This window comes from Pinus tabuliformis, chromosome 8 (assembly GCF_031772625.1).
Source record: "Pinus tabuliformis cultivar Carrire ecotype Pingquan chromosome 8, CPIR1, whole genome shotgun sequence".
Taxonomy (NCBI): Eukaryota; Viridiplantae; Streptophyta; class Pinopsida; order Pinales; family Pinaceae; genus Pinus; species Pinus tabuliformis.
The window spans coordinates 1568854075-1568926163 of NC_142294.1; the positions used below are offsets into that span (position 1 = coordinate 1568854075).

The following is a 72089-nucleotide window of genomic DNA, read 5'->3' on the forward strand; positions in this document are numbered from 1 at the left end:
ATCTAAGCCTTCTTCAAAATAGTCTTAGTAGAAGCTTGGCTGACCAAAAGTATATAAAGAGTTATGAGGGACTATTTATAGCACAAGGTGGGGTGACCCTTGACATTCCCCTTTGTGACTGTTCAACTACCCTCATGACTCTTCACCTACTCTATGACTGTTACATCCAACTGTTGACACTTGACTTACACTTGAGATGACTCAACATTACAATGCACATGTACTCATGTGAGACAACATGGCTTGAGCAAGCCTTGCAAGACATCACTGACACTCGATCCGTTGTGGTGAGACCAACTCTTTGACATGCTTGTGATGGTGAAGCTGTTGAGCTGATGCTAAGCTTGGTCGTTCGTGATGGTGTGCATGCACCTCATGGTGACATCTTGCTGAAGCGAACTCTCGCTTTTGTTGCAACGGGTGCATTGGTTCGGCCCCTTTGTCCAACTCGTCTGTTAACATGCGCATGGTCTTCTTGGGTGCGGCTGAACCAACAACACACTGATGCGTAGTGTCTGTGCTGATCTCCAAGTGTGTGTTGGTGGTCAATCTCATCAACTTGTCGAACTACTTGTTCGGCTCCAGTTGGACTTGCTTCTTGTCTTCACCTTGGTGAGTGTGTGGAATGGGTTGGATTGCATGCATGTGCACAATGACATGCATGTTGTTGAATCCCTTGCATGTGATCAACCACATTGCTCACCATGTCTACTCCGTGTTAGCTGCTGGGATGGATTTTTAACTTGTCGGGTGCAATTTCATCCATGAGCGCATGTTGGGCCCAGTGTTGTTCCTGATCCTGCTGCAACTCATTCGTCTGTTTGCGTAGCTTCATATTCTTCCTAAGTTGCTGCTTCAGCACATGCAACTCCTTCTTTGTTACATATTTTGCCTTCGCGCGATCTTCATGTCGCGTCGTCACTCTATAGTCGGAGTCTCCAAAGTTGCTTTCATCATCAATGGACCTGCTTGAGCTTGCAACCTTGTTCCACCATCGTGTTGTCAAAAACCCTCCTCTTGCATTCATTGCATTTGGTATGTTGTTTTCAACTGCTGTTCATGATGTTGCTAGGTGTGATGTTGCCACTTGATGTCTTTGTGGGTAGGCAAGCTCATAGACACTTGATCGACTGCATCCCCAATCGTGCTTTGAACGGTGTTCTCATCTCTGCTCACCTGGAAACCATTGTACCTGTACTGCTGAGAGGCAGATGAACACCTGCGATACCTGAAGACATGGCAACACTCATAGCAACACAATCTGTCAGTCGAAAACCAAAATGAACATGAGAACTGACTTGCAACATACATGGGTGAATGATCATGAAGGTTGCGCAATTTCGGCTGGGAGGTTGGGAGACCGACTGCCAAGTCTGCTAAAGGCACAGTCTGGGCTGCTGGGAGACTAGCTGACTACTGGAACTGCGTAATGCACAGTCTAGTTTGGCTGTCGATTGCTCGCCTAGGGACAGATCTGCAGAATTTATTGGGCCAAGCAGCCACTGTCCTCCAGAAATGCGCAAAACAGTCCTGGAGGCTAGTGTTGGGCACAAATGCGTAAATCCAGAGAGGAAGGTGAGCCTTCCTTTCCCATATTGCGCAATGCAGCCTTGGTGAAGGCAGAGCCCGAGCCAAGGTTGGCCTAACTCGCCGACAGGGGACTAAAAGCAAGTCAGTGAATGCATGGTGACACTAAGTGATAGCAAAAGTGATTGACAGTGCATGCAAAACATGAATGAAATATTCAACAAACAGATCAACATGCATGTGGGTGAGGCAGTTCGTCGGTTGGGCAAATGTCCATGCAAAACAGTTTCATGCATGCGACAGTAGTGAGATAGCAACGAAAACTGAAACAGAGCTAGGAAAAGCTAGTATATATGTAAACGACAACAAATGTTCAAAGAAATCAAGCAAACAATACTCCTACAAGCGAAAACACAAAAAGTGACAGAAATGCAGCACAAGGCATGGGAAGCGGGCTTACCCCAAAACAACTGAGTTAAATGTGCCGACTGCTCCTAGATGTGATGTGGGATGTTAGAGCTGCAAGGTTGATGTGAGGAATGAGCTCTGCAGCGTCTGGTTGATGATTTTTGATAACATCGAGGTTGTGATGCGCATGCCACGAATCTAGGGGAAGCAACACTTGGTGGGAAGTTTCAGAATTGCTCCTTGCATGTAACCTCCAACTGTTAAACATAGATTCCTAAAACAAGGGATGCCTTTGCATGCTACCTTGGGAGAAGCAACCCATGCATGCAAGTCTGTTTTGCTCAGTCCCAGAGGGGATTGATCAACTCAGCAGCAGATGCAAGAGACTGCTCGATTGTTGAAAAAAATATGCATTTATCGCCGAGAGCTGGGCTGGCTGCCCAGGAGATTTGTGCAATTTCCGGGCAGAGCAGCTAACTACTACACAGATTTGCACAAATCCTAGGTTGAACAACCTATTGCTGGGAAAATTTGCGCAAATACTGCTGGGAGGGTTGGCTGGCAGGATTGCGCAATCCTGGAGCCAAGCAGGCTGTCAAAGAGGATTGCGCAATTCCTAGGGGGAAGGCTGGTTGCCCTCCAAAAATGTGTAATTTTCAAGGGGAAGCTGCTCAGCCTGCAGCTGGACCAAGTTCAGGTGAGCAGCCTGTGAGGGGGATGGATCAACTGTGATCGACAAGCTGCCTTTGTGCGAGGAAAACACTTGAAGCTTAAGTACTTGATGAAGCAAGACAAAGTGTTGTGTAAGGTTGGTAGGGAGGCTCCAAAACAGGGTAAGGAAAATTTTTGGAGGGTGGTTGTAGCCGCTACAACAGGTACTAGAGTCATATGCTTCAAATATCTATAAATCATCCACAAAAATCATCCCTATGCCTCCAGCGTCCTAAACTATTATTTTCATTATTTGATTCGATGTAGCTATGGCATTTGCAATACAGAGTACAACCTTTCCTTTCTCTTTGCTCATGTATAAGGATTCTAGAAGACAATTGTTGTAGAATACCTTCCTTATAATTTCCCCTCATGAAAAACTTGATTATAAAATTTCCTACATTGTATGGTTTAATGTCCCTAAGACAAGTTTGTGTTGGAAAACCAATGTAATTTACCTTGCTACTAGGTCATTGGACTTGTCAAGAATGCTTCCTGCGTACACAAGCGGGCGCACGACCGATTGGTTGAGATTCGAAAAGGTAATGCCTTTACCCTAAATGCACAATACAAATATTTTCAGCAAGATTCCTAAAGTAATAGGTTTAGAAATCATGAAAAATGTTAAATAATTTATGCATTTTATAAAATGTTTGTTATAAAACCTATCTACATCTATCTGATTTCCAAAATTGTTGCCCCAATTCAAGAAATTGACACAAAACTGCATTTTATTGCAGGTTTAGTTGACTTTTTTATTAAATAGTCTTTAATACCATTAACAACAAGCATAAAATTCTCATTGTTATCTCTGCAAAAACAGGGCATGCTCTTGAATATTGGTCGAATCTATTAGCAAACTATTGAACAAATGAAAGTACTCATTGTTGTGTAAAATGAAGAAACATAATACTTTTGGGTTTTTTCTCCCATGTTCTCACCTCAATAATCTTATTGTTGCCTAACACAATGTTTGACGGGAATTCCTAGTCGATTGAGGTCACTCCAACCGTAAAAATCCATGGTGTAGTATTTACATCTGTTTGAGAATAAGGCCCATCATTTCCTGCAAAGGATACAACCATATTTCCTTTTTGAGTAGCATGAAGTTCTACAATGGAAATTGGATCGTTCACAAAATTGGTCGAGAGTGTACTAAATTAGTTTGGGTTACTGTAAAAATCGACAAACAATTCGTTGTGCATCATAAAATTCGTGTGCATAGTGTTGGAGCCACTCTTCTAGAAATGATGTGACTGGAAACAATAGGTGTATCCACTTGAAACAACAAGTGCATCCACTGGAAACAACAGGTGCATCGAAGGTTTAGTGACCATGAAGAGGAATTAAGAAACCCTACCATTCTAGAAATCTTGCGACTGGGAAACACAGGTGTATGGGTAGTTCAAACTTGAGGTGCGACAAATCAAGAAATATGTCATGGAACTTTGGCGTAAATATGGTGTGCGTAATTCGGCATAAAAATATTTGGTGCACAACTGTTAAGCATAGAGTAGGAGGGTGAACACAAATACCTATGCACAATGTCAGCTGGAGAGAAGAAGGATAGGCAAAAATGGAAGGTGCCTTGATTCAAAAGAAAGGCCTATCGACCTAATTAACATTGCATTTGGATTAATAATGACATATGTTGAGCTCATTTAATACTTAAAAAAAATGTGCTTTGGATGTGAAGGAGCTAAAAAGATTTCATCATCCTTGCTTCAAGTCAATTTGTCATAACGTTTAAGTTAATTAACATACACCTCAAAGTCGACATCATAAGGACAACTACTCACTTTATTTTTAATTCGTGAAGACAACCACCCACTCAATTTTCAATTCAGCATTCAAACATGTATTAATTATATGAATTTTGGTATGGAGTAAGTACCATGCATATATTTCATATCTAGTTTTTTTTATGATAATTTATTCAATAATTGTACCTTGCTATAAGGGAATGTTTACCTAGCTATGATAGGATTAATGTACTTTTGGCTCGTAAATCAATATAATAAAGTAAAAATTTGTTCAATTTGATAACCAATTATATTGAAGATAATAAATTTAAATATTGTAAAAAAATATAAAATTTCAATGTGCAAAGTTACATAATGGAGACTTTGCAATTTTTTTTGTCAATCCCAAACTAATATGGGTTTGACAAAAAGACATGGATAACAATAAGAGCAAATGGAGATATACTCAAATACCTTGTCTTAATGGAAAAACTTATACTACTTTTACTTTCGTGCTTAAATGCTAGTTTGGTCTCTTTCTTCTTTGACATTTTAGGATAAATGGATTAGGTTAATTTTGACCATATCAATATGTTTTCTATTGAATGTCAATGGCTTCCCACAAAATTACTTGTTTTTTTCTTCACGTTACTTGAATTTCTCCTAAAAAAAGGATAGTCTAAAATTATAGTCTATAAACCATATTGTGATAGTAAGGTTTGGTTAGGGTATAAAAGGTATAAACTTCAATGTAAGTTACATATGGAAACGAGAAAATTCTCATATTGGTTATGATGCATTGAGATGTGGACTTGACATATATAATCATTTTAGTTGCAATGTAGATAATTTGATGGAGATTTAAATTAGGAACTAGTGCAAGAGTTGTCTAGTTGAGTTACAGAGAGAGGTAGCGGAAATTGTGGCATACTCTTGCTAAAGACATAAGAGCCACCACCCAAGCTATCATTATCACAAACATAAATTAGGGGCTTGTGTTGAACAAGCATGAAACACCAAAACCCATTGTTTCACTTCTCTTAGGCTATGGCTAATGCCACAATTTAGATTAAATGTTATAAAAAAATGTTAAAAAGTTGGAATTCAAAGAGAATTAGTGAAAGTGAAAGGGATTTTCCCATCAAACTAGAAAAAATTCAACCTCTTATGAAACCCAAGAGTGAGTAGCACAATGCCCATTTCATTGAAAGGCTACACAATACAAACTTCAATCAAAATATTTTTTCTTGCTTCTAACAATAATATCATCATTGTTCCTTAATATGTCATACTTGCATATAGCAAAACCCTTACTAGCCCTAAACCCATTTTCAAATTTGAATTGAATCAAAACCGATCTTAAACTCCTTATTTTTCCTATCCATATTTTCCCACTCCATAACGAGTTTAGTTTAGCACGATGATACCTTAACTTATTGACATAATCAATTCTTGAAAGCAAATCTTTATATTCACTACTCTTTTATTTTTCTCACTATTTACTATGATGATACTCACATTTGTCTTATTGTATTCTTCATCAAACCAAGCTTGCTTTTTTTTTTTTTTTCCAAATCCCTCTTTACTATGAAACTTATAAATATCTTCTTTACATGCATTTGTTTGGGAATGTGTTTTTTTTCTTCCAACAAAGTAACTACCTCCTTCCCTTGGATATTGGATATGAATAATACCAAAAAGAAGGCTTTCTATATGTACTTGAATCATTTGAAAAAGTATTTATGGACCTTATTTAATGGATTCTCTCTATTAATTATCAAGAACCAGTCAACACACTTCTTATTTTCAAAAAATGCATCATCTTAATTCTTTTAGGTGTTGTCATTCCTTTGCTTCGGGTATGTTATTATACTTGTCGGTCGCTCAGGATATAACGTATTAAATTTTTCATTGATTTGCTATTAGTTTTTCTTTGACTAAATTTTTTTAAAATATATCCAAAGTTTAACATTATGAAATTAAATTTGTTATTTTTAAATAAAATTTATTTCTATTTATCTTAAATATGATTGGTTGAAATGTCTCCTCTTTTATTGTGTAATGATGACAATAACTGACTTTTGTGTACTCTATTATTAAGTACTATGTACAATAAATATAAATAATTTTAAAAATAACATTATATATATATATGAAGAATGGTTATGGGATTTCATTAACTGATTGGCTAAAAGCCACACATTCGGTTACAAAAGGAGGAGCAGATTTCAACATGCCTTTCCAACAAGAGGAAAATAGCGCCTACTCTTATCAGATTCCTCTTTTTACAATTGTTAAAGTGCACTTCTACTGCTAATTTTCCGAGCTGAAAGATACAAACGAACTGGTGCAGAAGAATGCAATAAAACATGACTCTTTAAGGGATTGGTTCCCAAAGAATTTCCTTATCTTTGAGAATAGTACTGGCATCTAAGTGGACTGCCTTGTTTGCCTCAATGTCTGCTGCTTTATTATTTGTTCTCAAAACATGAAAGTAATTCAGATTTAGGGACTTTGTCATGCTTTTGATCCTTGTAATTAACCTTGCTAGTTGCAGATCCGCTGGATTGGAATTGGTCGCCACTGCTTTTATGATAACCTGGGAGTCTCCAAAGACATTTGCCTCCTCAATTCCCAGCTCTTTGAGGTGTTTGATACCTTGGAAGAGGGCCAACGCCTCAGCTTGTATGCTTGAGGAATGGCCTAATCCCCAAGCAAAACTGTGCGAAGAAGTGTCGTCTGGATTAATGATGTGCCCTCCAGCTCCAGCCTTTCCTGGATTCCCTTTTGCTGCCCCATCAAAGAAGAGAGAGGGAAGTGGTTGATTGGACAACCAGGACTGAAAGTCTTCTTCGTTTTTCCTAATTTGCCATTCTTTGAGGGTTGGAGGAGAACTTCTCGATTTTTGAAATTTGAAATTGAGGATAGATCCCAAGTCTCTGTCCTGCTGACTTAGATTTGAATCATCTCCTTTCTCTTCCAGCCACTCGACTAGCTGGCTTTTCACTGAGTTGGCAACTATTTTGTAGTCCTGTTCCTTTCCAACCAAACTTGCCAACTGATGAATTTAGGCAGTGCACTCCACATTGTCCTGATTGTTTTATTTTTTGGAAGTGTTCCTGGATATCTGGCCATCCAACCCGCGAACAGATCCGAAACTGAGGTAGGGAAGATGAACTTATATTTCCAAGAAACAAGAAGCTCCTGCCATATAGAGGTTGCGAACTTGCACTCGATCATGAGGTGGAAGGCAGATTCTGAGTTTTCTTTGCAAAGCATGCATCTAGAAGGCCCATAGATGCCCCTTTTCTGAAGCTTGTCATCAGTGAGAATTTTTTGATGGCAGAGAAGCCAACAGAAGTGGTCTACTTTAGGAATTGAAGGGAATTTCCATATGCCTACCCAGGGGGCAGGATTGGGAGGCACGTGGGGTCGTTCAAGACATTTAGTGTATCCCTGAGAAACCATGTAGCCTGCCCGATTTTTGCCCCAACCTCTCACGTCCTGCCTGCGCGCATGTATAGGAGCCAGCCCGTGCAAGTATTTGCTGAGCGTTGCCATCTCTGACTGCAAGGTGGGAGGAACAGGGAGCTGTTTCCAACCCGCCCAAGCATCATCCTTCCAAATCGAGAGGTCCCACAAGGTGTTGATGTTTGCTTCAGACATCCAACGCTTTAGCTCAGTAATGTCTCTCGATTCTGCCAGCGGAGGTCGATCCAGGATTCTGTCATTCCACAGCTGAATTCGTTTACCATTTCCTGGAATCCAGTAAGAGTAATTTCTTATCAGCGAGCCAATTCTGTTGATGAACATGCTGAAAGGAGTTCTGAGTTGATTTTTGGGTTGATCCAGGCATCTGAGTCTCGTTCCTCTGAAGTATTTCCTCCACAATGCTACCTGTACCCAACCTGGATTAGGAGCAATGATTTTCCAAATCAATTTGGCTCCCATGGCTAGATTTTGAGCTCTGAGATCTTTGAAGTTCAATCCTCCCTCAAAAATTGGTTTGGTGACTATTTCCCAATTGATTAGGGAAATTCTCTTATCGTTTTGTTTGCCTCCTTTCCAAAAGAACTACCTGATTAATTCCTCAATTCTTTTGATGATTCCCACAGGTGCCGGGAGGACAAAGAATTTGAATATCGGAAGACTGCTGAGAACTGCATTAATGAGCACTGATTTGCTGGCAATGTTGAGCCAAGAGGATCCCCAGGCTTGCATTTTTGCTTTGAATTTGTCTAGCTGAGGGGACCAGTCTTTTCTCAAGGCCCTCTTGTGGAAGATTGGCAGACCAAGATATTTAAATGAGGACCAAGTAATGGAGGCTGCAAATCCGAGGCATCTGGCTATGGAGTTTGTAGTTGAAGCAGGAATATTCCAACAGTATATATGGCATTTGCCCTTGTTTAATACGCTTCCTGAGACCTTACAGTAGTCGTCTAGAACTTCTTTGAATTTAATAGCTGAATGCGGAGAAGCAGCCCCCAACAGTAATGTATCATCAGCAAAGAGGGCATGGTTGATGCATTTTACCCCTCTTGCAATGCACAGGCCAACAATGTCTTGATCTTGCTGCTTTTTATCTAGATAAAAGCTGAGGACAGAAGCCTGGAGGATGAATAGGAGGGGTGAAAGGGGACACCCCTGCCTCAGCCCTCTAGAGGCTTTGAAGAAATCAATGGCCCTACCATTCACCAAGGGGGCAATCCAAGGCTCCGAAATGCATGCTCTGATCCACTTTATGAAGTTTTGCCCGAACCCCAATTTATGCAACACATCAAACAAAAACCTATGTCTAACACGATCAAAGGCATTTGCTAGATCTAATTTAATAACCATACCTTTTTCCTTTCGGTGTAGGCTGGAATGGATCGCCTCTTGAACCAACACGAAATTGTCCACCAGCTGCCTGCCTTGAATGAATCCACCTTGATTATCCAGAATGATTTTGGGGAGAATTCTTTTCAACCTGTTAGCTATCACTTTGTACCCAATATTGCATAAGAAAATTGGGCGAAATATGCTGAAATAATTTGCTCCTTTCTCCTTGGGAATGGAAAGGATGAATTTGTGCAGCCTCCAATCTTCTGACAGTCCTGGGATTTCTGGATCATTTTGAGGAACTCCTTCTCAACTATCTGCCAACAGGTTTGTAGAAATCTAGGTGTGAAACCATCCGGTCCCGGAGCTTTGTCGGGATCCATTGCGAAAAGGGCCTCCTTGACTTCCTTTTGCGTGATTTTGCTTTCAAGAGCCTGGTTCATCTTGGAGGTGATGAGGCTAGGGACAACGTCCAACAGGCTGTCGTTTTTCTCAGCTCCTATGTCTTCCCTGTACAACTTCTCAAAATGTTCTGAAGCTGCCTTTTTTATGCTTGCAAAGTCCTTCAGAACACAATTTTCTTCTTTTATTTCGATGATGGAATTACGTCCTTTCCTAGCTTGAGCTTGTTTATGAAAGAAAGAGGAGTTTCTGTCGCCATATTTGAGCCAAAGACTTCTGGACTTGAGCCTCCAATATTCCTCTTCTGCCAGGCAGGCCTTATGGAAACTTTGCTGGAGCTTGGCCTCCTTTTCCAACTCTTCTTTAGTGATTTCAGCCGTTTCAAGATGGAGATGCTGGCTTTCTAGACCGATTTGAATTTTTTTCCTTTCCGTTGTGCAGGGTCTTAGCCCAATTTTTTAGCATGACTTTAACTCTTCTGAGTTTTTCCTCCCAAACAAAGAAGGCAGATCCCTTGACTGGGTCTTTCCAGCAGTCACTGACCTTATCCATGAAGTTTGTCTCTTTGATCCAGAGAGAGCTGAATCTGAATGGAATAGGCCCCAGATCCTTGGGAGTCAGTAGTTCCAGGCTAATAGGCTTGTGATCTGATATGCTGCTGTGAAGAATGCGCGATCTAGCTTCTAGTCCAAGAAGCAGGAAGGAGCTTTGCACCAAAAATCTGTCAAGTCTTGCCGCTATGTGACCCGGGCCAACTCTCTTGTTTGACCACGTGTACTTGCCAATAGTCGGCTTAATGTCTATCAGATCCCAATCTTGCATGAGATCTTCCACTGATTCTCTTGCCGGATCCCTGACAATACTGCCTCCTCTTTTTTCTGACGAGAGGAGGGTGAGGTTGAGGTCTCCGGCTATGATTATGTTCTCCAGATTTTCTAGATCTGCCAAGTTTTTGATGGAGTCCCAACATAATTTTTTCTCACCTGCATTGTTAGGAGCATATACATTGACCAGACAAATAATTTCCTTAGATTCTAAGTGCTGCAATTTTAACAAAATCCAATGAGTGTTCAGGGACTCAGAGATTAAAGAGAACTTATTTGGATTCCAGAGCGACCCAAGTCCTCCCGATGCTCCACGGGCAGAGATTGCTTGCGCTCCGTCTTTCTTCCAAAATTTTCTGCTTGCTTGGAGGAAGGCTGAATCCTCCAATTTAGTCTCCTGGATGAGAAGAATGTCCGGGGCTTCTAGTCTTATTAAACTATTCATTGCTTCTTCCTTGGCTTTGGAGCCCATTCCCCTACAATTCCAGGAGACTATCTTCATCATTTACTTTTGCTGTGATGAGCTCCTTTGGAGCTCTAGGTTTGGATCCTCTTCATCTTCGGGGTTTTTGCTAGGAGTTTCTCTAGCGTTGGCTGGCTGCCCTGAAGCTTGTCTTTGTATGTTTCTTGGTCTCTTTTTTCCTTTGTTGACATTCACCCTCTTGTAGATCTTCTAGGGGTAGACTGTGATTCACCTATTTCCCCTTCTTCCTCTGATTCCTCGGACTCTTGGGTTTCCTCTTCTTCTTCTGACATCTTCCCTTTGGATCTCACTGGTACGCTTTTAGATTTAGATGGAGAGATCTCCTTCAGAATTTCTGTCTCCTGCGTATTCATAATTTCAGATCCAAGGATCTCAAATTTGTTCCCTTGGCTTTCCATGGGTGGTTTCTGAGCAGGTCTCGCTTGGGGGGCTCTAGCATTAGCATTTGCATTCTTCCTGAGTGAAGTTTTGGGTCTTTTTGCCTGATTCCATCCTTCTTCCTTCCCTTTTTCTTCTACCCCTTTGGACGGGCAGTCTCTGGCGAAGTGTCCGTAGACGTGACACTTCCGGCATTTGAACGACAGCTGTTCATAGTCCAATTTCTGAACATGCGTCCAAGGACCTACCATTATTTTGATGGCTTCTGGTAGTCCGACCTCCAGATCTACCTCCACACAAATTCTGGCGCAGTCGTACTGATCTTTGTTGTTGGCCTTGTCTATGAATTTCCCAAGAGTATTTCCTATATGTTTCAAAGAGTCCCAATTCCAACAGTGAACAGGGAGATTGGGGAGCCTTACCCACACTAGGACCGCTGAAGGCACATCCACCGTCGGATCGAAGTCTGGCGTCCATTTATTTAAATACAACCCTTGAGGGCCCATGAAGTAGGGGTCATTCCTGAAAATGAGATCCTTGTCCTCTTTTTCAGAAAATTCAAATAAGAAGTATCCTCTTCCGAGGAAGTAAGAGGTTACCTTGTTCTTTATCAACGGAGCCCAGTTCCTAGTGACCCAGTTCTCTGTTGATTTCGGGGAAGGCTAGAGACCTGTAAACTGACTGACCAAAGCACGATCCATTAGAGATAATGCTACCTGAATCAGACCTTCAGGAGGAAGGGCGATCTCGAGGATATCTTCTAGCTTTTTCACAAACTTGGCAGCTTCCACAAATTTCTTCTTGGGCAGAGAGGCTAGCAAGGATCTGAAGGCATCAGTGGCAGAAGGCGGAGGAGGGGAGGAAGACCCCGGGGGGGAGTTGGCTCCTCCATGGAGGGCTAGCAGATCAAACCCTGATCGACTGTAGCTAGGAGTGAAGCCCTCGGCGGACCCGCTTGCAGGGATCGGTATTCGCAGAGAGCGGGTGTGCGCGCAGTTTTCAAATCCCGCGGAATGCGGATCTCGTAGGTTGTGACATTATATATTATTACTATGTACCATAAACACAAATAGTTTGCAATTAAATGCAAAAATTCCATTTTCTCATTGGTGTAAAGTATTGAATAAACAATTTTTATGGGTTTTATTTTTTAATTTACAAAAAAATAATTTAAAAAATATAAATTTGTACAACTCTCATTATATCAATCTATACTTTAATGACATGACATGTGTATTATAATATGAGCATTATATAAAAAAATTGTCATAATTCAATATTAAATAAATAATTATTAAGTTGTTATCATTCTCTTCACTGTCAATTATATATATATAACCTTTATCTACCCAAAAAAGTGTTTAATTATATTAAAAAATTAATAAAAAAAAGTGTTAAACAAATATTCATCTAATTCATTTTGCAATTTTATTATTGTTTGGAGTACATAATGTATCATGACATTAAAATATTTTATTAATTATCACTTTACAAACACATCAATGGGTGTTTATTAATTATTACCCTACAAACACATCAATGGATGCTTTGCTCAAATGGTAGGGATGATGGTTTGCCATCCCATCCACCAGGTCAAATCCTCAAAGAAAAAAAGAAATAAATTATTTTAACGTCCACAAGGCTAAAAATAATCTATGTGACAGATTGCTTTAATTATCACTTTACAAACACATCAATGGGTGTTTATTAATTATTACTCTACAAACACATTAACGGATGCTTTGCTCAAATGGTAGGGATGATGGTTTGCCATCCCATCCACCAGGTCAAATCCTCAAAGAAAAAAAGAAATAAATTATTTTAACGTCCACAAGGCTAAAAATAATCTATGTGACATATTGCTAAATTATTTTAAAGTCCACAAGGCTAAAAATAATCCATGTGACAGATTACTTTTTCATAACATTGATGTATTCAACCCTCACAAACCCTTAGCTAAATAGATTATCAAAAAAATAGCCTATCATAACTATAACACTTGCCATTCCTTTGCTTTGGATATATTATTAATTATTATTCTGCAAAACACAATAAATGCTTACTCAAATAATAAGTGCTTAATTCAAATAGTAAAAATGACAGTTTGCCATCCCATAGATGCTTAACTCAAGTAATAAGTTGCCATCCCATAGATGCTTAACTCAAGTAATAAGTGCTTTGAATGCTTAATTCAAATAGTAAAGATGACGGTTTGCCATCCCATCTACCCAGGTTCAAATCCGCCGAAGACATGGCCTGGCCTGACTCGAGTATCCTAACCTGAACTATAATTCAATAGTCAATGCATCCACCGATCTACTTAACCATACGTTACCTGGTTTCGGCGGGGTAATTTAATGCGTCCACCGAATGGATGCAGCGATGTTTAAATGGCCTATGAAAATGGCGGGCTTATCTTCATTTTGGTTGGTCTTGTCTTCCCGCTAGAGGGGGTACAGTTCTTCTCCTGCCTTGCCTATCCATTATAATTTATTTAGGTACTGGACAGGTTTTCTTAGCTCTGTATTTTTTATTTTTCTGTTCCATCATTGAATTTGCATTTTTGACAGGATTGGAATTTGGGAGTGCTGTTATAAACTTCAGGAAAAAGGAAAAATCGGGTTCAATTTCTAACTCTTCGGCCAATTTGGTGGTCTCGTGCCTTCAACAGCAGCCTCAACTCAAGGTCGAAGCAAAAAGAATAAGTGGAGGAGACATGGGTATTTGGGGAGTCACTGTTGAATCTTAACAAGACTGGGAATGCCAGGAAAAAGGAAAATCAGCTTCAGTTTCTGGCTCTTTGGCTGATTTGGTGCTCTCTCCCTACTTTCAAAGCCAGCCCCAACTTAGCCACGTCTCCGAAGTAATTATCAAGTCACAAATGAGCAATGAAAGGAAAAGGTTGCCCAAGGGCAAAGCCAACGTCAAAACCAGGCCCATAGTTACGGCCGACGGAAAGTTGGTTTCTCCTTATTTTCAAAAAGAGAACCGAGGCGAGGGCGACAGCTCTGAGATAATTATCAAGTCAGAAATGAGCAATAACAGGAAAAGGCTGCCCAAGGCCAAAGCTAACGGCAAAACCAGGCTGATAGTTACGGCTGACGGAAAGTTGGTTTCTCCTTATTTTCTAAAAGACAACCGAGGCGAGGGCCAGGGCCAGGGCGATGGCTCTGAAATGATTATCAAGTCACAAATGAGCAATAAAAGGAAAACACTGCCCAAGGGCAGTGCCAACGTCAAAACCAGGCCCATAGTTACGGCTGACGGAAAGTCGGTTTCTCCTTATTTTCAAAAAGACAACCGAAGCGAGGGCGAGGGCGAGGGCGAAGGTCTTATGGGTATAATGGTCTGCAACAAAAAGTTGAAGGCAAAGGCGCAGGCCCCGAACAATAAGAGGTTGGTTTCTTCTTACTTCCCCCATGGAGAAAATGATACTGTAGTGGTAGGCAAGTCTGAAACGAAGGTTTACCGTCCTTTCCAAGGCGAAGGTGACGGCTGTATGGGTATAATGGTCTGCAACAATAAGGTGGAGACGAAGGCGAAAGCTCAGACCCCAAACAATGAGATGTTGGTTTCCCCTTACTTTCCCCATGAAGAAAATGACACTGTAATGGCAAGCAAGTCTGAAACAAAGGCTTCCCGTCACTTCCAAGGCGAGGACGACGGCGAGGGTGACGGTCGTATGGGTATAAATGTAATGGTCTGCAACAATAAGGTGGAGACGAAGGCGAAGAACAATAAGAAGTTGGTTTCCCCTTACCCCCCCCATGGAGATAATGACAATGTAGGGTCAAGGAAGCCTAAAACAAAGGCTTCCCGTCACTTCCAAGCACAGCAGGACCAGAGTCCCTTGCCTTTGAAGAAAAAAAAGAGAGATGATGCCTCGATGAAAAAGAAGAGGTTGGTTTCTCCCTATTTTCCGCATGGAATCGATGACATCGTAGTGGTAAGCAAACCCACTCTCAAGAAGAAGAAAGAGAAAAATGATGCTTACCTGAGAAAGTCACCAGATAATGCCTGGATTCCGCCTAAATCTGTTCATGGCCTCCTCCAAGAGGAATACTATGAAGATCCTTGGAAGGTTTTGGTCATATGCATCCTTCTCAATAAAACTACAGGAACCCAGGTACACACACATTGCCTTGCTTTCTTCACTTCTTTCTATTAAACACAGTTAATTGTAGAGTAGCCCATTGGTCAGGGCAGCCCACAGTATAATGGTCAATAGCAGGTTATCGAATGCCATAAAATCGTTAATTTAAAGCCACTCTAACGACGTTTTGAGATACCGTCATCCGGCAACTTGCGACTGAATGGAGGATTTACTGCCCAGAACTCGGAGACTAAAGTGGAAATCAATTCTGAAAGCCCTTCAATTTTGACTTTAGGTTTTTAAAGGTTTTTTTTGTTTTGTTTTTGTTTTTATCTTATTGAAGCTGCTATCTATGAACAATTACTTTTTCTGAAAAGTTCAGTTGGGGTTTATAAAACTAATTAGGAGAACCAATCTAAAAAGAATTAACATTATGCGTTTTTAATGGACCACCTATTAGCAGGAGGATGTATTATGTAAGATGTCAGGTTGTCTGAACTTCAAATTGCAACCAGGAAATATGATTTGGTTGACCATAGTATCATACAAGAGTAAATACAAATGATGGCCCATATGAGGAACCTTGGATGATCTGTCACAAGGGCTATGTGAGGGCTATATGAGAAGGCATGCAATCACCTTGGCCGATAGCTTTTAACTGTTGTTCAAACGCAAGTCCAACATAGTAGGTGGCTAGAGCCATTTATAACCTAATGTAGGCTTATATTTAACAAAGTGCTTTGTGTAGTTTGAAGCCCCCACCTTTCATCAATTGTGTGAGGGAGCAACAAACAATTTAAAAGCATGGTGATTAGGAACTAGACTTTGCATTTTCTCAAAAATAAGTTTTTGAAATTTCAAGTGTCAAAGTATACTTTAGCTGGGCTGAAGGGATCTATTTTCTAGACTACATGAAGAGATTATCTTGAACAGTTCCAATGCTTTTGTCAAGAAAATGTAGAGGGCTTACTTGGAAAGAAGGAAAGTGGAGACAACCAAATGGATGATTTTAAAATTAGAGGCCACTTTTAAAATGCTTTTGGTGCCCCATCTTTCTATATCCCCTTACAAGCAAAAGATCTGTCTGTCTTGATGAGGCTTTTGGTGATTATCAAGGTTTGTAAGTTAAAGCCACACCACCATCTTTTCTTGCATGGAGCACTTACACAATACCATGGTGTAACATGGATTTCTAGGCTTTGTTGCATTTTATTAATCAATAATGCATTTGATGCACAAAGCAAAACCTTGTTTATTGGCATTGTCAATACCTAACCCTCAATCTTTTGGAGCAAAATGCATGGCATGATGGGAGCCTTTATTGCCTTATTAGTTTGTGGGTCCTAGCATAGGTAGTGGTAGGATTGTCTTAATAAGAAGATAAATAGGCATGACTTGTTGTGTTTAATAGAATGAAATTGAAAGGAGGGGGTTGATTACCCACTAGTCATTTCTTGCTCAATTTTGGCCCACCTTGATGATTTTTCTTTTATATTCATTTTGGTGGAGCAAAGGGATCTAACATCTTTGAATTATCCCCATATCTTCTATTTTTACCATCTCTAGTTGTTTAGTGTAGTGGAATATATCATTTGGTGTCCTTGGTCTTTTTGAAGAAGCATCACACTTTCTTGCATGCATATTACCACATGCAAATGCAACAAAAGTGGAGGCAACCTAACTTATTTGTTTACATTTTGAGGCAACCTAACTTATTTGTTTACATTTTGAGGCAACCTAACTTATCTGTTTACATTATTATCAGGCCAACATCTTTAGGGACCAACGGTTGCATGCTTAGCTCTAGTTGGGGTTACTTGTGTGAGGATTTTGGTGTGTAAGTGGATATTATGGGCTAAGAGGTAGCTAGAGGCTACACCAACATTGAAGCCTTTCTTACAAGTTGTAACCACAATGCAACCGTCTTGGCTATTTTTAAGAGCTTGTGGGGCTTGATTTTTTTGAGGGGCTTGAGGAATGCAATTAGTGGATCCTTGAAGTAGGTCTTATGACCTTGACAATGAAAGCAAGTACTTGTAAGATCGAGATATTGCACAAGTTGGTAGACATCTTTATCCTCAACTTGTATATTGGTGAATTTATTCAAATTGTTAGAGACTCGAGAGATTGAATTGAATGCAAATATATTTATTGGATTGAGGTTGGAAGGTTTTTTGGAGCTCATGCTAGACAAGCTTACCAATGGGTTAAACAAGCCTTTTTAAGAAATCGTTGATAATGATTTGTAAGCCTTGATATACCAAATGAGGTTGTGAAGCAAAGCTAAAGTCTATGTTGAGTAAATTTCAATCTAATGAGAAAAGAAAATTAGGGTATTTGCAAGGCCAAGACATTTACCATAAGATGACCATGTAGCTTGAGGGGCCCCTAAATGTTAACATAAAAATGTGTTAGTCATATTTTATCTATTTTTATTATGTTCGTCATAAGGTTCCCATGGCTCGTGGACACTAGTTCAAATTATACTTTTAAATGTGATTCTTTTAACAAAATAACCAACATGTGAATGTTGGCTACAATCAATAGTTGTATCCTTATACTCATTGGAAATTTCATGAGAGGATGAGAGATATGAACATAACAATTACGTTGTGACAAACTTTTGGACTTTCTTATGCTCCATTTTTCTTTAATGTCACTATAGAATGGCCAACACATGAGGAGTGTGCTATTTTAAGGGCTCCCCTTGTTTTTAGCTAAGGCCAAAATGGGAGGACACATGCAAATGTAGACAAAGGAACCTCAAGATTGAAAACATGTGAGAATAAAGATTGGTTGTGTTGTCGCTCAAATTTTACACAAAATTGTGAAAACGCTCAGGATAGGGGTTGTCACTTTGATCCTTGCCCTTTCTGTTTAAGCTGTCTCCTAACTGTAGGCTATCGGGGGTAGTTCCTATGAATGAGATGATGAATGGATTGGCCAAAATGGGAGTACACATGCAAATGTAGACAAAGGAACCTCAGGATTGAAAACATGTGAGAGTAAAGATTGGTTGTGTTGTTGCTCAAATTTTACATAAAATTGTGACAACGCTCAGGATAGGGGTTGTCACTTTGATCCTTGCCCTTTCTATTTAAGTTGTCTCCTAACTGTAAGCTATCGGGGGTAGTTCCTATGAATGAGATGATGAATGGTTTGTTGGGAACCAACAAGCTAAGGAGACACAACTGAATGGCATAGCAACTTGGTTGAGATTTAAATGGCAAGTATGATATGATTGTTAAGCATAATTTGATTAGATTCCTTGAGACTATAAGTCAGAGACCAATGCCTTAAGGATTAATTACTTGCACAATATGATTTAGATTCCAAGGTACCAGATGAACAATTGCTGCAATATGCAAATTCTATCCTAAATGAAATGCAAGACCTAAGTCTATGTGAGATGCAAGCTCTTGGTAGATTTTAATTATATGCCTAATCTAAATGTATCCTTTCCCTCAATTCTTTTGAAGCTAATCTCGAACGCAAGTTGCAGAGAGAAGTCCAAAGGAAAGAGGCTAAGGCCTCATTAACAATACCTCTTGTGGAGTTCTAACCACCTGAGTGGCTCCGTTCCTACAAGGGGTTGCCCACAAGAGAATTGTAAGGTCACTATCTTAACTGCGGATGAGGGTCTAGATTTTGCAAATTGTGTGAGAAAGGTGGTCTTATCTTTCTTACAACTAAGCTTATGCTTGGAGGTTAATTTTAGAAATGCACTCCTAAATTAAGATGAAGATGCAAGATACGAGTGATTGCTTCAATGAGATTATTAAATTTGTTAAGTGCTCCAACAAGATTAGATTACTTGAAATCGACATGCTTATTTAACACAAGATGACAAGAGCAATATGAGTAAATAAATGAAGCACTTAAAGAATAACTATCCCAACGAAACAATATTAGCAACTTCCATTATTCAAGAGCTTATTAGAGTGTCAATATGATCTTATTCAAGCCTTTTTATGATGAAATGATTTAGCAACTAGGCACAAGAAAAATCTTATAAGACTTATTCCTTAGATCACAAGTCAGTGAAGCACATTAGATGATCTTAAACGCAATATTGACAAGCTCAATAAGAGATTGTTAACAATGATTTTTAATTAAACTAATGCAACCACAAAAATGGGATTCCAAGAATGTAAAGTGCAATAATAATGCAAAGATGCAAATATGCAAAATGCAACTGTTGGAAACCTTTGCGCACTACTTGGGGGGTGAATCAGTAGTGTGATCTATATATGATTTTTGCCTTCTATTAACTTCACTTATTGAACTACACATATATGCACCAACAACTCATTAGATTATCCATGCATAAAAATATAAGTAGCTAAATCATAAACCACGTGAGCAACATAAACAATAAACAATGTACGCAATCACATCATCACACATGAGACACGAGATTTCTGGTGAAAACCCTTTTGGGAGAAAAACCATCCTTGCTGTTGGTGCTCTACTATGAATTTCTATTATGTCAAGCAATGATCTTTTACATAGCTTGCTGATTCCCATCAGCATGGAGACTTAACCTCATATACATAATGGCAACACCGATTGGCTAGGAGACTCGATACTATTGATCAATTGCAAGACTTTGTTCTTTATAGAATACCATTTGCTAAAGCCCACCACGATCAACGATTCTTGCTTGGTTACTCCTGAACTATCAATCGACTCTTACAGACTCCGATCTGTTGGTCACCACCATGACCAATGAGCCTCGCCCAGTTTTTGCCGAACTATCCAACCACCATTGGATGAGAAACTTGTTCCTTTGTTGAAGCTTTGCAATCCCTGCTCCTCTCTCATGAAGTCACTGCTCCTCTACCACTATGTGGACCTCCTTTCATGTATTTTCAAATTGGATCCCAAGACACTATGCTCAACCATAAATCAACTCTGCATACATGCTCTTAGCAGTAAGATCTCATCATCAAATCAATATAAAACAAATGCACAAAATATGTGCTCTCCAATAGTAATCTATGGCCACACAAATTTGAATACTATCAAACCCTCACAACAATAAAATGATGCATAATACAAATAACATCATAAGACACATGGCTATGTGCTACATGCATCAACAACTCCTGCAAAACAAGTGTGAGAGGATCACCAACATATACTCCAACAACATACCAAACTCTCTAAACGCTCTCTACACTAGCAACACCAATTTTGATCTATTTTGCAACATGTTTCAAATTTGCACACTATTTAGTCATTGGCACTCATGGACTGAAGCATCTAGGCTCTACTCAAGATCTGAAGCATAAACTCATTCTCTGATACCTTCTCACTCTCATACATACATCCTCAACTTAATCAACCCAACAATCAACCATCACATAGCTCCAAGATCAAGTATATAAAACATGTAGGGCGAAATTGAGCTTGGGGCTAGGATCAAAGGTGCACAAATTGGACCAAATCAATCCATTAAGGTCATTACTAGTGCACTAAATACATTCACATCATGAGAGGACCTTTTGAAACCATTTTTGACTTTTTCAACCAATTCTGGAAGCCTTTGGGAATTTCCAAAATAATTTCCTTCCTAATAGCGCTATGAATGCGAAGGAAATGTTGTGAAAGGCCTCAATCACATTCTTGACATTGTCTAAACTCGACTGGGGCTATAACCACTCCCATAGGCTAGCCTCTATGCGACTGGAGCATTCCAACTGCTCCCATAGGCCTCTGTGCATGCGATTGGGGCTTAGGCTCAGTAAAAACATTAGTTCTTTAGTCCAAAACCTTTGCCACCTGTTGGATCACCTTCCCTTGCATCTGTACTAGCCTCCAAACCTTTGACATGGCCTTTGACACATTTGCAAGTATATCAAACATGCCTCCCAAGTGTCACTGCCAAGTTGACTTAGAAGGGCCAACAAACAAGGTTGGCAAGTGCGCCAACAAGTCCTCCTCTCTCCATCAGACCTTTGAACAAGCTGCAACACTTCTGAAGCACGTTTGCAACCTTTGTAGCACCATCACCAAGCCATCACATCACAACAAGTCATCTCCATAGGCATATACATGAAGACCTAATGAAGACCTAGTTAACAACTCAACTAGTGTGCCACACATGTAGATTTGATCATCACTTGTAACAGCCTCCTTGCTACCTATAACAACATCATCAAACCATCATGACATGTCCATCAATCTACATCATCATGAGGTTGACATAAGTGCATGACCTCTAGATTTGACATCAATGCCAACACAATAATGCCAACAACAACTAGCACTTTAACAATTTGAAATGATAGAGATATTCTAATGTTAGTGCAATAATGCAAGAAGAAATGCAAGGCTACTATCAAGACACCAATGCAACTTAAGATATTTCTAGAGCTTTTCTTGCACTATATTACTGTTATAGATCGGCCCACAATTTGCACAATAGCAGTCCCAAAATCCACTTGAAAACAATTACTATTTCAATGGGAAGACTTTAAATGTTCATGAAATGACTTTCAGGCTCATTAGATTTAAGCCCCAAGCAATTATTTCAAATCTCATTAGACTTCTTTTACAATCATATCCATCCAATATTTCAATTGCAAATGAAGTAAAATAATGATCAATTTACTCTTAAATCACTTTATAGGACCTTGAGATTATTTAGAGTAGATTTAGGACCTTTTCTTAGTGATTATATGCGACCACTTGTGTCACTTAGAACATTGTTGTTAATACTTTAGATTTGATGCAAATTCTAACAGTGAAAAGAGAGAGATATGGATAGGAAATGCAAACCCTTAGAAGCCTATGCTAAGTTTGGGGATACCAAATAGAGAAATCACTCTTCCAATGCCTGTACTTGCAAAATATTAGCTTCAAAAGCAAAGGGACAAACCTTTTAGATCATTGCAACCACAAATTGTTAGCCCAAATGTTGGACATTGGATAAACCAACGCTTCCTGTGTGTTTCATGACATGGACTAACTGCCTCTCATGGATCCTTATCTCCGACGATGTGATCGTTGGCTAACACTTGCGAGTTTTGGTTTAACAACAATCGTGATTCCGAACAAGTGGTATCAGAGCGTAGGTCACGAGTTCGATACACACCCGACTCTTGTTGGGGTGGAAATTGTTGGACATTGGATAAACCAACGCTCCTTCTGTGTTTCACGACATGGACTAACGGACTCTTATGGATCCTTATCTTTGTGAATGTGATCGTTGACTAACACCTGTGAGTTTTGGTTTAACGATAATCGTGATTCCCAACACCAAACACATACACAAATAATGGATCAAATTTGTAGAGAACTAGCTAACAAGACTAGGCTTTAGACTTTTGATGTCTTGGCCTTGTAAACCCTTAGAAAAGACTCGCAACACAAATGGATCAGCCTCAAAATGATTATGAATGATGGATCTAGCCCTCCAAGTGCTGTGTCTAGCCTTAGGAAGCCTAGTGAGGTTTGTAGCTTAGATCCAACATTTAAATCAAGTTATCCAAGGTAAAGACAAGCAAAAAGATAAGGCAAACCAAAAGATAAAGCAAGCAAAAATCAATGTAAAATTAGCAAGCTAAAGTCTTAATCTAATGCTAAAAAGTGAGTGAGTGTGGTCTCTTGAAAGAGAATTTGCCCCCATTGTTGACCTAGCAACCTCTTTAAATTTTAAACTTAGCTAGGAGTGACACCATCTTGTGGAATTCTCCAATCTTCAAGTTGAGTGAAAGATGAATACACATTTTCCCCAAATTGAATCTCCCCTTTGGAATGGTTTGATTTTTCGAAGCCATCCACTTGCAAAACAAGCGAACAAAGTGGGGTTGTCCCCTAGTTTGCCCTTTCTATGTGAGTTGCAGTTCCTCGATGGCTCAATCAATTAACTTATTATAGTTTTACTTGTTAAAAAGTCACTAGATTATACTCATGATAGTACAATTAATAAAAAAATGTACATAAAAGCCATCTCACACAATGAACATTAAAAGATGAACAAAGGTTTGCAAAAATGAAGCTCTTTATTATTTGATGTTAGTTATCTCATATGATAACAACTATTACAAGGTACAATTTTTCCACTAGGGTGTTGGCTCCCATTGCCTAGCTTGGTACACAATTTCCTTTGCTAGTGGCATGGAATGGTCAATATTGAAGAATACTAAAATTTAGTAGCTCAACGTCCCATTAATTTGTCCTTGGAAGAATGACTTGGTTGTTGGAAGGTTCGACTTGGTTAGAGGAGTTTGAGTTGGTGCTTGGGGAGAATAATTGAATTTGTAATGGCTACTTTCTTGGTCCATAGCAAAACTTGTTGGTCTGTGAGGTTTCCAATGGCTAGTTAGACCATTCGATAGGTAGTTGACTTCACCAGTGACAAGCTCGACTTGACTTTTCTCTCTCTTTACTTAACTCAATTTGGCCATTTGCTCACTAGATCTCCAACACCCTTGACTTTTTGACAATTTCGACACTTGGGCATGATCAATTTGATTATAATTTGAATTAGGTCTCTTTCTAAATCTTCATATCTTGTGTGGTGTTGCCACATCACCCCTATGTTGGTTGCCTAACACCTGGAGGAATCTGGGAAATCTGCCACTTGGGTATTGTTCCTCTTGTTCTGCTAATAATTTTTGATGTAATGCATGCATCATTGCGCCCAATGTTGCCCTTGTTTTGTCACTCGGGAAATTGTTTTTTGCTAGAAGTTTGAATGAATTTGAACTTAATGAGCTCTTTAGACCATGCATATAATTAATGATTAATCTTGGAGTATGTGAGTTTTGATTTTTCTCTAGGCTTGCTCAAGGTTTGAAGAAACTTGGGAGTTCCAGAGGTGGGCTAAGGAGTGCACCCTTGTGTTTCACTTTGAGATGAGGTGTTTTGGAAGGGTGCGCAACCTCTTTTATAGTGATTGAGGCCATGGGCTTATTATGAATTGGCAAATGAGATGTTGCCGATTTGTTGGATTAAGCATTTTTAATCACAATAGACTTATTGCTCTGCAAACTCTTGTAAACAATATGAACCCAATAGTCATCGAGCTTGGTTCATTGGTGCTTTGATTTGGTCGTACTTGATTATAAGTGGAAAATCGTGGATATTATGGTTTAGGTTTTGGTATTTGAAGTAGATTTTAGGCAAAACGTTAAACCAATCTCACTATTTAATCATCTTATCCCCCATCCACATTAGGAAGAATTCTTACAAATCCTCAAACAAGTCAACTTTGAGATAGACTGTCTTCTACAAAATGGGTTAAATCATTGCCTCATGGCTAATGAAGTTGACCTATGGCTTACAAATGTGTTTGATAAAGGGTTGAAATTGAATGAGAAGATGGGAAATTCTACTCACACATGATAATATAAATGGTCATTTTGGTTGGTTGAGAAATCATTGAATGAAATGAAAAAAATGGACAAGGGTGTTTTGATATATCGAAGACTGTGATTAGCACGGTGAGACTCATCTAGGAATGAAAACAAGGTAAAGCCTTCATTCAAGCATGGGTACTTGCGTAATGCTAGCCATGTGATTCTTGAACCTGCATCTAGTTATGAATCATGACCTTTAGAGGTGCAAGTGACAAAGTACACAAGTATTTTGTGCTTTTTATATGTCTGACAATAGTTTCACATTTCAAAGCAAAAGGGACAACAAGAATGTGTCTTAAGGTAGGTTGTTATTGCCTTGTGGTAGACTTTTAGGCTGAACTGTTGAGATTGTTTTAGGGGAACAATTGTTTTCCTTGTGTATAGTAACAATGTTGTTTTGAATTACCAGAGTTGAGTTCAGATCAAATGATATGCCCTTAGGTCTTGAGTGAGCCATAATTGGTTCCAAATGGTCTAATAGCATGTTGGAATTGTGCGAGTGAAGGCCACCACATGCTATTTAATCAGTCAAGATAGGGATTAATGGTGAAGAGGATACTGCCAAACAGAAAAGGCATGCACTTCAAGGTTGGAAATGATTGCCAGCGTGAAAGTTGGAAAGGAATGAACATCAAGCTAGTGTCAACACTAAATATTTTTATGCTTTACCCTGGCCATTCGTAAGTTTAACTTGTTACAGATACAAATTCACAAATACCTTGGCCAAATAATGGGGTTCTATTCTTAAAAAAACTCCAAGGGATTTTATGCATGCAACTTTTATATAAACGCTATCCAGGGCCTTCAAAATTGTCGTTGTATGTTTACCGTCACTCTAGGGAAAACTGTATGGCAATTCCCATCTGTTTGACTACTTGTACTGTCACTCTGCTTGTATGCGTCTGTTCTCTCTACTTAAGCAATGAGCAGAGGGAAGGAGGGGAGTGGGAGTGTTCTGTAGTGGTACTCCTTGTTTCTTCAGAATTAATATTGAATCCTTATGCCCCCTTGCCTGTGATGCTTTTGACTGTTATGTTTCTGAAAGGAACTCCTAAAAGTGATATCCTGTGAATGGGCTGGACCTGGTTTGATTTATAATTGACTGTAAGAGTTATACTGTAAAAATTTCATGTTTATACACTGATTTTGGAAACAGACCTGTTGGTAATATCAGTGAAATATCGCAAGGATAAACTTGGACATGAAAAGATTGGAAATATCTGCAACCTGAAAAATTTGTGACGATTGTAAGTTTCAGGTCAAAATAATTTGTGTAATTTGAGTAAATACAGAAGTTGCTTGGTTTTGTTATGTTTAAGAAATTTGTGATAATGTTCAAATTTCTTTCAAATCTTTTGCTGATGTATTATATTTTGAAAGAGGAGCGACTAACTATATACCAGAGTGAAATTTGCGACTCCTTTATTTGAGTCTGATCATTGCTAGGTTTTCTTCTGCTTCTTGAACAAATGCTTTTACCTTTGGGATTAGAGTTTAGCACAGAAATATTGTGATAGATCGTCAATTGGGTTTACCTTGGGTGGTGTCGGTCCTCATAATTGTATTTGAGTCATGATGTAATCATCATGTATCTGTCAAAAGGAAGAAAAATTATTATTATAAAAAGAAATTGACTTATTAAAGCATGGGTTTCAAGCTTGGGTCAATTGTTTATAGGTCAAAGCCTCCATTGTAGGCTTCTAGGGTTTATGTCAAGTGTCTTTGTCTTTTTCATAATGTAACAGACCCTTCTTGGTCTTCATCTGTCAAGAAAGAAATTTATTTTAGGTCATTTAGGCCTCATCCACCAAGTCGGCCTCAACCTGGATAAGTCGGCAAAATCTACTATATAAAGGCAGCAATTCAACTTCATTTGGAGGACAAGACACTCAAGTTCGACTACAAGAATTTGGGTGTGATTACAGGAATTCGCGACTACAAGAATTCGAGTGTGATTACAGGAATTCGCTACTACAAGAATTCGAGTGTGATTACAGGAATTTGGGTGTGATTGCAGGAATTCGCAATTACTTGAATTCACACATGATTGCAGGAATTCACAATTACTTGAATTCACATATGATTGCAGGAATTCATGCTTACAGGAATCCACGTATAATTGCAGGAAATAGTAGTCGCAGGACAAGATGAAGTATTGAAGTTGGAGGACCAAAGTTCGAAAATAGCTGGGGTTGAAGTTTTGGATTGTAGCTGGGCTAAAATTCTGAAATTGCTGGGGTTGAAGTTTTGGATTGTAGCTGGGCCGGAATTTTGAAGTTGCCGGGGGTCGAAATTCTAGGTTGTTGCTGGGCTGTTGTCACTGGACAAGAAGAGACTACTCTAGTTTGCTAAATCATATTGGAAGGCTGACATGGTGGAGGATGAAGGTCTTTTGGGTATAAGGTCTTGGTCTATCTCAATCCACTTTACTAGTGGAAGAGTTTGACTGGGTTTTCCAATATAGTGGGGTTTCAGCTTTGGTTGAGTGCTTACATCTGGTGTTGTTTGTTGACACCTAATCCGAAACGGATGAGGTGAAGCCGGACAGTCATCTAGAAGATGAACTGATCCGTTTTTGTGTATATATAAATAATAATTGTCTAATGAGAAATATCACCAGTTGTCTCTTACGCTCAGTATATCTGGAGTTAACCTGGCCTGACATGGTATCAGAGCACAGGTCCCAGAAATAACTCCTGTCTCTGCGCCTCTAAGCCTGTATACGCTGCCTCTGGCCTGAATACGCTGCCTGAGCGTTTATCTGACACACCTCTGCTCCCTGGCGCACCAGCGCTGCATATGCTCTCTGCTCTCTATCCTGACACTGTCAACACTGCGCCCTCTGCCATTACGTTGCTGCCATTACGTTGAATCCAGCTGCGTTGAAACCCTAATACCTCCTTGCTCCAAAAATCGTCCGACTCCCAGTATACCACACTGTTTTCGGTAATATTGGAAACGTATCTCTTCAGGCCACATACAGAGAGAGGCGTGTTGAGCTTTTCAGCTCTCAATGTCACTGCGGGAGCCTCACGCGTTCCCCGACTCTCTAAGGCGCTTGACACTTCCCGGAAGAACGCTGCCAGACTCTTCTCATTACTGCGTTGTTGGTGAAACTGAGGTATCGTTTTGTTAATGGTGGTATGCGTATGCTAAGTGCTGTGGACTGCGTTTTTTATTTGATGGCCTGACAACAAATTTGTAAACCAAACAATGTTGCTGTGAAATGTTTGGGCTATTGTTCAAGTGGAAATATTTGACGGCCATGTAGCGCATTTGAAATAGAAAAATTATATTGCTGTGGACTGCGTTTTTTTAATGGTGCGGAATGTTGCATACAGTTCTGAATGGTGGTTATGCGTTGTATTAATGTATTGAAGACTGAGTTTTTCAATGTCTATGGTGCAACAAATTTGGATTTGTTGGTTGGCCCGTGGTTTATCAATAAGCCGACGACTTGTGCTGCGTCTGAACATTTCTAGTTTAGAGTTTTATAGCGCTGCCCATATTCGAGAGTGAATCTATTGCTGCGTTCATTCCAGCAATCCAGCGTTCATTGCCAGATACAAGTGCCACCTGACAGTAGTGGATTTTGAATGTTTCTGATCCTTTAAAAGTGTGCTGTCAAACCCCTCTAGGATTGAAAGTGGTTGGCGTTGTCTTTGAGCTTCATTTAATTTTGATATTTGTTACACTACTTCAAATGATAAATGGCAGGGTCTCTACATATTTATTATAGTATACTTGGAGCGGAGTTTTATTACGCTGTTTTCTTAAACAGTTTTTTGCATTAATATATATATTGAAATGATATATGAGATCCCTTGAGCGCCTTCTTTTTCAAAACATAATATTGTGGCAGTGATATAAGAAATGGTGATATAAGGATTTTTTTTCCAGCAGAAGTCTTGCTGTGACATAAGAATTTTTTTTTTTTCCAGCAGAAGTCTTGCTGTGACATAAGAATTTTTTTTTTTTCCAGCAGAAGTTTTCTATCAACAGAAGTTTTTTGGCAGAGATATTTTTTTTTTTTACAGAATGCATTCAATCATTTCAATGGTCGGAATAGTTCTCACTGGCAAGGAGAACTATTCTGAATGGTCTCGGATGGTAAAACACACCCTTATCTATAATGAGCTGTGGAAAGGAGTGTGTGTCGGAGAAGAAGACAAAGACCCTGTGCAGCCCACATCAGACAAAGAACTCGCCATTTGGGAAAACAAGAACAGCAAAGCCTTTGCATTGATCGCAACATCTGTAAGTGAGGAAGTAAGTCGTCATATTTCATCCTATTCCACTGCCTTTGAAGCTTTACAAAAGCTGAAAGAACTCTATGATACACATTCTGCACTTGAAGTTGTTCAGCTCATGATTAAACTCTTCACTCTTGAACTGAAAAATAATGATCCTCTTACTCTTGCATCTGAAATAAAGTCTATAGTGCATGATACTAAATCCACTAAGGTTGAGCTGGATATCTCTCTTATTGCCTTTCTCAAAGCACTCTATCCTACCTACTCTAACTATCTTGAGTCTTTACAAGCAAATGGAAATCTTAAAGATATAACCTTTGACACTCTTGTGAAAAAGTTTGCTGAAAGAGAGAAAGCCTTTGGAAAGAAAACAGTCCCTGAATCTTCTGAAGAGACTGTTTGCCTTGCTCATAAAGAAAAGCATCCTGCTCAAGATTCTACAAGAGGAAGAGGTGGACGAAGAGGAAGAGGAAGATACTTCAGAGGCAGGGGGGGCAGACATCCTCAAGCAGAAAAGGCAGATCTGCATTGCATTCGCTGCAAACGAAATGGATCACATGATGCTTCTACATGCAAGCTACCATGGGACAAGGTTGAGCAGAGAAGAAATCAGCAGAAAGGTAAAACTGATGACACAGACAAAGGTAAAGCACCTGAATCCGCTCACTATATTGAGGCACAATGTAACATTGGAGTAAATGAAGATTTGTTTAATGCTTCACTTGCTTCTTCGAAAAATGACTGGTTGCTTGATTCAGGAGCAACCTGTCATATGACTCATAGGAGAGATTTCTTTGAAGATTTCACTGACAATGTTGATGGAGCAGTATACTTTGCAGATCAGTGAAAAATCAAGCCATCAGGGCTTGGCACAATCAGGCTTAAACTGCCTGGTCTTCCAGACTTTCTTCTGGATCATGTTCTATATCTCCCACAGCTGAAGAGAAACTTGCTGCCCCTGGTCCACATCCGCCAGCAAGGTCACTCCATTCACATGTTTGATGGCAAGCTTGAGGTAAGAAAGGCATCTGACCACTCACTTGTCATGAGGGGTATAGAAGAAGAAAGACTCCTTAAACTGCAAGGAACCTCTGCTCATGCACAACATTTCTCATATATTTCTCATCATGAAGAAGGTGCACTTTCATCAAGTTTATTATGGCATGCTAGATTTGGACATTTAAACTATGATAGTCTCCGCTTGTTGAAGAAAAATGGTGTTGCTGGTTTGCCTACAATTCCTAGAAAACATAAACAATGTGATGCTTGCATTCTAGGAAAGCACAACAAACAGTCTTTTCATGATTCACATTCAAGAGCACATAGGAAGCTTGAACTTATTCATTCAGATTTATGTGGTCCAATGCCTGTTTCTTCTGCAAATGGAAATAAATATATCATGACATTTATTGATGATTACACCAGAATGTGTTGGGTTTACTTATTGAAGAACAAATCTGATGCTTTTCAAACATTCAAGAATTTTCATAAGTGGATTGAAAATGATGCACAATCTCATATTGGGTCTATTCGCACTGATAATGGAAAATAATATACATCAAATGAATTTGAACACTATCTTCGCCAACATGGGATTAAACATCAAACAACTGTGCCTTATAATCCTCAACAGAATGGTGTAGCTGAAAGAATGAACAGAACAATTTTGAATATGGTACGATCCATGCTTTTCTTCAAAAATGTAAAGACAATGTTTTGGGCTGATGCTGTTCTATGTGCTGCATATATAAAGAATAGATGTCCATCTAGTGCTATAAGAAACAAGACTCCTTATGAATTGTGGTATGGACATGTTTCTTCGTAAAACATCTCAGGATATTTCGTTCCACCTGTTATGCTTTAATACCAAAGGTACATAGAAACAAACTTGGTGCTAGAAGTGGTAAGTGTATCTTCCTGGGGTATTCAAACACATCTAAAGCATACCGCCTTTATGATGAAGTAAATAAAAAGTTTGTTTTATCTAGAGATGTCATTTTTCTTGAATCATCCAAATCTGACAGTGTTGTTGAGCGGCAACTTGATCGCTTGGATAGATTCACAAAACCGAAATCATTTCAAGAGTTTGATAATCAGATTCCACATCTTGAAGGGGGGATTCCTATACTAGATCAACATGTGGAATCTTCTTCTGAAGAACAATCTCCCCTGCATGACACTCCAACAACGGATGATGCTTTAAGTGATATAATTGATAGAATTGGGAGACTCAATCTTGATTCAGACCCAACTCAATCAACAGAACAGCCTGGACCATCTCAGAAAGGTCCCCCAAAGTGGCTGACAAAGACACTTGAAAGTGTTCATCCTGATGAAATTGGAAAAACAGGAACCAGAAATACAAACCGACAAGATGGAGGTGATGTAGATAACTCTAATTCACCTGTTGATATGGATGTTACTTATGATTGTGAATTGAACTTGTCTACAGATTTTGAACCAACTTCCTTCAAAGAAGCTGCTTTTCATGATGAATGGAAAGAAGCGATGCAGAAAGAGTATGATGCCCTCATAAAGAATGGCACTTGGAAGCTGGTTGATCCTCCATTTGGAACCAAACCAATTGGCTGCAAGTGGGTCTACAAGAACAAGTACAAAGCTGATGGCTCACTTGACAAGCACAAAGCTAGGCTTGTGGCAAAAGGTTTTGCACAGAAGGAAGGGGTCGATTATGAGGAAACTTTTGCTCCCACAGCAAAATGGGCCACCATCCGGACACTCTTTGCACTAGCTGCTCAGAACAGTTGGAAAGTCCATCAAATGGATGTAAAAACTGCATTCTTGAATGGAGATCTAAAAGAGAATGTTTTTATGTCCCAGCCTGAAGGATTTGCTGTGAAAGGACATGAACACAAAGTATGCAAACTTGTGAAGTCCTTGTATGGCCTCAAGCAAGCACCACGAGCCTGGTATGAAAAACTAACTGAGCATCTTCTGAAACTCAACTTCAAACATTTTGATCTTGATGATGCAACTTTATTTGTCAAGAAAGTTGGCAAAACAGTTGTATATCTTGTGGTATATGTAGATGATCTTTTAATGACAGGGAACAATGAAAGCTATATTGCATCCATAAAGAAAGAATTAGGAAATTTTTTTGAAATGACTGATTTGGGCTATGTTCATTACTATCTTGGCATTGAAGTAACCCAACATCCAAAGTCCATATTTCTTTCTCAAAAGAAATACATTGGAGATTTGTTATACAGATTTGGCATGACAGAGTGCAATCCCCTTTCTACTCCAATGGAACAAAACTTGAAGCTCACATCTACTGAAGGAAAGGAATTTGAGGATGCAACAAAGTATAGACAGCGTGTAGGAAGTCTCATCTACCTCACTACTACCAGACCAGACATTTCATTTGCTGTTGGAATCCTCTCCAGGTTTATGCAAAAGCCTTGTGAGGGACATTGGTCTGCTGCAAAAAGAGTTCTAAGGTACTTGAAGGGAACTGAAGACCTTGGAATCAAGTATACACAGGTGGACGACTTCAACTTGATTGGATACTCTGATTCAGACTTCGATGGAGACAAAGAAACCGGGGTATCTACTTCAGGATATGCTATGAGTCTTGGATCAGGAGCTGTCTCCTGGAGATCACGCAAACAATCAGTACCAGCAGATTCCACAACAGAAGCAGAATACGTGGCAGCAGCTGAAGCAACAAAAGAAATTGTGTGGCTCAGGAAAATTCTTGAAGATTTGCAAGTAAAACAAATACAATCTACTCCACTCATGATTGATAACACATCTGCAATAAAGTTGGCCAAGAATCCAAAGTTCCATGATCGTACTAAGCACATCAATACTAAATATCATCTGATCCGACATCATGTTGAGGCCAAAACAATCCATCTCCGTCATTGTTCCACAAACGAGCAAATTGCAGACATCTTCACCAAAGCGCTTGGAAGAGAAAAGCTTGAAAGATTCAGAACGATGCTTGGACTCACCAACATTCCTTCAGATTAAGGGGGGGAATGTTGACACCTAATCCGAAACGGATGAGGTGAAGCCGGACAGTCATCTAGAAGATGAACTGATCCGTTTTTGTGTATATATAAATAATAATTGTCTAATGAGAAATATCACCAGTTGTCTCTTACGCTCAGTATATCTGGAGTTAACCTGGCCTGACATTGTTGATCTTCATGCTTTGTTTTGATGATTGTTTGATGAAACTAAGATAAAAGAACATAAGAGAAGATTATAAACCTACAAGAATTTCACAAATAATTATCAACATAAGAAAATCTTTCTGCCTTTCCTATTTTCTAACAGTAGAGTGAAATGATTTTCTCCACTCAAATACAATTCCCGCAGGTGACATGGTGAACTCGTAATGAGTATATTGTTGTAACAATTTAATGGGTTTGAGCTTTGTTGTTGTATGGCCTTGAGCCCTAAAGAATATCTTACCCTTGCCTACAGGTTGGAGGGTGGGGTGCTTGGTTACAAGTAAAAAAATGTGAGAGAAGACTTAGAATTATAGTTAGGTCTTTCCCCTGTAAAACAGTTGTTTTGAGTGCATTATATGGATTTAAAAAAAAGAAGTTTTAGCTTTAATTTTCTTTAACAGTTTGAATTTCTTTGTACTGTATGCATTCCTACAGGTTGGAGGGTGGGGTGCTTGGTTACATGTAAAAAAACAGGAGAGAAGACTTAGAATTATAGTTAGGTCTTTCATCTGTAAAACAATTGTTTTGAGTGCCATATGTGGATTTAAAAAAAATAAGTTTTAGCTTTCATTTTCTTTAACAGTTTGAATTTCTTTGTGTTGTATGTATTCCTGTACAAACGTATTCTTTATCTATTTTGGCATGAAATAATCCTTGTTGAAGATCTTGACTGCTTTTTGGTACAGGCCAAAAAAATTATACACGATTTTTTTGAGCTGTGTCCAAATGCAGAGGCTGCAACGATGGTTTGTATAAATGAAATAAAGAAAGTCATCCGCTCTCTAGGTCTACAAAATAAGCGCTCTAAAAAGATTAAAGATCTTTCTGAGCAGTATCTTAGAGATGACTGGACACATGTTGAGGACCTGCATGGAATTGGCAAGTATGGGATCTCACTAAATATTCTATTTTTTTAACTCTGTCTGTTGCTATCTTGAAATGTTGTCTTTGGAGTGTTATGATTCCATCCAAAATGATCTTGTTGCACAGGTATGCTGCAGATGCATATGCCATATTCTGCACAGGCAAATGGAAAGATGTAGTGCCAAAGGACCATAAGCTGGTTCCATACTGGGAAGACCTTTGGAAATCTGAAAAGACTGGAAATGGTTGTAAAGATAAAATCATGGACCCTGAGTCATCTTGATTTGTTTGTTTCTGTATTTTGATTCTTATGATCCATAAAATGGTAAAGGAATAGTTTGCATTTCATTTTTTTCCAAGTAATTTTGAACCTATGACCTTTGAGGAGGAAAAACATTTTCTTAACCATTAGGCCCACTAAAGAATATGTACATATGGTATGAAAACAGTAGATCTTATTGGATTTTACCAGTTATTTATCTATTGATTTGTTCTTCCTAGGACAAATTAGTGTTACATTTAAATAATTTTCTGCTACCATTTGGCTGAAGAAGGCTAAAGTGTATTATTAGTATTTATATATTTTCTTGTTTAACGTGTAATAGGTTGGATTTGCAGAAGGCTGAAGTTCTTGTTTACCTGTGATCCATTCATACCTTATCTTCAGAGTATATCATTCAAGGTGTTCAAAGGATCAAAGGATTGGGATGTGTATCTTGAGAATCGTAACCTGGAGAATTTTTGTCCAATCTTGATTTTGCTGAGGGTCTTCAATTGATGTAGCCTTTAAGCTTCAATGCCATAGGCAGCTTCCATTGCCTCTCATGTACACTAGACCGCCCAATACGTGATGCATGAATGGCTGTGGCCTTATCTACGAGCATTAAGACAATCTCTCTCCACACAACACTTCCTTTTTCCAGTGTCCTAATATATCAAAAGTGGTGTTTCCTAAACGTGTACCTGATTTGAAAAGTTCGTTGCCCTGTTTCAGTTGACATAGGTGCATATGCATTCTACAAGATAACCATGGAGTCTATGATCACCAGATCTTAGTTTGTTTGATTTAAACAAGAAACCATGCATCCTTTCCTTATATCTTGCGGGCTTTCCAAAGACTAAACAGTCAACCAAGTTCAAGCAACCTTGTTAATGTTAGTTGCCAATGACGTTAAATGCAATCAAATCAGAGAAACTGATCTCAGTAACCCCGGAAACCTCCTTGCCTAAACTGAAGCATAAAATTTTAAACAGTTGCTCTCTATTATTGAATATCAATCAACAACCGAAATCTCATATAATGCTGGTTTAATTGGCATTTCAACCATGTAATTTCGTTTAAATGATTCAATGTCAAAATCTGATACAGAAATCTGACTTTTTAAATCTGCGGTATTATTGAAACTAACATAATACCAGATTTTTGAATATTCACCTATTAAAGTTGGATGCTATGTTGCACCCGAAGGATTTTGGAACTGTACGAAGTGATGTTACAAACTGTTAATATCAAAACCTCCCTTCTATAGTACTCAAGTTAATTCAACAGATATATTGATGTAAATATTTGCTCCTAAAAGATTTTGTATTCGACAGTCTTTCAATTAGTAAGAACACCTAACGCGATGGAACACCTGAAATATCTATTCATTGAAGGTTTGTCTGCTATGTTGCCCTCGAAGGAATATATAACGGTATGAAGTGGGAACCCTTTTATTGTACTTGAGATATCTTGACATATATATATATTGATGTAAATATATTCGCTAAGAGTTTTCCTTTTGAGCCCTTCAATTAGTAAGAACATTTTCAGTTAGTAAGAACAACACTTTATGGCTGTGTTTTACATGTGCCCCGGATATTCTGTATTTTCAGAATTATGAAATTTTGGAGAACTTTTGTGTGATTATTTTTCTGGTTTATTATGGCAATTAACTTCCAATCAAAATATATATATTTGTGTTAGCTATGGTTATGAACTTCAAATTCAAATTAAATCTAGTTCGTAATGTTTATATTTTATCTTGTTTTATTTGAACGGCTATCTGTTTACAACCATTATTTAACACAAAAAACTTCTTTTGTAATTGAACTCTCCAACTATACCCTATACACAAAGTGATTGAGCTCCAAAGTCGCATCAATGTCATGTGCACATACAACCAAGTTGTCCATCAAATGGGGGAGGCTAGGTATATCCGCCCCAAAAATTATTCTCCTTGGTGATGCCCCTCTTGGATAAGCATAACCTCGCCTTATCTCCTCTGGTCTAACAAAACCTATTTCTAACGCAAAAAATGCCATGCAAAAACATGAGAGTTATATTGATTAATGATAGTCTTGGTGATAAAATGTAACACCCCTGAAAAATCTTGGGTTTGAAGGTAAAAGGTTCACAACCTTGGTTTAATTCTGGCACAAGAGGGCAAAACACTTGAGTTCGACTTGCCAGCTGTCGTCGTTGATAGGTGTCGACAACCTTCTACCATCGTTGTCGAATGCCAGTGTAACACGCAATGCCAAGATCCATGGGTGTCGAGCGTCGACGAACACGCATGTGGGCATGCCACAAGGAACCGTGAGCGTTTTGCCACAAAAGTTGCACGTTGCTGAGATTCGACAGACGGAAAGTTCGGTCACTTGACGACACGTAGATTCGCTTTGCGTCGCGACGCTGCACGGTTGATAACCTGGCAGAGGGATGCAAAAGGAGGCCACACGTCAACCCCTCATGCCTCCTAGATATTCAAATGTCGAACCCTGGCCAGTGCGGAAGGCTACCACATGGTCTCTCCTTAAGTTGGTCTCCCAGATTGCCATGCTGCATCTTGCTGAGGCACACGTCCAGTCACCACAATGCTTGTTTAGTTAGCCTACAAGTGTTTAGTCTCACCTCTGGCTCACGTAAGCAATGATGTCATTGTAGCTCCGATCAATGTGCTCGCTAGTAGATCTGACGGCGGTGGAAGCCTTTCATACGATGGTTGCGATAGCCCTATGCCGTGAAGTTGCAAGTTTAATATAACCCAATGGAGGTATGTAGAGACAGACACGTGTTAGCCTTTCTCGTGTCTTCCACACCTCCGAAAATTTGAAAGGCCGAAGGCTCGACGGTGCAAACTGTTGCTAGGTGGGACTCCATTGCCCCACCTATCACACTAATGCATGCCTTGCTAGATTTGCCTAGTCATCGTCACTGTCAACACAACATGTAGGTTGCCAATGTCCTAATGACGTCATTGAACCTTCGCACAATGGGAAGCTGCCACTTAATGACGTCATTGAGCCTTCGCGCCCACAATGGCAAGCTGCCACTTGTTCGAGTCAATTTCTTTTATATAAAGCGAGAGTCCGATATGTTGTCATTTTGTTTGAACCGTCTCACTGGTTGTCCATGCACTTCCCTGAATGTTTAGTTCGTTACATGAATTTATCAATGCGAGTTAAATAATTTGAGCCGCCAATCGTGTTGTCCATGCACTTCCCTGAATGTTTAGTTCGTTACATGAATTTATCAATGCGAGTTAAATAATTTGAGCCGCCAATCGTATTTCTAGTGCAATTCCAACCTCTGCAAGCCATTTTGCCATTGAAACACTCTGAAATTTGGAATACAAAATCCAAAATTGCGCACTCGAAAACCATTTTGTCCAAGTAAAATCCCGATTTTAACAGCTAAATCCCGGGCCGAGGTTCCCTTCATTTGTTGTAGGTGGTCGCAAGTCAAATTCCTGCTTAAATGTTTGAATTCACTCGCAAAACGCCGAAGTCTTGTTGCTTGCCTGCACCAACTGCTCCAAACACATAAATTTCAAAAGATACTCCCTCTAATTATTGTCCAACCTCTCGCTGCCACGACGGCATGCACCTGCTCCTTGAATCACATTATCGTAATGATCTACATTGTTATGTTAATTGCGACATCCTTCTAGCACGTATGTATTCAGCTTACCTTACCATGGGGTTATTATAGTTTGTAATAGTTTATTCTTTAGTTGTTAGAATACATTAATATTGTCACCATCAATTAAGGGAAATTGGTCCCATAATTTCAGTGGGAGCTACCATTCCAAATGGAAAAAGGTTTAATTGGGATTTTGATGGGTGGTTTTCCCCCAATGTTTATGAGGTCAATTTAGACCATCAACATTTTTGGCGCTAGAAGGGGCAACATACTATGAATGACAAGAAAGTCTCACTCTAAATCAAGATGTCGTTCTAAGAGTCGATCCCCCTCAAAATATTTTCCAACTTCTAGATCACATTCCAAATCACCTGATCTTAGATTTGAGGTCGCTGAACCATCATCAAATCTCCTAGCCTTGTTACAAAATCAGCTAGTGAAACCTCTGTTACGCACCGCTTTCAGATCAACCTATTGAAGCTCTTGAACATTAGAATCTCATACAAAAATTGGAAGGAGCTTCCATTTCTGAAGAACAAATTACGCAACTAGAACTTTCTGAAGGTAGTGTTACTTCATCACTAAAGTCTACTGGAATCCTTGCCAGATCACAGTGAGAAACTTGGAGTCAAACCATTCAAATTCCCTCTATCGACTCACAAGAAAAAGAAACACATATTTGGTACTGAATCATCGGCTTGTGAGAACACCACTTCCTCTCCACCTCATACTCTTACTATTCATCCTACTTCACATCCTTCCTTACCATCTTCTTATCACCCTTTGACATCTTTATCAACTCCTATTTCTTCTCTCCATCCAACCAACACTATAATTGTCGGTTATGCTGCTGGGGAAATTTCTACAATTGTTAAGACTTAAATAACCCCTTCATCAAGTACATCTACTTCTGGATCTTTGTCATCAACCATTGGTCATATTGTTTACCCCAGAGTGGAAGATAGACCATGGACAATCTAGGAGTAGTTTCAATGAGTCCTTTTCTGCAACTTCTTCCTAAACACCTAGAGAAGTGGTTGCCTAAATATAATCTCGATGATGGACTTCCTACATAAGAATATCTACAAAAAATTATGTTGGCAATTAATCTTAATGGATTTTCTGAAGATGATGTAATGTGTAGATTATTTCCTTATACATTTGAGGGATCAACAGGGTCTTGATATTTTTCTTTACCGTTGGGATCAATTTCTCATTGGGATATATTTGAAGAACAATTTTTGAAGAAATTTTGGGATGATAGAACAACAACATTAATTAATTAATGAATTGTCAAATCTTAAAACCTCACCAAATGAGAGTGTTAAAGATTTTAATTTTAGATTTAGTAATATTTTGAATAAGATGCCTATTAGTTATAGACTTGGTATTGATGTTTAGATCGAATGGTACACCAACTCCCTCCATTCAAATATCATGATGTTCATTGACAAAACTCAAAATACAGTACTAATTGATAATATGAAAGAAGCTCTAGTTATTGAAAAAAGGGTATTAACCCTTGAGATGAAAGGTGTTGTTGAAGAAAGAAAACCAACGAAGAAGGTAACTTAATCTAAAAAAAAGCTCCCAAAGATCTTTTTGATCTAGAAGGTCTACAAAAATTTCTCAAAACCATGTTCAATGAAATGGTAGAATTAAAGAAGCAAATAGTTGTGTCATCAACCAGAAGACTTTTTAGATCTATAAAAAGGAACCAACTTTTTCAATTTCAACCACTTGCTCAAATATCTAATGCGGATTTAGATGAAGAAGAGGAAGAGGAAGGTATAGTATCAACAAAAGAAACAAAAGAAGTAACATAAGCTAATGGCCTATGGGATTTTATCCTTACGACCTCAAAAAATGAAGAAGAAGAAGAAGAGGCTCTTCTTGTTAGTACCTGAAGTAAAGGACATGTAGATACTACACATAAGACTCAAAAAAATCCAAAATGGCTCATCTAATGAGAAAGGTATGGCCAAAAAGTCTTCTAACCAATCTTCAGGTTTTGCATCAAATACTCCTAAAACTCCTCCGGCCCCTTATTCTACATCAAAAACTCTACTAGTTTCAGATTCCATTGAATATAACATAGTTGAGGATATGAAGAAAGACCAAAGCTAATATTTCCTTATATGAGGTCAGTGAGCTAAAGCAATAGAAAAAATTATTGCTTAATGAATTAAAAGCTGTTCCTGCTTTCGCATTACCTTCAACAATTGTTACTACTAAAGTCTTTAAAGGAAAGAATAAGCCTCATTATGTCCTTTATAATAAGCTAGATTCCTTTGATTCAATTTTAATTGGGGATAGGTTTAATTCACGTACACCCTCTTTCCTTTTAACTTTTGAACTCTTAAATAAAAACGTTCACAATTGTCTGGTAGATTTGGGTGCTTCTTCTAATATCATGCCTTGTTTTATATGATTGAAATTGAATATAAAACCCCAAAAATCTGTGGTGCAAATAGTGCAGCTTGATAGAACAAAAATTAATGTTCGAGGAGAGATGAACATAATATTAATTAGACCATCTTCAGATTCAAAGGTGTTTCAAATTATAGACATTTTGATGGATGATATCTCTGAATTTTATGGTCTTATCTTAAGTAGGGATTGGTTTGAAAAGTTACATGGTTATTTTGTTACAAACTGGTCTCATATTTGGCTCCCTTACAATGGAAAACCTAATCAGGTCATAGTTGATAGGGAGAAACACATGAAATATATTGTCATCGACGGTGATGAAGAAAATGAGCCTGTAGCTTTCACTAATAATATTTTGGGCAATTATTCTTTCGAGTCTTTTTTTAACAATTTTCCTGCTTAATCTTCTCCTTTCCCTATTGACTCAGTTACATCATAGATTGAAAACTTTTCACAAACAGACTCATCTATATGTGTAAATATTGTAGAATTGTTTGTAAATAACTCTCTTAATTTATTTTGGACTTTTTATTTTGATGGATTTAAGTCCAATGATTGTATATTAGTAAGTCCAAATGGAGATAAAACTACTTTGGCCTGCAGACTTGAGTTTGAAAGAACGAATAATGTGGTTGAATATGAAGCATTGGTCCAAGAATTACATAATGCTATAAGTCTTGATCTTTAATTTCTTGAATTTTTCGGTGATTCTGAAATTGTGGTCAAACAGGTTCGAAATAGTATTCATTGTATTTCAAATCACTTGAAACATTATGATTCTTTGATCCAATATTTGGCTTCTCATTTCTTGGCATTTAATATATCTCCTTTCCATAGAATCCAAAATTCCAATGCATATCTACTAGCCAACGTTGCTTCTAAGCTCATCTTTCATGAGGACTTTAGTCTTGATATATTTTCTGTAGAATTAATTTTTCAACCCTCTATCTTCAATAATATTACTAATTGGAGAGTGTTTAATGATGATGTTGATATTTTGAGTTTTCTTACTTTAGAAAGAACATACATAAGACAAATTATTGATGAGGATGAACATGATAAAAATCTTAGTAAGTCCTCAAATGAAAATTCGTTATGTAAACCTGTGGTAAAATTAGAAGGCCTATATGATTTGAAAGATATATTTAAAAGATCAATCAATTATAAACTCCAAAGCAATCCTTTATGTTTTGAACTCATCAATTTAGGTTCTGAAGAGAAACCACAAAACATAAATCCACGACTCAAACTCTCTCCTGATGAAAGGCTCACTTTTATACATTTATTAAGAAGATACAAATATGTATTTACTTAGAAAAATGATTAGTTGAAAACTTGTGATACTTATATCATTCAACATACAATGCCCATGTTGCAAGATGTGGAATCAGTACAACAAAAGTTCAAAAAAAACATCCTAACCTTGAATCACAAATTAAAATTGAATTGAATAAATTATTCAAGGCTAAAATCATCTATCCAGTTAGGCATTCCAAATGGGTGTCAAACCTTGTTCAATTAGGAAAAAGGATGGGGATATTAGAATTTGTATAGATTTAAGAAATTTGAATAGAGTCTATGAGAAGGACAATTTCTTGTTACTTCCTATAAAACACATTCTACAATCAGTTGCAGGTTCTGAACTGATGTCTTTTTTAGACGGGTTTTTTTGGCTATAACCAAATTCTTGTTCATCCTGTAGAGAGGTTTAAAAGCACGTTCAAAATCAAATGGGGAACATATGCATATCAAAAAATTCCTTTTGGTATGATAAATGTAGGAGCACCATTTCAGAGAGCCACGGACATAGCTTTCAAAGGGCTGATAAATAAATCAATAATGGTTTACTTGGATGATATCACAGTTTATTCTAGAAGGAGAAGTAATCATTTTCATGGCCTAAAACAAATATTTGAAAGATGTAGGAAGTTTGGAATATCAATCAATTCCAAAAAACCATTCTTTTCCTTAACAGAAGGAAATATTTTAGGATTTATTGTTTCTAAACATGGAATTTCTATAGAACTTGAAAGGGTAAAAGCCATTTATGAAATTCCTATGCTTCATAACAAAAAGTCAATGCAATCATTTCTTGTACAAACAAATTTTGTTAAAATATTTGTACGTGCCTTCTCACAAATTGTTATGCCACTTCAGAATATGATTAGAAAGAAGGAAAATTATAAGTGGGGTTAGTATGAGAAAACATATTTTTAATCCATCAAAAAGGCTATTATTGTAGCTCCTTCACTATCTTCACCTGAGTATTCTAGAGAATTAGTTTTGTATGCTTTTGCCTCATATCACTCATATGCAATAGTGCTAACTCAAAAAAATCAAGAGAAAATTGAATCTCCAATCGCTTTTTATAGTTCGACATTATAGGGAACATAGTTAAATTACTCAGAAGTTAAAAAGCAAGCTTTTTCAGTCTTCAAATTAAACAAACATTTTAGGTTTGTTCTTTTAGAGTCTCGTACAAAAGTAATTGTACCATTCCCAACTGTTAGGAAATTACTAAATCAAAGAAAGTTGGGTGAGAAGAGAGCTAATTGGGTAAAAAAATTACAAGAATATGACCTTGAAATTATGCCTACTAAATTCTTAGAGGTCAAGTTTTTTGCAGATTGGTAATTGGTGCGTATGAGAATACTTCTGAAACTGACACAGGTGAAAATATTGAAGTTACAAAAGTATGTCTCGTTGATACGGAATTCCAATATGCAAATCTCATTTTCTATTTGAAAAATGGCTATGCACCAGTTGACCTTGATTCCAAAAATAAAAGAGAATTACGAGTGAAAGCAAATCAATATCAACTTGTGAATGATATTTTATTTAGAAAGAATTATGATTCAGTTTTGCTTAGATGTCTTGAAAAATATGAAGCAAAAAAAGTTTTACAGGAATGCATGACGAACCAGCTTGTGGGCACTATAGTGGAGATACTACTAATAAAATATTCCACGTTGGGTATTAATGGCCAATCTAATGTAAGGATGTACATACATATGTCAGGCGATGCAACCCCTGTCAAACCGCTTCAGGAAAGGAAAAGAAAGCAACCTTATCACTGCAACTAGTGAATATTGAACAACTGTTTGAGCAATGGGGGCTAGATATTATAGGTAAAGTTGTTTCTCACTCATCTAAGGAACATAAGTACATTCTCATTGCTACCGATTACTTCACCAAGTGGTTGGACGCAGTTCCTTTAAATGTGGACAATTTTGAGGTTGTAGTTGATTTCATTGATCGACATATTATTACTAGGTTTGGCCTTCCCAATGCTCTCATGTTTGACAATGCATATTATTTTTAAAGCAATTTAATCACTGAATTTGCTTTAAATAAGGGTTTCAAGATTAAATATTTTGCAATTATTATCCCCGAGGAAATGGTTTAGTAGAATCTACAAATAAAAACATCTTGAGAATAATAAAATAGACCATAGAGGAAAATCAGAAAAAAATGGCATAAGGCTTTAATCTTTGCTCTGTGGGTAGACGAGATAACTCATAAAGCTTCCTTAGGTACTTCTCCTTACTGTTTAGTTTATAAAATAGAAGTTGTTCTGCCCCCTAATGTTGCTTTTCCCTCATTAGCTTTAATTCAGTCAATTGAAGAGGAACATTGTTCTTCCCTTCAATTGAGACTATATCAATTACTGAAATTAGAAAAGGGGAGGATAATGCAAAACATACTTATGCTAAACACCAAAACACTGTTAAATCATGGTTCGATGCAAGTTTAGTTGGAAACAATTTTTTTGAAATTGGTGTTCTTATACTGAAATGAGACAAATCCCATGAAGAAAAGGGTAAACATACTAAATTTCAGAAACTCGACCCATCTACTTTTATCCTTCAAGACCTCTGGAAGGGAGGAATCCCTTCCTATAAATGAGCTCATCCTTAAGAAATACTTTTCTTGAAAGTCATGTTATTTGTACAGATATGTAAAGAATCATGTATAAATCAGTTTGTCTTTTGCTTATTTTTTAAATGCCACTTTTTTGGTTTCTTACTTGGGTGATATGTATTAATGATCTTTAATCATTTCTATGAGATTCATTCTTAAAAGGAAAATAATAAATAAGATGAAAATTATGCTATTGTTTCAATATTTTACAGATATTAAAATCTTTGATTCCGTCATAGCTATTTTGTGAACTAATCACAACCTAAGGTGTACAAAAGTGATTTTATCTCATAATAAGTCATACCTTTAAACAACAACTGTAATAGGTAAATATTTTGAAATTATTTTAGCTTCTTATAACTCTATATGTCATCCTCAACTCTTAAGGAGAAGAATTACCTCCCCATCCATTAATTAAATATTTTTAAAGTGTAATTCAAAAATATTAAACTTGAAAAATAAGGGGTCTCATTAAGAACCATCTTACCATGATCATGGGTACTAATGATATTGACATTACCAAATTTGGTCACCAAGCTAGGGTAATGGCTTATAGCCAAAAGCTGTAAGACAAGAGGTCTCATCACGAGTTGACTTGTTCACTATCATTAATACTTGTGAATGGAATTGTCATTATCTGGTCACCAAGTCAGGACAATGACTTTCAAGAGAAAAATAAACAACATAAGTTTGAATTGAAATCCTCTAAAATCTATACATGTGGATGGGATATTGGTTTTTCTTTGGTTAAAAGTTAACCTTGTCGAGGCTATGGACACCTGTTGGTAGTAGTGGCACTACCTGTGACATCATGAGTTTACTTTAATGCTAAACTTATAAGTAGTCCTTACCTAATCAATATAACCGATTTTAACAACTGGCTATCAAAGATAAATTAATTTCCTCATATGAATATGTAGTGAGGTTTGCAAATAACATTTTTTTTTTCCTATAGAGATTTTTATATACAATTTGAACTTTAGCATTTTGATCTTTTCTTATTTGTTCATTTTCCTCTTGAATTTTATTAATATATTCAAAGATAATTGTTTCGCCCAATGCTTCGCCAATTGTTTTTTCATTTTTCATTATTTTCCTCTTTACATGTAACCTGTGAGCTTTCACTTTACTTTTCTCCTATTTTCCTTTATTTTCATAAATAAATGTGCCAAAAATTCCTTTTTGTCTTTTTAATACCTTTTCTTTTGCCAATTTCCTTTAGCCATAAACACATCCAATGATGCCCACTAGGATATCTTTTCCCAACATTCAGCTTGGAATATGTCCCTTAATCATGGTATTATTTTGCCTTTATTAACTTTTATTACATGGAATTTTCACCAGGTTTATTACATATATCTAAGGTTGTTGAACCATTTTCAATATCTTTTAGTTTTGCTACAAAATCAGTTAATGAAACCTTTGTTCACACATCGCTTTTAGATCAACCTATTGAAGCTCTTGAACTTCAGACTCTCATACAGAAATTGGAAGGAATTTCCATTTTTGAAGAACAACTTACTCAACCAGAACCTTTGAAGGTAGTGTTACTTCATCACTAAAGTCTACTGGAATCCTTACCAGATCAAAAAGTGAGAAACTTGGAGTCAAACCATTCGAATTTTCTCTACCGACTCACAAGAAAGACAAACATATCTTTGGTAGTGATTCATTGACTTGTGAGAATGCCACCTCCTCTCCGCCTCATACTCTTACTATTCATCCTACTTCTTCACATCCTTCCTTACCATATTGTTGTCACCCTTTGACATCTTCATCCACTCTTATTTCTTCTCTCCAACCAACCAACATTATTATTGTTGGTAGTGTTGTTGGGGCAATTCCTGCAATTGTTAATACTTCAACAACCCCTTCATCAAGTACATATACGTCTAGATCTTCGTCTAGATCTTTGTTAACCCCAGAATGGTATATAGACAATGGAACAACCCAGGATCAGTTGTAATGACTCCTCTACACCCTCTTCCTAAATATCTAGAGAAATGGTTACCTAAATATAATCCTAATGGACTTCATGCAGAAGAACATCTACATAATTTTATGTTGGCAATTAATCTTAATAGAGTTCCTGAAGAGGATGTAGTGTGTAGATTATTTCCTTATACATTTGAGGGATCAACGGGGTCCTGGCATTTTTCATTACCATTACAATCAATTACTAATTGCGATACATTTGAAGAACAATTCTTGAAGGAATTCAGGGATGATAGAACAATGACAACATTAACTAATGAATTGTCAAATATTAAAACCTCACCTAATGAGAAAGTTAAAGATTTTAATTCGAGATTTAATAAGCCTTTGAATAATATCCCTACTACTTTTAGACTTGGTGTTGATGTTAATATCAAATGGTATATCAACACCCTCCCTTCAAATATCACGATGTTCGTTGACAGATCTCAAAATTCAGTACTAACTGATAATATGAAAGAAGATCTAGTTGTTGAAAAAAGGGCATTAGCCCTTGATAAGAAAATTTTTGTCGAAGAAAGAAAAGCAGCTAAGAAGGTAACTTTCAAAGAAGAATCTAAAAAGAAAACTTCCAAAGATCCTTTTGATCTAGAAGGTCTACAAAAATTTCTCAAAAACATGTCCAATGAAATGGTAGAATTAAAGAATCAAGTAGTGGAGTCATCAACAAGAAGACCTTTCATATCTATAAAAATGAATCAACCTTTTCAAACTCAACCACCTGCTTAGATATCTAATGTAAATTCAGATGGAGAAAAGGAAGTGGAAGGTACAGTATCAGTAGAAGAAACAGAAGAAGAAGAAGTAACAAAAGCTAATGGCTTATGGGATTTTATCCTTACCACCTAAGAAAATGAAGAAGAAGAAGAAGAGGTTCTTCTTGTTAGTACCTGAAGTAAAGGACCCACAAATACTGCACATAAGACTCAAAAAAGCCAAAATCGCCGAGTCTAATGAGAAAGGTACGTCCAAAAAGTCTTCTAACCAATCTTTAGGTTCTGCATCGAATACTCCTAAAACTCTTTCAGTCACTTCTTCTATATGAAAAACTCTAATAGTTTAAGATTCCATTGAATACAACATAGTTTATGATATGAAGCTGACCAAAGCTAATATTTCCTTATATGAGGTGAGTAAGCTAAAGCAACAACAAAAAATATTGCTTAATGAATTAAATGTTGTTCTTGCTTTTGCATTACCTTCAACAATTGTTACTACTAAAGTCTCTAAAGGAAATAATAAGCCTCCTTGTGTCCCCTCTGATAAGATGGATTCCTCTGATGCAATTTTAATTGGAGATATGTCTAATTCACATACAACCCCCTTTCCTTTTAACTTTTGAACTCTTCAATAAAAATGTTCACAATTGTCTGGTAGATTCGAGTGCTTCTTCTAATATCATGCCTTACTTTGCATGCTTGAAATTGGATGTAAAACCCCGTAAAACTGTTTTGCAAACAGTGCATCTTTATAGAAAAAAAGTTAAAATTTCTAGGAGAGATGAACAAAGTATTAATTAGACTATCTTCCAATTCAAAGGTGTTTCAAATTATAGAAATTTTGGTGGTTAATACCTTTGAATTTTATGTTCTTATCTTAAGTAGAGATTGGTCTGAAAAGTTACATGGTTATTTTTCTATAGATTGGTCCCATCATTGGCTCCCTTATAATAACAAACTTAATCACATCAGAATTGATAGGGAGAAACATATGAAATATATTGTCATCGATCTTGACGAAGAAAATGAGGTTGTATATTTTATTAATAATATTTTGGGACATTATTATTCTGAGTCTTTCTTTGGCAATTTTCCTACTCAATATTATCCTTTCCCTGCTGATTTAGTTACATAACAGATTGATTTTTTTCACAAACTGACTCATCTAGATGTGTAAATATTGTAGAATTATCTGTAAATAACTCTCATAATTTCTTTTGGACTTTTTATTTTGATGGATCTAAGTCCAATGACGGTGTAGGCACTGGTTGTATTTTAGTAAGTCCAACTGGAGAAAAAACTATGTTGGTCTGCAAACTTGAGTTTGAATGCACGAATAATGTGGTTGAATAGAAGCATTGGTCCAAGTATTACAGGAGGCTATAAGCATTGATGTTAAATTTCTTGAATTTTTTGGTGATTCTGAAATTGTGGTCAAATAGGTTCGAAATATTATTCATTTTGCTTCAAATCACTTGAAACATTATCAGTCTTTGATCCAAGATTTGAGTTCTCATTTCTAGGCATTTAATATATCTCCTATCCCTAGAATCCAAAATGTAGTGTAGATCTATTAGTCAACGTTGCTTCTAAGCTCATCCTTCTAACGACTTTAGTTCTGATACATTTGATATAGAATTGATTTTTCAACCCTCTGTCCCTGATAAACTAACTAGAGAGTGTTTAAAGATGATGTTGATATTCTGAGTTTTCTTACTTCAGTAGAAACATACACATGACAAATTATTGATGAGGATGAACATGATAAAAATCTTAATAGGTCCTCGAATGAAAATTTGTTACCTAAACCTGTAGTAAAATTAGAAGACATGTGTGATTTGAAAGATAGATTAAAAAGACCAACCAATTATAAACTCCAAAGAAATACTTTAAGGTTTGAACTCATCAATTTAGGGTCTGAGGAGAAACCACAAAACATAAATCTAGGGCCCAAACTCTCTCCTGATGAAAGGCTTGCCTTTATACATTTATTAAGAAGATGCAAGATGTCTTCGCTTGGAATTATGATCACGTGAAAACTTATGATACTTCTATCATTCAACATACAATACCCATGTTGGCAGATGTAACATCAATACAACAGAAGCTCAGAAAAATTCATCCTAACCTTGAATCACAAATTAAAACTGAATTGAATAAATTACTCAAGGCTAAAATCATCTTTCCATTTAGGCATTCCAGATGGTTGTTAAACTTTGTTTAGGTTATGAAAAACAATGGGATATTAGAACTTTTATTGATTTAAGAAACTTGAATAGAGCCTTTGAGAAAGACAATTTCCCGTTACCTCCTATGGAACTAATTTTACAATTAGTTGCAGGTTTTGAACTAATGTCTTTTTTAGATGGGTTTTCTGGCTATAACCAAATTCTTGTTCATCTTGAAGAGATGTTGAAGACCACATTCATAACCAAATGGGGAACATATGCATATCAAAAAATTTGTTAAGCCCCTATAATACTAGTGATTCCCCCATTACTATTGTCATCATAGCCCTTATTGTTATTATTGTGCCGCTATTGTCCCCATATTGTTATTAGTGTTCCCCATAAAATCCCACTATTGTTATTGTTGTGATTTTATTATTATTATTATGTCGGCTTTGATTATATCTTGACCCCTTAGACTCCTATATATAGAAATTAGACTTAGTCATTTGTATCATCCAAGAATTGTTCATTTGTGCAATGTAAAGGAGATTTCCCCCTTGGATAGGATGATTTTGAAGTCGTTGATCTATATTTTTTATTTTTTTGTGAGTTGGTTCATAACATTTGGAATCAGAGCTTTGGATTCTAGGATTTCACTACTCCAAACAGGACATTGTGGAATTTTCGCTATAATTTATTTATTTATTTTTGCGACATTTTAGAAGCTTAAAAAAACCCATTTGAGTCGAAATCTTGATGATCCTCGTATCCGAATTTTAGATATTGTCTCACTACATTTTTGGAGATATGATCTAAGGAAGTTAGGGTTTTTGCGGGCTCTCGAATTACATCCCAAACCTGTGACCTTGGGAAAATCGTCATAACTTTCTCTCTGAGTATCAGATTGAAATTTCGTAAGAAGTTGTAGAAAGAGGACAAACTTTAATTTTCTGTACATTTTTTTCAGGTCTGAACTTTGAAACAATGACATGTGGCATTTCGTGCAATTTCACTCTACTGAAAAAGTGTATAATCAGGTCATCTTGGGAGATTGGGCATAACTCTCTCTTGGAGAATCCAATTTCGATCAAACTGGTGGCGTTAGAAATAGGAATTAGAGGGCTACCAAATTCCGCAATTTCAGGCCTTGGAGATCCAAAATTTCAGAGATACATCAGATTCAATATCGACCTGCTACAAAGTGAAATAATGTGTAGTTTTTTTTAAAATTTTGCGTATGTTTGGTTTGAAAAATTAGTTTCAAGGAATTCAAAGGGCATAGTGAAACATAATTATCATTAATTGATGCCACAAAAAAAGAAAATAGAAAGACCTAAAAAGCAACCTGAAAGCTATAACATGACTCATGGATAAGAGGAAGAAATGCAACATGATATATAAAAATTACGAGACCAAGTGCAACAAAATTCACTATCACAAAAAGTAATAAAAGCTAAGATGGATGACGTGGAAGCTAAGATGGAAGGCAAAATGGACGATTTGAGGACATATTTGACAAAGTTGCTAAAAGAAATGTTTATTAATGGTGAAAGGGTAGTAAAGGAAACTCATGATGAGAACAAAATAAATGTTAATTATGATTTCATAGACTCTAACATTGGATTGAAGACCCACCATGTTCCAAAGATCGATATGAGGAAGTTTGATAACAAGGATCCCGTAACATGGATACTATATATGGAGCAATATTTCGATCTCCATAATGTGAAAAACACACAAAGGTACGGATTGCAATTTTATATTTGGAACCAAATCAGTTTGTATGGTATTGATGGCTTTACTCTTGTAAACAAATTATCACTTGGCCAATTTTTACGGAAGAAATGATAACACATTATGAAGATACAAAAAGAAACACTTTGTTTAGCAAATTGATAAATCTCAAACAAAAGGGTTCAATGATGGAGCACATTGAGGACTTCTAAAAATTGAATATAAGGGTAAAAGATATTCCAAAAGAGCATAGAATTGATGTGTTCATAGGGATTTTAAAGGATAAAATCCAACATGAGGTTCGCCTTTGGGAATCTATTTCATTGGAGAAGGCATTTAGGCTGGCAGGAAAAATGGAAAGGAAAATTATGGCAACTAGGAAGCCTACCACTCACAATTATAAATATGGAAGTGTTGTTGACCCCAGTCTTCCACAACCTACAAGGTTGAGACCACAACAATTGAAAGATGTTGAAAATTCAACAAGATGATGGAGCTTAGTGGAAAGGAGTCGCCTTCACTAAGTGGGCCCGCAGGCTATTTTTGGCGCAAAATCTATTTTTAGACTATGTCTAGTTTTAGACATATGGATCATGGTCTATGAGTTGCAGGATGCTATTTGTGGATGATTGGTCATGTTGGTAAAAATAGATGGACTTCTATTTTTAGACATATGGACAGAGTCTATTTTTAGACTGCCAGGCTAAAAATAGAACAGTCGAATATTATTATTTCATAATAATATTTGGACTATAAACATTATCTTATCCTCTTGGAGCGCTTCAGTTTGAGCTACAGATGTGGCACATACAGCTTTCAGAAGGAAATACGCTGTTCTTATGGCTCAGTTGAGCTATTGCATGCAGGACTTCAGTTAGAACTCATGTGGTTGAGTTTGGTGGAGTTGATTGTGGAGTTGATGGAGTTGTGTTCAGTTTGACTTGGTTAAACTAGTTGTATTTTAGTCTAACTAAAGAATACACTAGTGATGAGTTGCGTGAATTAATTGTTAAATTAATTCACTAATTATTAACTCATAAAGCAACTAAAGAATACATCAGTTAACTCAGTGCATGGACAATTCAGTGGAGACAGGTATTAGAGGTGAGTGAAAGGGCAAGACAGCTGTCAGTTGTGACTATAGTTGTGTATGAGATTTGCACAATCAATGGGATTGAGTAATTCTAATGAGGATTGCGTGGTCTAGCCAAGGAAATACGAGTTTTCTTCAGCCATTCATCTATTCTCATGCAGGATTGCGCAGTGGAGGCAAGCAAGCAGCAGAGGAGATTTGAACCTCTGATTGATTCAGATCTGAGCTAGTTTGTGTGTAGCGGGTGGAGATAGTACTGAGTACTTGTGAGGAGTATTGTACTATGTATTGTTACATGTTCTCAATAATTATAATATACATATAGTGTGGGGTTTTCAGATGTATGCTTTCCCCGGGTTACACTGTGTTAATGTGCGCATGCGATTGATGTTTCATTGTTTTTAATTCCGCTTTTTAATTCTGCAAAATTGATGATCAACGTAGAGGAGGTTATGTATTATGCATGCATTCCGCAATAGTGTATAATCAAGATAATCTCTGTGAATAAGTGTCATATTATTCAAAATTTCTACATGGTATCGGAGTTGTTGATCATCAGATCTACTATTCAGAAAGTGTTTACATTTTATTTCTTCAGGCAGAGTCCGTAATCGGGCCAGGTAGCCTCTGGATTCATCCTTCCTTTGGAAGGTGATATATCCGGTAAAAGCCCATACAATCAATCTCTGTACGAGAAATACTTTGTTCTCACGAATTCTAGATCAGAGGCGGTTGAGTTTTGAGCTGGTGGAATTCGAATATGCAGCAGTGTTTTCTTGGTGTCAACGTGGCAATGTCTTTCAACGGGTTGCGATTGGAGTATGCTCTTGAGGGCAGCTCGAACTATATTGCATGGAAGGATAGGATGGAGGTGGTGTTAGATGATAATGGGTTGAAGGATTTCATAGAGGCTGAGGTCCCAAAGCCTACTGATACTGCGCAAGTTGATGCTTGGAAAAAGAAGACAACAAAGTGTCGAAGGATTCTGTTGGAGGGCGTGAAGGATCACATTGTGTCCAACCTACATGGAAAGGCTTCTCCATACTTGATGTGGAAAGCGTTGACAGATCTATTCCAAAGCAAGAGCGATCAGAGGAAGCTAGCGCTCAAGGATAAACTCAAAAACATTAAATGCGAGAAGGGAGACAGTATGCCCAAGTATCTCACGAAGTTCACTCAATGCAGGGATGAGCTGGGAAGTGTGGGGGTGATTGTCAATGATGAGGACTTGGTGAGCTTGGCTCTCCTTGGTCTTCCGAAGAGTTGGCATTCCTATCAAGACTCTGTCAATGGTCGGGAGAAATTGCCAGGATGGGAGAGAATTTGGTCAAATCTTGTGCAGGAGGAGATCAGGCGGAATACTAGGGACGGATCTTCATCAAAGGCATCTGATGAAGAAAATTACGCTTTGGCTGCCAAAGCAAAGAAGGGGAAGGAGAAGGGTTTTCTTTCCGAATCCAGTTCTTCCAATGATGGGAAGAAGGTTGACAAAGCGAAAGTGAGATGCTTTCGTTGTCATGAGTTGGGCCATTATGCTACTAATTGCCCAAAGAAGAAATCCAAGAAGGGATCCGGGGAAGGATCTGAAGGTGAGGCACTTGCTTCACAGTTTGAGTTGTATTTCACACCCTTCGCATGCATGGTTTCATCCATGGTGGGAAGTGGTTGGGTTCTTGACAGTGGAGCTTCTTTCCACATGATCAGTGACAAGAGTTTGTTTAGTACTTTGGAGGAGAAAGATCTCCAGATACTCATAGCGATGGGTAATGATGAGAAGTATAGTGTCTCAGGTGTAGGCATGGTTATTTTTTAGAGGGAGCATGGAGCTCGCCTTACCTTGACCGATGTCAAGTATGTACCAGGACTGAAGAGAAAATTGGTGTCGATCTCGATGCTAGAAGGTAGAGGCTGTGATGTAGTCTTCAGTAAGGGAAAGGTTTTCCTTCGACACATCATCACTAGACAGGTGAAGCAGATTGGTTCACGGGTCAAGAACTTGTATGCTCTTGAGGTTCAAGATGCATGCAAAGCCTTGAGTAGCGAGGCAACTGATGGAGACTTGGTGGTTGAGAGGGAGCGTATATTACCTCTCAACATGCAGAGCCAGAAGAAGTCTCAGACGATTGTGGAGGAGCCACGATTGGTGCAACAGCTTCAGGAGGTTATGGAGCAGCCACAACAAGGGAAGCTGAGAGGAGATCGAGTAGAGACATCTACTCATGCAGAGAGCTTCAGTAGGGGGAAAATTTGAGCCAGGTGGGCTGAGGGACCGCATGCAGCCACACCTCCAAGTAGGAGGTGGGGTGATGTGGATTGATCGTCCCAAGGAGGAGGGGCAGGATCCTTGAGGTACCCAACCTCTTGGATGACACCTTGCTACGGGAGCCCCGATGTGGAGTAGCAGGAACTGACGGATTGGGTAGAGACAAATGCGGGTGGAGCGGCAGAGAGAGCGACAGTGTAGGGAATCCCAGGACAACGCATAGCTAGCAGGTTGCAGCAATGCGTGAGGCACACGTGTTTTGCACAGTGTTAGGTGGCACAGAGAAGTGTGCAATGGTGCGAGATGCATGGAGATGTTTCAGTAGCGCAGATGTCAGAGAGGGAGCACTTGTCAACAACAGGTAGAGCTTCAGCATCAGAGTATGTTCCTAGCCCAACAGAGTGGTCAGTGGGGAGTGTTTTTGTTCCAAGTGTTGTTGGAGCAAGTGGACCGGGAAATGTGTTGCATGCAGAATATTCCAGAGTTACAGGATAGGGGTTGCAGATAATCCATATCTTGTTGAGAGGGAGTGTTGAAAATGCAACAAGATGATGGAGCTTAGTGGAAAGGAGTCACCTTCACTAAGTGGGCCCGCAAGCTATTTTTGGCGCAAAGTCTATTTTTAGACATATGGATCATAGTCTATGAGTTGCATGATGCTATTTGTGGATGATTGGTCATGTTGGTAAAAATAGATGGACTTCTATTTTTAGACATATGGGCGGAGTCTATTTTTAGACTGCCAGGCTAAAAATAGAACAGTCAAATATTATTAGCTCATAATAATATTTGGACTATAAACATTATCTTATCCTCTTGGAGCACTTCAGTTTGAGCTACAGATGTGGCACATGCAGCTGTCAGAAGGAAATACGCTTTTCTTGTGGGTCAGTTGAACTATTGCATGCAGGACTTCAGTTAGAACTCATGTTGTTGAGTTTGGTGGAGTTGATTGTGGAGTTGATGGAGTTGTGTTCAGTTTGATTTGGTTAAACTAGTTGTATTTTAGTCTAACTAAAGAATACACTAGTGATGATTGTGTGAATTAATTGTTAAATTAATTCACTAATTATTAACTCATAAAGCAACTAAAGAATACATCAGTTAACTCAGTGCATGGACAGTTTAGTGGAGATAGGTGTTAGAGGTGAGTGAAAGGGCAAGACAGCTGTCAGTTGTGACTATAGTTGTGCATGAGATTTGCACAATCAATGGGATTGAGTAATGCCAATGAGGATTGCGTGGTTCAGCCAAGGAAATACGAGTTTTCTTCAGCCATTCATCTATTCTCATGCATGATTGTGCAGTGGAGGGAGGCAAGCAGTAGAGGAGATTTGAACCTGTGATTGATTCAGATCTGAGCTAGTTTGTGTGTAGCAGGTGGAGATAGTACTGAGTACTTGTGAGGAGTATTGTACTATATATTGTTACATGTTCTCAATCATTATAATATACAGATAGTGTGGGGTTTTCAGCTGTATGCTTTCCTCGTATTACATACTGTGTTAATGTGTGCATGCGATTGATGTTTCATTGTTTTTAATTCCGCTTTTTAATTCTGCAAAATTGATGATCAACGTAGAGGAGGTTATGTATTATGCATGCATTCTGCAATAGTGTATAATCAGGATAATCTCTGTGAATAAGTGTCATATTATTCAAAATTTCTACAAAAGAAAAAAGAGCACAAGGGCTTTTTTACAGTTGTGATAGAAAATACACTAAAGGTCATAAGTGTGCTGAGAATAAATTATTTGACATAGATTGTGAAGAGGAGGAAGAAAAATAACAAGAAACATCAAAAGAAGATGATATACACTAGGAAGAAACCCTAGAGAACAAAGAAATGAATTTGATCATATCTTGTAATGCATTGGCTGGAATTAACACTCCTCAAACTGTCAAGAAAAGAAAGGTAATACTGTTGATTGATTCAGGTAGTACCCATAATTTTATTCATTGTAAGATAGCCAAGGAATTGAGTTTCTTCCTTTATCCAGCACCAGAGTGTCAAGTGATTGTTGCAAGTGGAGGAACCATCAATTTCTCTGGAAATTGTATAATATCAAACTATCTATGGGAGCATATGTATTAAATAGCCCAATGCTTTCCATTTCAATGGATGGTGGTGATGTTGTACTAGGAGTCTAATGGATACAATCCTTGGGTACAATAGATTTTAATTTCAAGAACTTTTCATGAAATTTTGTTCGGAAGGAAAGGAAGTTCAATTAAGGGGTATCACAGGGAAACTGGGAAAGATAATCAACTCTAACAGAATGAAAAAGCTTTTAAAGAAAGAACAACGAGGTGTAATTGCACAATTATGTTTGCTAGAGGTTCCCACATCGAAATCATTTATTTCTCCAGGCCTCCAAAAAGTCTTGGACGATCATTCCAAGGTATTTGAGACTCCCAAAGGCCTCCCACCTATTCGTGATCATGATCATTCTATTCATTTGATTCCTAAATTGTTCCTCCAAACATCAGGCCTTACGGATATCCCTATGCCCAAAAGAGTGAAATTGAACGTATGGCTGCATAAATGCTAGAGGCTGGTATAATTCAACCTAGTCAAAGTTCTTTCTCTGCTCCAGTGGTATTGGTGCACAAGAAGGATGGATCATGGCGCATGTGTTCGGATTATAGGGTGCTCAACAAGCTCACTATTAAAGATAAATTTACCATTCCTATCATTGCTAAATTATTGGATGAATTGCATGGATTAATTTACTTCACCAAGCTGGATCTTCGTTCAGAAAATCATCAAATCAGAATGAAGACTGAAGACATTCCAAAAACATCATTTAGAACTCAAGAGGGTCATTATGAATTTTTGGTCATGCCAATTGGCCTTACCAATGCACCTTCTACATTTCAAGGTTTGATGAATTCCATTTTCAAACCCTTCCTTAGAAAAATTGTGTTAGTATTTTTTGATGATCTACTAATCTACAACAAGTCTTGGAAGGATCATGTTCAACATGTTAACAGGGTGCTCAAACTATTAGAGGAGAAACAATTATATGCAAAAAGCTTCAAATGTTTCTTTGGAGTACAAGAGGTGGAATATCTGGGTCATATTGTATCTCATTAAGGTGTTAAGGTAGACCCTAGAAAAATTAAATCCATTAAGGAATGGAAAATACCCACATCCATAAAGCATTTGCGAGGATTTATCGGGTTGACGGGGTATTATCACAAGTTCGTTAAGAATTATGGGAGAATAGCAGCACCTCTAACAACATTATTGAAGAAAGATGCATTTTCATGGACTTCAAAAGCAACAAAGGCCTTTGAATATCTTAAAGAGGCAATGTACCAAGCATCGGTCTTAACTACGTCGGACTTCACAAAAAACTTTATTGTGGAATGTGATGCCTCAAGAAATGGAATTAGTGTTGTTTTAATGCAAGAAGAAAGACCCATTTCTTTCGAAAGTCGTCAAATCAAAGGAAAGTATTTACATAAATCTATTTATGAGAAGGAAATGTTTGCAATACTACATGCACTTAAGAAATGGCGACCCTACCTAATGGCAAGACACTTCAAGTTAAAAATGGATCATGATAGTCTTAAATACTTTTTAGAACAAAGATTATCTTCAGAAAAGCAACACAAATGGATCACAAAGATGTTGGGTTATGACTTTGAAATCATCTATAAAAAAAGGAAGCAAAATGTTGTGGTAGATGCACTCTCAAGAAAGGATTAGGATGTGGAAGCATTGCTTTGCACCATTTCTATTATCCAATTAGATTGGATAAATGAAGCAAGGGATGAATGGAAGAATGATGAAGAAGTGTGGGCACTCGTTCAAAAGTTACAACAAGATCACAGTGCATCTGATACATTTAGCTGGAAAAATGATTCGTTATGGTACAAAGATCACTTATACCTATGTAGGAATTCCCAACTGAAACAAAAGATTCTTATGGAATTGCACACTTTTCCCTTAGGAGGGCACTCAGGATTTTTAAAAACTTACCACAGGATTAGGAAGGACTTTTTTTGGGATGGCCTTAAATTGGATATTTAAAAGTTTGTGGCAGAATGTTAGGTTTTCAAAAAGTTGAAACAATTAAGACCCCAGGTCTATTACAACCTTTATCCATTCCAAGCCAACGTTGGGAGGAGGTTTCAATGGATTTTATCACAGGTTTACCCAAGTCCGAAGGAAAGAGTGTCATCATGGTGGTAGTTGATAGACTTACCAAGTATGCACACTTTTATGCATTATCTCATCCATTTAAATCCAATACAGTTTCTACTGCATTTATGGAAACAATTCGAAAGCTATATGGAAACCCAAAGATTATTGTAAGTGACAGAGATCCAATTTTCACTGGAATTTTTTTGGACATAATTATTTTCTTGTCTTGGTACTCAGTTAGCTCATAGCTCATCTTATCATCCTTAATATGATGGAAAAAATGAGATAGTAAAAAAATGTTTGTAATGATATATTCGTTGCTTTGTCTTTGATAAACAAACACAATGGGTCAAATGGTTCCCTTTCGCTGAATGGTGGTATACCACTTCCTTCCATACTGCAGCAAAAATAATCACATTTATGGCACTTTATGGATATAATCCACCATCCATCACATCATATTTAAGAGAAAATTATAAGGTTCAAGCAATGGAATATCACATCGAGCATCAACAACAAGTTTTCCAACTCTTAAAGGATAGCCTCACTTTTGCGTAGAATAGAATGAAACATCAGGCAGAGCAACATCGTGGCGAAATAAGTTTTGATGTAGGTGGTTGGGTATTCCTACGGCTACAACCATATAAACAAATGTCCCTCAAGCAAGCTAAGAAGGATAATAAATTATCACCAAAGTATTATGGTCCATACAAGGTGTTGCAAAATATTGGTACTATGGCATACAAATTGGAGCTTCCCGAGTGCACCTAGTTTTCCATGTTTCATGTTTAAAGAAGGTTATAGGTGACAAGCTCTCAGTTCAAACAATATTGCCATAACTTGACAAGGAAGGAAAAATCATATTGGAACCTGAAGCAGTCAGAGAAACAAGAACTCGACAACTACGAAATCAATCAATTTCAGAGTATCTCATCAAGTGGAAAAACTTACCCGTTGAAGATTCCACATGGGAGGATGAGAATTTTATACAAAAACATCCAAAACTACTCAAGCGTTGAGGACAACACTTTTTTGAAGGAGAGGGGCATGATAGGTCCTTGTAATACCAGTGATTCCCGCATTACTATTGTCATTGTAGCCCTTATTGTTATTATTGTGCCCCTATTGTCCCCATATTGCTATTAGTGTGCCCCATAGAAGCCCACTATTGTTATTGTTGTGCCTTTATATTATTATTGTTATGTCGACTTTGATTATATTATGACCCCTTAGACTCCTATATATAAAAATGAGCTTTAGTCATTTGTATCATCCAAGAATTGTTCATTTATGTAATGTAAAGGAGGTTTCCCCTTCGAAAAGGCTGATTTTAAAGTCGTTGATCTATCTTTTCTATATTTTTGTGAGTTGGTTCATAACAAAATTCCTTTTGGTTCGATAAATGCAGGAGCAACGTTTCAGAGAGCCATAGACATAAATTTCAAAGGTCTGATAAATAAATCACTAGTGGTTTACTTGGATGATATCACAATTTATTCTAAAAAGATAAGTAATCATCTCCATGACCTAAAACAAATCTTTGAAAGATGTAGGAAGTTCAGAATATCACTTAATCCCAAAAAAGCATTTATTTCCTTGACAGAAGGAAAGATTTGAGGATTTATTGTTTCTAAAGGTGGAATTTCTATAAATCCTAAAAGGGTAAAAGCTATTTCTGAAATTCCTATGCCTCATAATAAAAAGTCAATGCAATCATTCCTCATACAAACAAATTTTGTTAACTGATTTGTACGTGACTTCTCACAAATTGTTATTCTACTTTAGAATATGATTAAAAAGAAGGCACATTATAAGTGGGTTCAGTATGAGAAAAAATATTTCGAATCCATAAAAAATGTTATTATTGATGCTCCTTCATTGTCTTCAATTGATTATTCTAAAGAATTAGTTTCTTATACTTTTTCCTCATCTCACTCATATGTAGTAGTTCTAACTCAAAAGAATCAAGAGAAAGTTGAAGCTCCAATCTCTTTTTGCAGTTTGACATTATATGGAGCAGAGTTAAATTAATCAGAAGTTGAAAGAAAACTTTGCAATATTCAAATCAATCAAACATTTTAATCTCTTTCTTTTAAAGTCTCGTACAAAAGTAATTGTACCATTCCTATTTGTTAACCAATTACTAATTCAAAGAGAGTTGGGTGAGAAGAGAGCCAATTGGGTCACAACCTTACAAGAATATGACCTTGAAAGTAAGTCTGCTAAAATTCTTAGAGGTCAAGGTTTTTTCATATTGGTAACTAGTGCGTACAAGAATACTTTTGAAATTGACACAGGTGAAAATATTGAAGTTACAGAGGCATGTATCATTGATACTGAATCCCAAGATGAAGATCTCATTTTATATTTGAAAAATGGTTATGCACCAGTTGAACTTGATACCAAAAATAAAATAAAATTAAGACTGAAAGCAAACCAATATCAACTTGTGAATGATATCTTATTTAGAAAGAATTATGATTCAGTTCTGCTTAGATCTCTTCAAAAAATGAAGCATATTTTTTTTTTGCAAGAAATGCATGATGGACTAGCTGGTGGACAATATAGTGGAGATACTACTTCTCATAAAATCCTCCATGCTGGCCAACCTTATTTAAGAATGCAATACATATGTCAGGCAATGAAAAACCTATGAAAACGCTTCAGGAAAGGAAAATAAATCAACCTTACCATTGCAACCATGGAATATTGAACAACCATTCAAGCAATGGGGGTTAGATATTATAGGTGAGATTGTTCCTCACTCATCTAAGCAACATAAATACATTCTCACTGCTATCGATTATTTTTCCCAAGTGGGTGGAGGCAGTTCCTTTAAAGGTGGTCAATTCTGAGGTTGTAGTTGATTTCATTGATCAACATATTATTACCAGGTTTGGCCTTCCCAATACTCTCATGTTTGAAAATGCATATTATTTTTCGAGCAATTTAATCACTGAATTTTCTTTAAATATGGGTTTCAAGATTAAATAATATGCAAATCATTATCCCCAGGGAAATGGTTTAGGAAAATCTACAAATAAAAACCTCTTGCGAATAATAAAACGGACCATAGAAGAAAATAAAAAAACTTGGAATAAATATTTAATATTTGCTTTGTGGGAAGATGGGATAACTCATAAAGATTCCTTAGGAACTTCTCCTTATTGTTTAGTTTATGGAAAATAATTTGTTCTGCCCCCTAATGTTGCTTTTCCCTCATTAGCCTTAGTTCAATCAATTGAAGAGAAACCTTGTTCTTCCCTTTAATTGAGATTATCTCAATTAATGCAATCAGAAGAGGGAAGGGATAAAGAAAAACATACTTATGCTAAACACCATAACATTTTTAAATCATGGTTAGATGCAAGTTTAGTTAGAATTTTTTTTTTTTTTTTTAATTGGTGATCTTGTACCAAAATGGGACAAAGCCCATGAGGAAAAAGGTAAACATACTAAATTTCAGAAACTCTGGTTATGACCATTTCAGATTGTGGAGAAACTTGGCCCATCTACTTTCATCCTTCTAGACCTACAAGGAAGGAAGGAATCCCTTCATGTAAATGGGCTCATCCTTAAGAAATACTTTTTCTTGAAAGTCATGTTATTTTTGTAAATATGTAAATAATCATATGTGTAAATTGGTTTGTCTTTGGCCTATTTTTGTTGAATGTTACTCTTTTGGTTTCGTACTTGGGTGATATGTATTAATGATCTCTAATGATTTCTATGAGATTCATTCTTGAAAGGAAAATAATCAATAAGATGATAATTATGCTATTGTTTCAGTATTTTACAGATATTAAAATCTCTGATTCTCTCATTGTTATTTTGTGAACAAATCACAACCTAAGGTGTCAAAAGGGATTTTTATCTCATAATAAGTCATACCTTAAACAACTATTGTAATAGGTAAATATTATGAAAAGAGTTTAGCTTCTTATAGCTCTATTTGTCATCCTTAGCTCTTAAGGAGAAGAATTAGCTTCCCATCCACTAATTAAATATTTTTAGAGTGTAATTAAAAAATATTAAACTTGAAAGACAAGGGGTCTCATTAAGAGCCGGCTTATCATAATCACAGCGCCTAATGATATTGACATTAACACATCTGGTCACCAATCCAAGACAATGAATTTCAAGCAGAACAACATAAGTCTAAACTAAAATCCCTTAAAATCTATACATGTGTATGGGATACGAAGCCCCAAGAGTTAGCTCAATCGGTCAAGTCAGGGCCTCGCCAGATGGGAGGTCACAGGGTCAATTCCCGAAAGCTCTTGGGGTCAGGTCTGTGATGGCCGAAAGGTTTGATCCCCTTTGATCAACCTAGATTTCCGCCGTGGACATAGCGGCCACCCAGTGACCAAGGGTGGTTGTGAACCACACTGAAAAAAAAATGTGGATGGATACTAGTTTTTCTTTGGTTAAAAGGTAACCCTGTCGAGGCTATGGACGCCTTCTGGCAGTAGTGGCACTACCCGTGACATCATGAGTTTGCCTTTATGCTAAACTTATAAGTAGTCCTCACCTAATCAATATAGCTGATTTTAACAATTGGCTATCAGAGATAAATTAAGTTCCTCATATGAATAGGTAGTGAATTTGGCAAATAGAAAAATTTCTTTTTCGAGAGATATATTTTTATATAAAATTTGAACTTTAGCATTTTGATATTTTGATATTTATTCCTTTTTCCTTTGAATTTTATTAATCTATTCATAGATAATTGTTTGCCAATTGTTGTGGAAAACAACAACCCCCCATTTGTTTCGTTTTCTTTAAGTTATAATAAATAATGGGGATCCTTTATTTATGGTTTAGTTTTTACCATTTCAAATAAAACTAATAGGGAAATTGATTTCATAAAGTTTAAAGAGAGAATCAAAGAAAATCCTTTCCAGTATAATCTTATTGGAGCCTTTTTATAAAATGTTACAAGGTCCTTCCCCTTCGAGACCCAATCTCTCGAGGTTCCTAGATAGTTTACTTACATTTGAATGTTGGTGTATCAGGCTTCCTTTATCGCAATTTAATTCATCGAAACTCTTATTCAAAAGAAATTACGAGATTCATCCCTGAGCTGCTTTAACATATCGACCCTTTTGTATATTAGAGCCCCCACATCTCAGAACATATTATGTCTGAATCTTTCTCATCTCGACGATCTCATCTCGAAGCTCTCCATATCGGGAAAACAATATATCTTAACTTTATCTTAAATGTCCCTATGATATTTCCGTTCCAATATCCAATGTGGCATGATCATGTGGTCCTTTTTCCATTCGCTTGAGTGATTTAACGCTTAATTATTAGCCTCGAGTGAATTAAAACTTTACATTTAATAAAATTTTGTTTTTGAAATTAATTTTTAAAAGGACTGTTATGCTCTGTTTCCATTTTATGTCATTTGTGAATGCTGCAATTTTTTTTTTCTTCCAAGTCTATGCTTCTGTCTCCTATAGGTAAGCTCAACTTCTTAATTTACAGAAGAAATGAAGAAAGGTAGTAGAGGTAAAAAGAAGGCTCCACAACAACAATATGTCAATCCATTTCTAGTAGAGGTAGATGATAAATTTCAAGGAGCGAGATTATTTTCAGGTACAATGTGTAACAGAGGTGTTGGACTTCCTTCATGGGAAGCAATTTATCAATACTTTGAAAGTGAGAACCCCAGAGTTATTGAAAGAATAGTCACAACTGATGATGACATTTCTATTTCTAAATCCACTGCAAGCGATGTTTCCAACTCTTTCCTCCGCAGAATTGAAGCCAAGACACGATCACTGCCTTACACGAATATGGTCCGTTGGGTGGTGGAAAATTTGGACATTTATGATAGGCACTTTCAAACTAAGAAGGGGACAATAATTGGGTCTTTCACTAACAAGGATTTGCAAATCATGTATCACTTTCCAAATCCTTAGTGTACATATAATAAGGAATATGCCGAGGCTTTCATAAAAGAGCATCGACACACCTCTGATCAAATCAGGAAATGGAGACATGACCCAAATAAGCATAAATCGGAGGAAACCAGTAAGTGCTCACTCAATTCTCTTGTTGCTCCTTTCTCCCAAGTTGTAGCTATGATATGTTGGTGGCATGCACTTCCTAATGTGTCAAAATTCCTGGACACCTGGGTACCTCTAATTGATGGGGCTTCCGAAGGGTATATATTTGACTGGGCTACTATACTTTTGGATAACTTGGCCTCTCATATACTAGGTTTTTGGCAGGGTAGAATAGTTTCTAAAAATAATTTGTCCTCCTTTTTATATGTCGGCCTATGTTATGGATGCTCTGTGTTTTTATATGGATTTTCCTTCTACGTGTTGGCAATAGACTATTGAGGATCCTAATCTTATCCATATATACCATGATAGCCTATGGGAATCCAAGTATCTTAAACATATCTACCAGATATGTCACAAGGTTATGATTCCATTATATGAAACCATCTTTGAGTCTCGACCACCAATAATGTCTCAAGAACCCATGGATGACCTTCGGAGAGTCAACAATTGGTTCAGAGAAGAGTTATTTACCTATATCATAGTCCAAGGTAGTTTTTATCATCCTCATGTTTTTTCTTTATACATTCCGATAAGCTAGCAGAGAAGTAGTTTATCAAACAATAGTTATGGTATCACCAAGGTATTAAGAGAAGTTAATAAAAGGGCATGGCTTGTTTTTCCTATAAGAATCGATATATTTGCATCGGCCAATTACCGCCACACTGAGAAAGAGATTATTTCTGTTGAAGCCTTAAAATTTCCTACTTTTCCCGATAGGAAATATGATCCAGATTCAGTGGTGAAGAATTTTACTGCATCCCAAGGGATCAGACATTCATCCATGAAGAGGATAAATTGGATGATATGTTTGTACATTCTTATTCCTATGCTACAATGCTACAAAGAGTGGAAGAACAATTGACTATAAAAGAGAAAACTCAATTTGTTCAACATAGGGATTCCGAGATAGCCAACCTTCCATTGAATTTGTTACAATTACCTCAGGAGAATTCATCAATGTCAATTTCTTAGCCAGATAGTTTTGCATAGTCGGTAGCTCCTCCCAAAGATCAACCAAAAGTTGTTATAATTTCTTCCCCACCCCAGGTTGAAGAGTTGATTTTTAATCCTGAAATAAATGAAGGTTGGAATAAATTCAGTATGACTATAAATCCTAATATCAATGTTCAATCTTCATCTTCTCAAACTACCACTTCTTCACAACAAGTGGTGGTTTAGGATACTATTAAAATGTTGAACAAGAAACCAGGATAGAGGAAGTTGTTGATAAATATTCCATTCATGTTCAAAAGGATATTGGGGTTATTCATGCTTTCCCTACCTCAGAGGTTACTCTCAATATAGAGTAGATTCCTTCGTTAGATATATTTTACGGTCCTCAACATAAAGAAATCGTCAAGAGAGGCAGAAAGAAAAGGAAGCTCGAGCAATCTCAATCTATAGTTCCTAGCAAGATTTCTTCCTTCTAAGTTTTGTGGAAGGATTACACTACTAAACCTTCTGAGGAATTGGGAAAATTGACTCAATTTACAGGACCTTATGCTTCTGCCGCAATAGATAAAGCAGTTGAAGTCCAAGAGCTTCTAAAAGAAAGAGAATGAAATATAACATCATTGAAATAAGAACTCAATGCCGAGAAACAGAGAATTACTGAACAATGTCAGAATTAGGTGGAATAATTATCGAGGCAATTAGATGCATTGAAAATACAACATGATAAGGAGATTCATGTAAAACATAATCAACTAAAAAATATGCAGAAAAAGATAAAGAAGTCGAGTGTTAATCCTCAGTTGGCAGAATTTAAAAAGGAAGCCAAAGAGTTAAATACTTTGTTAAAGAACCGACATAAAATATTTTGCAACAAACTCCAGTTAATTCAAGATCAATGCAAGATCGAGAGTTCTCTGATGGACCAATTAAACGATATGATGAACTATTTAGATGAGGTAAATGATCGATTGATTAATTTTATAGCCTGGTAAGAAAGTAGAAAGGGCAGAGAGGAAAATTTGCATAAGATTAATGAATCACAAAAGAAAATAATTTTCCGAGAATGGGAAATTAAAATGAAACAAGCTGAAGTTACAGTCAATGAGACTTGAGATCTTTCTAGTTCTATCATTGAATCAATCAATGATACTCTATTGCAAGAAAATCTGATTTCTAACTACCCATAAGATTCACTTCTAGATGCCAAGACCTTAATAAATACTTGGATGGAACAGGGAAACATAATGGTTGAAAGAATTGAGTAGTTATCCAAAATTGACCTTGAGAATCATTGCCAGTTTCTTGTCAATCCCCACAGCCAATGGTTGGCACTTCGCTATTTATCCAATATTTCTACACAGATGTTATCACCATTAAAGTCATCTATTTTCACCAGTCATATGAGAATCAAGCCTCAACATCCCTCGAAACTCACCAACCTACTAGACATTTACATGTTGTGGCAACTCACCATTAGAGAGTCCTTGTCCTAAATTTAAAAGTTGTTACAACAATTTCTTGTTATGTTCTTACTATTTATTTTTGTTGAGAGATTGAAGGAAAAGTTGTTTTTACTTTCTTTGTCTTAAGACTATAAATTTCCCTCTCTGAGATGGAGATAATGGTTCTGAATTTTGAAAATAAAGGACTTGAAATTGTCCTATTGTATCTTAATTTTTTTTAAATATAAGTTGAACCACTTGTAGTTCTAGTATGAGCAGATCTACGGTTTATCAGGTATTATTATCCTATGTTTTTGTGTATTTGCTTTGAAAGGAATTTTTTAATGTTTTTGTTCACATATATGTATGTTAGTCAGTCTTTCATGATCACTTTTGATACGCTGGATTGGAATTTGATTTATACTGTCAACAACGAGATATCTTATCATATGTGATGCTTCAATTAAATTAATTAAATTAACTATTTAATTAAATTAATTTACTTTCATGGAATTATTATCGTGATTTCGTAATGATCACATTTTATGTTAATTACAACATCCTTCTAGCACATATGTCTTCAACTTACCTGGGTGTTATTATAGTTTGTAATATATTATTATTTAGTTGTTAGAATACATCAATATTTTCACCATCCACCATCCTATTCTACATATTTTATTTAAGGGAAACTGGTCCCATAATTCCAATCGAATCCACCATTCAAAACATAAAAGGGTCTAATCGAGACCCCAACCGGGTGGTTTTCCCCCAATGTTGATGAGGTCAATTTAGACCATCAATAGGCGCTAAGACCCTTTTAAAGCCCTTCGCGGAGAAAATTACTTTGTTAATGGCTTTGCACCATTGGTCTCATTTCTGTGTGAAATGACCATGGTATGGTGTTAAGGTTGAAGCTCCAAAACCTAATGCTTTTATCCCGACATTTCTTTAAACTACACAAAGAACTTCTTCCAGGTAATCTCCTTCAGGCTACACTATCATGTGGGGTTGTTGCTCCTGCTCTACCTATTTGCTGCAACTAACGGCCTATCAGTGTAACATGTCTTGACGCTTTTTCTTCCGGTGCATTCCATTTGCGCTCCCTTACTAAAATTTTAGGCATCATACTTCCGGGATGAGTTGTTAGTAGGGTTTGCCCGCTGTATCTGGGAGCCAATAAAAACATAGTCGGGCTGAGTCAACTGCCACATTTTCTCGACGCCTCATGCCCAGTGCATTCACTTATGTGCTTTTCTAATCCTTCCAAGGTAGCCCTTCTGGGATGATGTCATGATTATGTCATCAAACCCACGAGGCACCTCCTTAGTGGTGACATATGTCACCTAGATTTGGCCCATTAGATCACCCAGATATGTCCAATCTTCTTGCCAAGTGTCCCTCGTACAACTACGTCATGCTGACATAATCTACCACTATCATCTCTTGAGACTGAATTAAATGTTTCCACCCGTGATGTTGTCAGAGAGGAGAGAGAAGAGTCCTGTGAGCCTTGGTTTTGCACTCATTTCCTTTGTTAAATAAAGAAAAAAAATCACCGGGTTCAAGAAACCGGCTACAACACCACTCCATTGTGGTTTTTGGTAATGTGGTCATGAAGTGCTTCTCCTTCGTTGATCTACGTGATTGGAGGTATGGGAGACCACCTCCCTATGCCTCGAGGCATGACAAGTTTGTTATTTCAAGGTCCATCAGAATGTCGCCATGTGACCTGACGCTTGTCTCCTGGAACTTCCATTTCCCCCCCCTTTGCAATCCTCCAAGATGCACCCACCGGGGTAACTCCACCGGGATGAGATATCAAGTGGAAACCTCCCACTCAAATCCCATTGGTCTACGCTATACCTCCATGTCCCGACACATTCAATTTGTGCACCTTAAGGTTGTGACAAGTTTATATCATCATGATTCCTTTGTCGGGTCAAGCTATAAAGTGGGCTTTGCCTGTGACCAATGAAAAAGGCTTTTGCTAATCTGTTGTAATCCCACATCCGTTCGACGTTTCCTTTAGCGGCTCCATTAGAAGTTCTGCAAACTTTGGCCATTGCCAAACTTGGTCACCACTTTGACCCAATGCCGCATTTATCTCTCCCATATTACTTTGGGGCACCTCAACTTTGAGTGGGAATAAGTTGTGACCCAGGAGTCCTATTTGCAGACTTGAATATACGTTGGAAATATCTTTTCGAGCACTATCCAACTATGCCACTTTCAGGAGAAACTAAGTAGATCTCTTGAGACATAATCTCCTCCAAATTTTGGGACTCCCCAACCATCATAACCTACTCTTCACTGCCAACATTTGTTGCCTCTGATCTTAATGCCAATATGGTTGACATCAATGCCAACATACCAAGTTCCATCAACCATTCATGCAATGTTAATTGTCCAACAATCTCCCCCTTTGGCATTGATGACAACACTATAAGCTCCCCTTGAAACCAGACATGGTCTTCTTCATCATTGTTCTTCTCCAAAGCACCAGGAATCTTCTCCCCCTTTGGCATCAATGGAAAAGGATTCTCTTAAATTAAACTCCCCTTGAACCACTGCAACGTACTATTCAATTGATCCCACGCACTGATTAGCTACCAACACGCATTATAATTGATTCATTTGGGAGAAGGAGTCTCAAATCCTATCTGTTTTCGAAGATACACAAAGTGCTATCTTGCAAGTGGCTTAGTAAAGATGTCTTCAAGTTGTTATTTAATGGCCACATACTCAAGACAAGCAACATTAACAACAACTCTCTCCTAAGAAATGAAACTTGATATGAATGTGATTGGTCTTTGAGTTCATGTCTAGATTCTTAGAAATGATGATGCAAATGGTGTTGTCACACATGATGGGAATTGGCTTAATCAACTCTACCTTAATTTCCTTCAAGGTCTGCTTCATCCAGAGAGTTTGTGAGCAGTAAGTGGTAGTTGCAATATATTCTACTTTTACAGTTGATAGAGAGATGGAGTCTTGTTTCTTGTTGACCTAAGATACTAAGCAATCTCCTAAGAATAATGAAGCACTAGAGGTGCTCTTCCTGTTATAAATACTTCCTACCCAATCAACATTAGTATAGGCCCACAATTTGAACTCTCTGCTCTTAGCATACCATATCCCATAATCAATTGTGCCTTGCAAATATTTGAAATATGGCTACCAGGCCGACTACTTGCATGATATCTAGTCTAGATGTTGTGAGATATAGCAAGCTTCCTATAATTGATATGTAGACAGTTTGATTAACCAATGGTGTCACATATTTCTTGCATAACTTATAGCTTGTAGCCATGGGGTGCTAACCGGCTTGCACTCTTCCAGTCCAAATTTCCTCAGAATTTGGATTGGGAGATAAATACCCCATCTATTGATTGAGAAATTTTCAATCCTATGAAAAAGGACAGTTCTCCTATCATATACATCTCAAACTCTTTCTGCATACATTTTTCAAATTGATGTCCCAATTGTTCCAAATCACCGCCAAAGGTTATGTCATCCACATACACTACCACGATTAGTAGATGACCATCTTCAACTTTTATATATAAATTTTTGTCTGTAGTGCCCCTCTTGAAGCCTTGTTGTTGAAGGTATCGATCCAGTCTTGCGTACCAAGCTCTGGGGACCTATTTGAGTCCATATAAGTCCTTTCTCAGTTTGCACACAAACACTTCATTTTTGGTGAGCGTGAATTCCTCTGGCTACTCAATATAAACTTCTTCCAGATCTCCAATTAGAAATGATGACTTCACATCCCTCTAATATACCTTGATGTTTTTATGACTGTCAAAGGAAAGAAACGTTCTGATAGCTTGCTATCTAGATACTAGTGCAAAGGTTTCCTCAAAATCTATCCCCTCTATCTGGGCATACCCTTTGCAAACTAGTCAAGCCTTGTTCTTAATTACTTGACCTTGCTGATTTAGCTTATTTTTAAAGACCCATTTTGTGCCTATGAAGTTTTTCTCTTTGGGTCTTGGAACACGCTCCCAAGTTTCATTCTTCTCAATTTGGTAAAGTTCTTCATTGATAACTTTCACCCGGGACTTGTCCTCACTTGCTTGACTGAGATTCTTAGGCTCAACATGAGATAGCAAAACAAGCTTTTCACAACTTGGACTGCCAACAAATTTCCTCCTGGTCTGAACACCAAGTTTTTAATCTCAAAGAATTTGACTCTCAGAATGTTCTTTCTTTACAAACCTAGATGGTGTTTTGGGCCTTGGAGTTGTGCTCGTTTCTACGTATTCATTATATGACTTAGTTTCTTCATGTTCTAAGTATCTGATGGCTGAACCCTCTTCATCTGAGTTCATGTTTCCTTTGGGGGACTCAGATTGTGGATCTATTTCATCTATTACTACATCAATGCAATCCTCAACCCTCTTTTTCATTTTTTTGTAGCACTTGTATCCTTCACTTCGAGCAGAGTACCAGAGAAATATACCCTCATCAGCACATGAATCAAACATTCCAGGGTTTTTATCATTACTTTTGATAAATCATTTGCTTCCAAAAACCTTGTAGTGTTTTACTGGTGCAAGTCTTCCCTTCCATAACTCATAGGGACTTTTATCGTTATTAGGCTTGAGTTGTGTTTTGTTTGATAGCTACATTACTACTTGTGCTGCTTCTCCGCAGAATATGTGAGGTACATCTGATTCATCCACCATATCTCTAGACATATCCTGGATTATTTTGTTCTCTCTCAGCTACACCATTTTGTTGTTGAGTTTTAGGTTCAAAATATTGCCTCCTTGTGCCATGCTCTTCAAAAAATTCTTCAAACTCTTTTGGAGTGTATTCTCCTCCTTTGTTTGATCTTAAGCATTTGATATTTAGATATTTCTCATTTTCTACCCGAGTTTTAAACTTCTTAAAACGTTTAAATGCTTTTCATTTTTCTTTTAAGAGCATGATCCAAGTGGCCCTGGTAAAATCATCAATAAGCAACATAAAATACCTCTCTCATCTTGGGATTTTTTCTCTGGTTGGGTCTGATAGAGTCGGTCTAGTAGCCCTCCATCAGCGATCAAAGCTCTTTGCATTTGCATAAGTAGGTGTCTCATCAGTGTCTTGCATTCCATTAGGCATGCCATAACCCTGATGGAGGAGCTGGTGTTTTTATTCCCCTC

At 37.4% G+C, this 72089-nt stretch overlaps 1 protein-coding gene across 2 annotated transcripts; it reads left to right on the forward strand.

Moving 5' to 3' along the window:
* The first annotated feature begins 13507 nt into the window (after nucleotides 1-13507).
* LOC149242010 (uncharacterized) lies at nucleotides 13508-35781 on the forward strand. Of its 2 annotated transcripts, none has more exons than XM_089374118.1 (5): nucleotides 13508-13750; nucleotides 13868-15423; nucleotides 33900-34096; nucleotides 34204-34322; nucleotides 34683-35781. In XM_089374118.1, exons 2-5 carry the CDS (start codon nucleotides 14179-14181, stop codon nucleotides 34853-34855), a joined length of 1734 nt encoding a protein of 577 aa, XP_089230244.1. In that variant the 5' UTR covers nucleotides 13508-13750; nucleotides 13868-14178; the 3' UTR covers nucleotides 34856-35781. The 2 variants fall into 2 exon arrangements, with proteins under 2 accessions (XP_089230244.1, XP_089230245.1); XM_089374119.1 differs by having other exon boundaries at nucleotides 13509-13750; nucleotides 34204-34402; nucleotides 34683-34813.
* The last annotated feature ends 36308 nt before the right edge of the window (nucleotides 35782-72089 follow it).

What these genes read in the sequence shown, in the direction of transcription:
- LOC149242010 (XM_089374118.1), top strand. Translation starts at nt 14,179, where the DNA reads ATGAGCAATGAAAGGAAAAGGTTGCCCAAGGGCAAAGCCAACGTCAAA. An exon ending in ATAAAACTACAGGAACCCAG is followed by an intron (nt 15,424 to 33,899) that starts GTACACACACAT and finishes TTTTTGGTACAG; the next exon opens with GCCAAAAAAATTATACACGA. An exon ending in ATCTGAAAAGACTGGAAATG is followed by an intron (nt 34,323 to 34,682) that starts GTTGTAAAGATA and finishes AACGTGTAATAG; the next exon opens with GTTGGATTTGCAGAAGGCTG.